Genomic DNA, 72,089 nt, shown 5'->3' on the forward strand with positions numbered 1-72,089 from the left:
CAGAGCCGACAGTCCTTCAACATCTGCAATAAGATGCTGCAGATGTTCTACCAGACGGTTGTGACAAGTGCCCTCTTCTATGCGGTGGTGTGCTGGGGAGGCAGCATAAAGATGAAGGACGCCTCACGCCTGGACAAACTTGTTAAGAAGGAAGGCTCTATTGTAGGAGTAAAGTTGGACAGTTTGACATACGTGGCAGAGCGACGGGCATTAAGCAAACTCCTGCCAATCATGAAGAATCCACTGCATCCACTGAACAATGTCATCACCAGACAGAGGAGCATCTTCAGTGACAGACTGCTGTCACCGTCCTGCTCCACTGACAGACTGAGGAGATTGTTCCTCCAACACACTATGCGACTCTTTAGTTCTACCCGGAGGGGTAAACGTTAACATTATACAAAGTTATTGTCTGTCTGTTACACCTTCATTGTTATCACTCTTTAATTTAATATTGTTTTTTGTATCAGTATGCTGCTGCTGGAGTATGTGAATTTCCCCTTGGGATTAGTAAAGTATCTATCTATCTATCTATCTATCTATCTATCTATCTATCTATCTATCTATCTATCTATCTATCTATCTATCTATCTATCTATCTATCTATTTATCTATCTATCTATAGATAGATAGATAGATACTATTAAAGTGCAGAGTGCAAAGTGACAGTACATAATTGAGGGAATGTTATAGGAATATGGTACCGGGTGACATGTAGGAGTTCAAAAGTCTGAGAGCTTGAAAAAAGCCATTATAGGACCTGGCTGTGCTGCTTCTAATGCGGTGGTGTCTTCTTCCTGACGCCAGGAGGTCACACAGTGCGTGTGATGGGTGAGAGACATCTTTCACAATGGCGCAGGCTCTATGCAGACAGCGTGTCGGAAAGATGTCCTGAATTGAGGAGAGGGAGACCCTTATGATCCTCTCAGTGGTCCTCACTACACCCTGCAGAGTCTTGCACTCATGGGCTTTGCTATTCCCAAACCATACAGTGATACAGTTTGTCAGAACACTCCCCACAGTTCTGCTGCATAACGTCATAAGAATGGGTTTTGGTAAGCCAATTCGCTTCAGTCTCGAGGCTTTGTTGTGCCTTTTTTGACAACAGAGTTGGTGTTGATTTTCCAGGAGAGGTCATCTGAGATATACACCCCAAGAAACTTCTTGTAGAAGATGTGAAGGATGTCACTACTCACATTAAAGGAACACAGTCTCCTAAGGAAAAGGAGCCCACTCTGCCCTTGCTTCATTTCCTCTGTGTTCTGAGTCCAGTCCAATCTGTCATTGACATGGACCCCCAAGTACTTGTAAGAGTGGACCACCTTTACATCCACTCCCTGAATAGTGACCAATTATATGCCATACCAAATGGCATATAACAGAGACATAGCAGCTGGCTGGACACACACAAGTGCACACACACACACATTTGTCCTTTAATTGCGGTGGATGATGTGCATATTTTGGGATGTGGGACACAAGGAACACAACTCAGAGGGAGGATGTTAACCCTCCACGTGGTGAACCGCAGTCTCTAAAGCAGGGAGTTAGCAGCACAGTATGACACAAGCAGCGGCAGCATTACACGGATTTAATTTACAGCTTTATGTGAACATGGAAAGTGAAAAGAGAGAGGATCTCACGGGGGGCACATCCATGATTATGCCCTGCCTTGTCAATCCACTTCCTCTGGGAAAATGAATATTCCCACTTAGGAGTGACTGGCACAGTAGCAGATGAATGGCATTGGTCAAAAAGACAAATAATATTATACTTTACATTTCATTTCAGTGATGTCATTTTACGGGCAGATTACAGAATTGAGGAAGGAAAACGAATGCCGCCTTATTTTAGCATACTTGTCATTGTTATGGGCAATCACTGAATAACAGAAAGGATGTCAGTAAAACACAATGGTGTGCCACACTTTCCCAAGGGACAATCCATCTGAAAATAAATACAAACAGCATCTTGCATTTCCTTTCCAATGGTGTGATAAGCAGGCCAATTTACATCAACGCGAAAAGGAAAATAAAGATGAACTATTACTATTGAAACTTCTACATCTTTTAAAACAGTTGGACAGTTTTATTCCAAAACAAACTGAAAAATAGTTATTTTTTTTTTATTGTCATTACTTATCATTTGGCATATGGCCATCACAGAGTTTAGAAGATGTGAAGGATGTCACTACCCACATTAAAGGAACGCAGTCTCCTAAGATAAAGAGCCTGCTCTGGCCTTTCTTCTGTAGTTCCTCTGTGTTATGAGACCAGTCCAGCCTGCCATTTATGTGGACCCCAAGTTCTTGTAGGAGTGCAGACCCCACTTAGTCATTGCACAGATAAAATCGGCAGCTCCAGTTCAGCCACAGGGTGAGTGGGTAACAGTGAGTCAGGGGTCTCTCCGCAGTGCCGACTGATCCTATCACCGTTAGCTGTGGTGAGAGGAGTCTCCATCTTTAAAGCCAATTAAATCTCACTTGAGATCGACCACACAACAGCCTGAGCTCTGACTTCAGTGTTCGAAGGTCCGCATTCGCTGCAGCCAAAGCCCACCAACAGCGACTTTGAACGTTACAATAATATCTTTACAATGTATTTTTTTATTAAGTGCACTTTTTTTTTAATATTAAAATGTGCAGTTTGTACTTATTTTTAATTACCAAGTACATTTACTGTATTTACATTTTATTAACTTTTTCATTTATTTATCCATCCATCCTGCTATATCCTAACTACAGGGTCACAGGAGCCAATCTCAGCCAACACAGAGTGCAAGGCAAGAAACAAACCCTGGGCAGGGCGCCAGCCCACCGCAGGGCACACACACACCATGCAAACACTAGGGACAATTTAGGGTCGCCAATTTACCTAACCTGCATGTATTTGGACTGTGGGAGGAAACCCACACAGACATGGGAAGAACATGCAAACTCCACGAAGGGAGGACCCAGGAAGTGAACTGCGAGGCAGCAGCGCTACCACTGCGCCACCGTGCTGCCCTTTCATTTATTTAGGTTTTTAAAAATGTACTTGATTCTGTTCTTGTTTTTCTGATTTATATACAACTAGCTATGCTATCAATTGCCACCTCCTGTCCAACATTGGGCGCCTTTCTTCGGTATTTGTATGTGTGGTCGTCTCTTCCCATAAAGCCTGCTTCTCAAACTCTCGCCTTTCTCGTCTCCGAATCGTCTTTGGAGGGGACTCCATCAGTGTGTGTCTTACGTCTTTATTAACCTCTCTTCACCAGCACTCCCTCTCTCAAGCACGTTGCAATAAAGCCTGCTTCTCAGACTCTGTCATTAACTGTGAGGCACCTTTCTTATTTCCGGCCTACCTTTATACTCACTGTCTTTGAAAGTGACTTATCTCATGCCCCCTGTACTGGTTCTCCTCCTCATATGTCTCCCACTTGCACTTCCTCTTCTGTCGCATCACCAAAGCCTAGTGGACCAATCACACCAAAGCCAAACTGACCAATCAGATTGTTTACAGGCACCTGACACACAGACTTCTATGTGTTTTATTACATAGTAGATTGCTGTTTTCATTGTAGTGTTTTATTTAATCTGTTTTTAACAAAATTAAAATAATGGATTTGTGTTTCTTAAATCTCCCCTGTTGATTTTTTTTTAATTTACACTTTGCACTAAAATAATAACTTTTACCATGTTGAGACTCGGAGGAGGATGAGTTGGAGTGCACCATGAAGTTGTCTGCCTTTGGCTCTCAGAGTCCCAAGAATCACCTCTGCTCCTGCTGTTATGCCAATGGAAGACGCCTCATAAAGTAACTGAATTGTGACTGAAACCAGCCATAGCTAGCAAAGGAGAGGATGAAAACAAAACTGAGAGCCATTATGAATAACAATGAAGAGTTTCAAACACTGAATTATTCAGCAGACAAGTGTCAAGAAATACTAAAGGGGCTCCTTTATACCAACAGCAATACGCCTATATAGGGCCTCACTGTGACTGGGACTGCTAAGTCAGATGTTTTCTTTCTTCTTAAATTTTGTTCCTTTTTAGTAATTTCGATGTGTTTTCAAACCATATTGTATGTGTATATTTATTTATTTCTTTATTCCCCTATTCATGTGTTTATTTATTTAAAGAATTTCTGTAAAAAGCCAAAATTTCCCCTGGGCACAAATAAAGCTCTATCTATTGTTACACTTGTGTGAATAAGACGCAGTCAATGGTCTCAAAAGTAATTCCATCTTTTAGTATGGCAGTGTGCACTAACCCTTTCTATCTATCTATCTATCTATCTATCTATCTATCTATCTATCTATCTATCTATCTATCTATCTATCTATCTATCTATCCTTATGCTGTTTCTGCACTCACATTCACTCATCCGGGGTGATTAAGTAAAAGAAGACTGGAAGGAAAAGGGCTTGACATGGAGAAGGTGCAGGACCGAGTGCTCAGTCACATCAACCCCTTACTGAAGCAGGTAAAGATGAATATACAAGGAGATTCATTCAAAAGAAGCCCTAAATATTCTGTTGTAACTCCCATTAGGATGAAACAATCTGAACCAAAAAGGATACGCTCTTTACTTTGACGTGTGTGTCATCGATTGTATTACATGCGATGCTGGAAGTGGTTTCCGTTTTCTGCCAGACACATTTCGATGCTGTGCTCCATGTATCTGAAAGCATTGGCAATTGTCTCGGGGTGAATGGCAGCAATTTCACGTTGGATGTTTTCCTTCAAATCTTCCACAGTGTGAGTCTTGTTCCGATAGACTTTTCCTTTGAGCAGACCCCAAAGGAAGAAGTCTGGTGGTGTCAGATCCGGTGACAGTGGTGGCCAAAGCCCCTTTGAAATCACCCTGTTGCAGAAGAAGGACTCAATTTCTGCCATTCTCCTTGCCGATGCATGACACATTGCTCCATCTTGCTGGAAGCAACCTTCTGTTAACTCACGATCATCCAGTTGATTCTGACATTGCTTAAACTAATTGGTGGACCAATAGGTTTGCACCATGAAGACGTGCTGCTCAATACTGTACACCACCATCCTGATGAGAAGTCGAGTGACTGAGTGAAGGGGTACGGATGGTATACAAACAGAGGTTAAAGGTCGCGACAGCTGTCCAGCGCCTACCTCATCGCTCCGACGCAGGGGCATCCCAGGTTGTTTGAAGCTCCATATACTGAGGAGCACATTGCACGTTGTTTCGTTCAGATTGCTTTGTCCTAGTGAGAGTTATTACAGAATATTTGGGGCCGCTTTCGAGTAAATCTCCCTGTACAATTAACTCTGTTAATTTTGATTCTTCATTGGAAACACATACAAGTGTAGTGACTCGCTCATGGTCACATGGCATCAGTAGCGGGATCTGCACTCACAGCCTCAGAGCCTTAACAACTTAAAACTACAGCAAATTACCATTTAAGGCATCACAAATAAAGAATGATGTGTTATATTTACTAATGGTCTTTTAAAATCTTCACACCATTATGGAGAGTTTTGAACTGGACCTCAAGCTCTTTTGACGTCTCTCCTTAGGTGGTCTGTTTGCTTAGTAAAGTTTTAACATCCATGCTTCTTCAGCCTTACCCATCTGACAAGTCTGGCATGACTCGCTTTTTCTTGTACCCTTACTTATGAAACTGCAATTGTGACAGTGTTGCTTTTGTGTCCAAAACGCTAAGAGCTGTGAAAGGGTTACAACAATAAGCCAATAGACACTGCAGGGTCTGATAATTAGTAGCCTCAGCGTTGGCACCGTCTTCTGTTACAAATTTGTTTGATTAAAAAACGGTAGATTAGGTTCTGGCCAGAGCCTCCAGATTGAGTTTGTATAATTAGAGCGCCTATTTTGTGCAAGTGCAGCGCTGAGGGGAGAAAGGAGGTGCAAACGGCTCACTACAGATGGGTGAATTAGAGCCTGCTGTTAAAGCCTGGCAGCCATCTCTCGAGCCTGGCGCTCTGACAAGGGAGAGTGCAGCCAAAAACACCTAGGCCTGTCTTCAGAGAGCCTTCTGCCAACCAGAGGGGCACCCCAAAAACAGACTTGCCACCATTTGGCTAACTGCTGCTGTATAGTTCCCTTTTGTTCCTGTTCTCTTTTACTTTGGAATAATTTGGCTTGATCTTTTTAAAAAAAAAGAACATAAATTGTAATATTTTGTTTTATTAGAGGCAGCAGCAGTTGACTAGATAATCTGAGATTTACTGCTAGAAATACTCATTTACAAAAATTAGGGAAAATAATGGGAAAACAGGTATCAATTTATGGGACCAGAACAGTAAGCTACCTTGTTTGGAAGTTGGGAGGACTTCCCGCTTTATTATTTTTTAATTGTAGATGAGGAGTAGAAGTGACTTTTATTTAAATCAGAGTGGTCTGAAGGGTTCACTGACAAAAGCGCGATAGACATATGCGCCCGACAAAACTGCAAAAGACAAATGAGTGCCGACAAACCCGCTAACTGGTTTTCGACAAAATCGCCACGAGAAAATCGCGAGAGAAGCCAAGAGAGTGGGACGCGTACGTGCGCATTATGTACACATCATGTGCTAGGTTATAACTGTTATAACTGCTGATGGCATGCCGTGAAGAAATAACTCAGTCGAGGGTTGGCATAACATGTCGTACACAAAGCAGAATTACCAGCAGTCAGGCAGCCAGCAAGTCTAAATACGCTCAACTATCAAGACGTCTTGCTGCAATTCTTCCTACATATGCAGGGCGTGATCTTAAGGACTATCTGCGTGCCGTGCTGATGGCATGCCGCGTCTAATAATATTGACTTATAAAATATACATTATTATATATGCTTTAAACTAGTAATTCATATTTAATGAAACTTTCGCGATTTTGTCGGAGCGATTTTGTTGGCACGATTTTGACGCCGTGTTTTAAACGGCACTATTTTGTCGGCGCTCATATGTTTATCGCGCAAATGTTGGGTCACAGGTCTGAAGGGTGGCAGGGTGGCATGACATTACAATAGTCACTGCTACTGCCACCCAGATCCACTGGCCTGTGTGCAGTTTACACATTCTCCTTGTGCTTGTTTGGGTTCCCAAATCACAAATAAGTGCAGGTTTAGTAAATTGACAGAGTGGCGGCTCTAAAGCTAGGGATCTGCACCGGCAATCAGAAGGTTGCCAGTTAAAACCCCGAAAATACCAGAAGTAGCTATAATTGGTTGGGCCCTTGAGCAAGGCCATTAACCTGAAATGGCTCTATCCTGGGTGTGACGTTAATCTTCATCCAGCCCTGCGAGCAGGTCTTCCAATTTACAGGGAAAACTCAGGGGTTGGTGGCAGGATTGGCACTCCAACCACCGTAAAAAACCCTCACATTCTTCAGTGTGGTGCTGAGGTGTCACCCACTGCCATCAGGTCCCGATTCAGGTGGTTCATTGTGTGGTGGGTGCAGCAATGCGCTATCACGTGCTCCCAACCTCTCAGTAAATGGGACAAGTTTAAACTGGCCCCATACGGGGAAGTATGTCATGTGGTGGTCTTGTACTCAGTGCTGCTGGGACAAACTCCAGCTCAGCAACAGAAATGATTCTGTCTGTTACCAAACCTATTGATGAATAATTCTGAATACTGGTGACCAGAGAACTTCAGAAGGAACAAACATCTATCAGCATGTTTCATTTGTAGACACAACACGATGGACCCTCCCTATCCGAATAGTAATGCCTTTAAATGTAAACCTGTGGTACTACTGGGCAGGTCTGACCACATCTTAATGTCCCCTCAAGCCTGTTATCAGACAGCAACAGCTCTCTTAACATCCAAGCCAGAGGTTCGTATTTGTGTTTGAGAGGGTTGTTGCTTATTATAATACGAGGGACATTCAAAAAGTTTCCGCAATTTTATATTTTCGTTGGAAAAAGTGAAGGCAGGAGGAGTAGTAATTGGGCATTAAAAAGCTGGTAAGACGCAAATGAAGGAGACTATGCAGAAAAGTGATGTCATTTGTTTTTGAAATTCTTAATAAATAGAGTTTAAAAAAAAGTGCGCAAACTTTTTGAACAGCCCTCGTATTTATATTTTTCTTAAGCTTCATTAACTAAGCATTTCACTACAGTTTGCACTGTTTTGACAAATAAAATTTGATCCAATTAGATTTTTTAAGTGTACTGCCTGTTGGAGTCAAAAGAAGATCAGGGAATGAACGTTAACAGAAATAAAGTCGAAGACAGGCATGAGAGATAAATAGAGACATCAACTCAAACCAAAACGCATGCAAAAAATCAAAGTCAGAAATGTTGTACATGGTTTTTAATTTTAAAAATATCATTTTCGACATACAGTCATTTAGGAGTTACCTCAAAAACAAGGACAGTAGTGAACTAACATGCCAGTTTAAATGCCATCACACTTAATGATCTTATTCATCACGACTTCCTCTATCCGCTCCTTAGAATTGAGTAGTCATGTCTCGATTACCAAAACTAGCAGTGACCGTGCTAATCTCAGAACAAAGATGGCGTCTATAAATAATAACCAATTAAATATTAAGGCTGCCCTGCGGTGGGCTGGCACGCTGCCCGGGGTTTGTTTCCCGCCTTGCGCCCAGTGTTGGCTGGGATTGGCTCCAGCTGACCCCAGTGACTGTGTAGTTAGGATATAGTGGGTTGGATAATGGATGGATGGAAATTAAGGCTTGATACATACTTGTAATGTAGGAATAATAAATCCTCACTCAATCGTTGTACTGTGAAGGCTAAGTCGCATGTGGTACGAGAGGTCAGCAGCTTGTTGGCATCTTTTAGTAAATAAAAAACTGACAGACTCGTATTGGGGAGTGGGGCAGGTGCAGGTGATCTGCAGAAAAGACGTCTCGTCTCCGGGTTGGTGCGAGGCACTCAGCTGACCTTGTGTTGCCTTGTTGGCACACACAGCTGGTCTGATTCTCTAGTCATCATCCCGGAGTGGCAATCAGGCGATCACACCTGCAACCCTCCCCAGTGTATAAAAAGGGGAGAACGAGACAAAAACAGGGGAGCGGAAAGGAGGAAGGCAGTGCGGTTATGGGCCCCGCGAAGGAGCTACGGATTGGCGCTGGTTTGCCCCACTGATTTGTCTTTGCCTTGTTAGGAAATGCAAGTTCACCTAAATGGGGGCCTGCATGTGGAGAAAACAGTATAAAGCCTTGGAACATTGCCAAGCACACCTTTGAAGTCGACAGACAGACGGAAGATAATGTCATTCGATTCTGAAAATTCTTCCATTGCACCAGCGAAGATGGCAGACTCTACACATCGGGCTCCCACTCCCGAACTGGGTTCTTGCCATTGGCTTCCCTTGTCTGTTATGCAGCGTAAGCCGACATTAAACAAAGCTAAGTTATTTCTCCTATGTGATTTCCTTACCTCTGTATCACTAAGGGAGGGGTATCGCCTTTTGCTAATATACAGTGGACCCTTGACTTATGAACTCAATTTGTTCGTGAGGGCTGGTTGTAACTCAAGTTGGTTGTAAGTCAAAACTATTTTTCCCATAAGAAATAATGGAAATACCCATAATGCATTCCGAACCTCGCACAGCAACACTTACTTAACCTTTTCATAATAAAAAAGGGTTGTATAATGTGCATAATTTACCAAAAACACCAATAATTTTTCTAATGTACTAACCAAAAAGTTATATAAAGTGCCTAGCCTACCAGAAACAACAATTTCATACTGTACTCACCATTTAAGTTGACATCTATGGCTTGCAGGAAGGGAGGAGGAGGAGAATGAAATGGAAGGTGGTTATTGTTTGGAAGAAGTTTCCTTATACCAATCTTTTCTTTGTAAAATTGTCGAGATGGTGGATTTCGACATGCTGTACATAGTAGCAAGATCGGTCACACGAACGCCACTCTCATATTTCTGCACAATTTTCCTTCTTCGTTTCGATTGTGATCACTTTCTTTACCTTCATTACCTTCTCTTCCTTCCTTAGCAATTATCAAAATGAATTATATAAATCACTGCACTGACCGAAACTACGTCCACAAACACATGTATCTGGGCTCCGATTGATGCTTACGAACGCTCTCGGCTGTTTGTTTACAATCACACAAGCGGATACACGTGACCGCATTCGGGTCGTAACACAAGACGTTGGTCATAATTCAAAACAAAAATTTTGGTCATAAACCAAGTTGTTCTCATGTCAGGCCGGTTGTATATCGAGGGTCAACTGTATCTATATAGATTCAAGTTTTGTACGACTGTGGGAGCGTGAAGGAAGATGGGAGGACAACCGACTCTGAGTGGTCTGGTGGGAGTCACATGAGGTAGCCAAGATAGGAACCGGGTAGTGAGGACCTGGCTGCTGAGTCTCCGCCAGCTAAGTGAGTCATGGGAGACGAAGAAGGAGTTTGGTTGGGCTTGTCTGGGTGTAGAAGGAATCCTAAGGATCTGAGGACTGTGTTTTACTCATATTTTAACACTGATTTTATCTCACCGTGGATAACTCTGTTTTAATAGGTTATTTGTTTATTGATTTTTTTGATGCACTGAACTTTTGGACACTTGGATTTTCACTTTGTTTTAGTAAAAGCACTTGTATCTTTTTTCACCTATCCCTTGCTATGGGTGTGTATGTGTCCTCATCTGCCTGGCTCATCCCGGTTATGTTATTGGCGATTGTAGGTTCAAGAGGCTCCCGCATGTAGTAGAGAGTGTGGAGCCGACCCACAATGTCACATCATGTATTTGAAAAAACTACTGCAACGGGAAACAATTTATAAACAGCCCTCTGTTATACTTTAGACTTATAACACTGAGCTTGGATTAAACAGAGTGTAAAGTGGATGCACGATTGGAAAATTATATTTGACGTCTAACTTATTTGGTTGGTTATTCACTTGTAGTTCCAAATATTCCATCAATCCACTTTCTGGATCCATATCCCATTACAAGAGCCAGAATGTTTCCTGCAGCATCAGAGACATGGTAGGACCCAGACGCCAGGTAATCATGGGACAAACATCCAGGTCATCTTTGGAACGTAGGAAGAAACCAAGGTGTCTGGAAAAAATCTCATGTAAAAACAATAAAAGCTACAGGAAGACAATCCTCAAGTCCAAATGTGAGCCGAGGTGATCTGAGGATGCATGTTTAAACAGTTACTTGTTGTAATTTGCACTGACAGATTGCTGCTCTGTCTAAAGAGAGACAGAGGACAAAAAATGAAAATGACCAGAAGATGAGGTAGTCAGAAAACAGGCCAAGATCAAAACTGGAAATCAGAGAGCTCCTTTGTCAAAGACCGGAACACAAATCAAGTATTCAACGTCAAAGCACAAGAGCAAGGGAACGTAACCAGGAATTCAAAATGAAAGTGGAGATTATCTCAAAGAATAGGTTTGTTATCCATCAAGTCTGGATATCCAAGAATTGAAGAGGATGACCTTTGACATCACTATCGTGTGCATCCTGGGGAATTCTAAGCTGGGTTTCCATTGAAATGGTCAACAAAATGTTCTTAGAGTGACGGTCCCTGCAACGAAAACAAAATGGTGTTGTGGTAGAATCAACAAGTATTCAACATTGTCAGGAGGCAAAAACACAAAACCAGACCTCATATTCAGATTCTTTGTACTTTGAAACCCTATAATAGATATATAATAGTCCATACAAAATATCTAGGACAATCACAAAAAAAGTTCATTTTAATTTAATTTAAATTTAAATATTTGAAGATCGTAGCAGGCAAAGGTCTGGAGTGGTGGCTCTGAGGCTAGGGATCTGCCCTGGCAATCAGAAGGTTGCTGGTTCGAATCCCGTAAATGTCAAAAATGATTCTGCTTCATTGGGCCCTTGAGCAAGGCCCTTAACTTGCAATTGCTCAGTCCTGGGTATGATGTTAAACTGCAAGCAGGCCCTCCAACCTGCAGGGAAAAACCTGTTAGTTAGTGGTAGAATTGGCATTCCAGCCACCATAAAATACCTCACAGTGTTCCACTCCACCTGAACTTGTGTGGTGCTGAGGTGTCACCCGTCACATGGCTGCACTCGGGCCCTAATCTGGGATCCTGAGTTGGTTTGTCATTTGGTGAGTGCGGCAATGCGCTCTATCAGCGTGTGCTCCTAACCTAACAGGCATAAGAACATAGAATCAGCCTCTACGCTGTAATGTCCCACTGGTCCAAGAGGTGCAGCATGGAAGCACAAAGGGAAGACATGAAGTCCGAGCCAATACAGAAACTCAAAAGTCTCTCACTCCATCATTTCATTCAGTGACCGTACTGGATCAGAGACCACTCAGGTACTATGAAGAACAACCTGGCTATTTAGGCATACCGGGTGCCCAGACTCTTAGCAAGACAAGCTGCTATCCATCCATCATTTTGTTTTGCTTCTGTTTTAGGCAAATTGGGAACATTTTAGAACTTAGAGAATGTTAATCTCTGACGCAAGAATAAAAATGTGCAGCTTCTCTCTGCTTGTTTTGGTTGTCATCATGAAGGTGGGGGGGGGCAGTATTTATCCACAGTAGCCGCGAACCGCATTGGTGATCGTAAGTGGACAGCAACAGGACGTGCACATCAGACTATGGACTGACATCTAGGAGGCAGACCAAGCTCCATTGCAGAGTGTGTACCAAGCATAACAAATGAGGGAATTTGCCTTTTTGGCAAATTAACGTGGATTTTCTTTACTTCCTATATATTTGTCTTGCATTATTTAGCACTTTCTGTTGCTGTCCTCTTTTGTGGCATAACACTAGAAGTGACATCATCGTTCTTTGAGTGAATTCCCTTCTACTTTAGGGGTAGAAACAGAAAGAAATCATGTTAAAGACCCTAATCTGTTCCCTGGTGTTCTTTAAAAATTAACCCATGTAAAACCCCTTACTGTGCCCTGCTTACGTTGTACACAGTGTGCTCAATCCATGTGCATGTGTGGTACGGCATATAAAGTAGATGCCACATGGGCCAGAAGAGGGGATGCTTCCTTATCTGGACGGCAGACTCCTAACAGGCAGATATGCATCTCTACCAGGGAGGAGAAGGGGATTAGACCCAAGAGGAAGGACCAAAATGGTTGGACGGACAGCCCACTTGGAAGGAAAGACGTCGCTGGGGGATTTTTACTCCCCCACCACACTAGATGGCAGCAACCCCGGATATCAGTGCCCAGTAGGAAGCCAGCAGGGCATGCAGGGAGATGTGGTCCGGCAGAGCAGCACTGCTGGGGTCACTGGGTGCCACAAGAGGGCGCTGCAAGGAGACAAGCTCCCTGCTGTAATGGACTTTCATATGACCCGGAAGTGCTTCCATCAGGCAGTGACCCTGGCACAGGAAGTACTCCTGGGTCCTTAATAAAAGGAACCTCACTCCCTTACCCAGGTGAGTCGGAGCTGGGAGGATGTAGGGTAACAATCCACTGGAGGAGGGCAGTGAGGTGGTAAGGAGAAGAGAGGTATTGTGAGGAGAGAACACCTTTATATCGCATGCTTGTGATACTTTGAGTGACCCAACATTTGCTAGATAGACATATGAGCGCCGAGAAAATATCGGCGATTAAAATGCGGCGTCAAAATCGCGCCGACAAAATCACGCAGACAAAATCGCGAAAGTTTCATTAAATATGAATTACTAGTTTAAAGCATATATGTTTATTTTAGAAGTCAATATTATGAGACACGGCACGCAGATCAGCAACACGTTCTCGCATGCTCCACATGGTGATAGGAAACAACGGGTTGGCTCGTCGATTGCATCTCAATCGACCAACGTAATTGTCCTCCCAGTAATCATAAACATTCTGGAGATTGTTGGGTCTACTCTCTCTCAGTTCATCGAAAGCGGACGCAACATCTTCCGGAGGAACGAAACTCAGTGCAATTAGCATCTTTGAATACAGTTATAACATAGCACATAAGGTGTACATAATGCGCGTACGCGTCCCACTCTCTTGGCCTCTCTCGCGATTTTGTCGTGGTGATTTTGTCGGTGCTCATTTGTCCGTCGCGGTTTTGTCGGCGCTCATATGTCTATCGTGCTTTTGTCGGTGAACCGATACTTTGTGGAGATGAATTGAATAAACCTTCCATTATTTGAACCCGGGACTCTTTGTGTGTATCGTGTTTGGGGTTTGGGGCTCGCTGATGACCTGATTTCCTTCACAATACTTAACACGGATTTTTTTTATTTTATACAAAGGGAAAAGAATTAAGTAAAAAAAGCACAACTGCACTACAAGATCAACCAAAAAACCAACCAGGGTGTGAAATCTTCCATTTATTCACATTGGCTGGACAGACTACAGGCACTCGGTGGGCCGTCCACCAAACTGAACTCACAGTCACTGCCTAACAGAGGTACTGCATTCATCAAAAGCAACATTCTGTGGTGTCACCGAGTAACAAGACTTTTTACACACAATGGCAGTGTTCACTCGCCAGCATTATTATCGAAACAATTCTGCATGTTGCTGATAATAAAAATAAAACAGATGGCTCTGTGAAATCCGGTGGTGGTTCTATTAGCAGACATTCTGCTGTTTCCCCAGATTGTATGCCATGCTGGTGCTCGGTCCAGCACTGACTTCTGCAAAAGGGTGACTAAAAGTTTTTGAAATGTGGTTTTGTATTTTTTTTTTGAGAAGTAACCATATTTGTGTCCAGAACTAGTTCCTACCTTGCATCAGATGCTGCCTGGATTGACTCAGCTCCTCATAATACAAAGCAGTGCATGGGTGAAGAAAATAACTTCTGTCCAGTAACACATTTAGCAGATGTAGTATGTGACAAAGTGACTCTTCCTTAGCGCCCCTCATACCATCGGTTAGCTTCACTGTTGTTCATATACCACATATATTTTTTCATTAAATTATCTAAATAGATGAAAATCAGCTCTTCACTCCACTCTTGTAACAAATGGAAGCAGGTACCAGTTTTAGGTTGCCTTTGAATCACTTCAATCATCTTTATAGCATGAACATCATAATCTAGGCAGCATGGTGGTGCAGTGGGTAGCGCTGCTGCCTCGCAGTTAGGAGACCTGGGTTCACTTCCTGGGTCCTCCCTGCATGGAGTTTGCATGTTCTCCCCGTGTCTGTATGGGTTTCCACTCACAGTCCAAAGACATGCAGGTTAGGTGCATTGGCGATCCTAAATTATCCCTGGTGTGTGTGGGCTCTTTTCCTGCCTTGTGCCCTGTGTTGACTGGGATTGGCTCCAGCAGACTCCCGTGACCCTGTATTAGGATATAGCGGGTTGGGTAATGACTGACTGACTGACATCACAAGCTTCCGGTGCATTCGCAGTCTTGGTACCCCTCTTCCCATGCTGTACGGACCACTGCTTCAAATCCTGTCGAAGTGCTCTTGGCTCCTTAAAGGGTGGTGAAGAAATCTACCTGGCTTAGAGATGAAAAATTGCTCCTCTGTTTAATGCTGCCTCCTACTGGCTAAGGTGTGTAAAACATAAGATTATCAGTGCAGTCTTCACCACTGGCTTCCTCTCCCAGGTCAGTATTGTCACACATACAGAGTCCGGTGGAATTCTCCGCTCCAGGGGCCTCATGTATAAACAGTGCGTACGCACAGAAATGTTGCGTAAGAACCTTTCCACGTTCAAATCGCGATGTATAAAACCTACACTTGGCGTAAAGCCACACACTTTTCCACGGTACCTCATACCTTGTCGTACGCAAGTTCTCCGCTCGGTTTTGCAGACTGGCGGCACCCTGCGTCAAAGCAGTGCTACTGTTCCTGTGTGGTTACTCCTTATTTTCCTGACGCGGCTTTATAAATACACTGAAACTAACCGCATATTGTTTATTAGTGTAATGCATCTGATTGTAATTAACTCGTAACAATATAATGGTCCAGGGAACAGCCATAGTATTGCAAATATCAGAACTGCTTTAGCTTTGTTACTCTAACAGCACCTTCTTCTTTCAGCTGCTCCCGTTAGGGGTTGCCACAGCGGATCATCTTTTTCTATATTACTCTCACTGCACCACTCGGAGTATTTATATCACTGTATCTGAGTGTGAATCACAGCAGCAGCTGATCGGAAAGAGAATTATCTGTATACAGCTTCAAGTACACGCTGTCTCAGCCACGGCAAAACGTTTCAAAGCCTTTCCTGTACAGACCTCGCGGTTCAGAAACAGTTTCATCCCAAGAACTTTAAACGCACTCAATCAATTGCTCCTTGTAGAACTGTCTGTACTTATAAGTATAATCACCGCACTGTAAACTTGCACTACAGTTATAATATCGCACAACCTGGGCCACTTTATAAAATGAGTATTTACATATGATGACAATATCATTTTTAAGATGAAATGCAGCAAAATATGTTTATTATATTATACACATAAAACTTTAACTTCATTTAAATAATCTATATTCTTCACTGGGAGTGTCGTGAAGGATAGAATAATTAAACATGTACTACGAAGATATTTCAATGTTCCTTAAACGTTTTGAAGAATCGGCGCTAAGCTTACAGATGGCTTAACATCAATTACAGAGCTGATTGTGTGGCGATCGGTTACTTATAGAAAGAAAAGCAAGGACTGCAGTGGCGGCCACGCCAATATATATTGAATATAAAACAGAAAGAGAAAATAACAACACAGCTAAAAAAGCAGCGGCAGATTTCGACAAAAGTTAAACGCTTGTGTCATGAGCACGAGGCGGCTATGCAGTGTCTGCAACGGACGTGGCCATCCACCGTGCATACTGACATTGGTGGGCGAAGGAGCCACCGATTCTTCCTCTGCCCAGTGCCACCACAAGTCTAGAGCCGCCCATGAGTACTGCTGCAATAAATTATTTCATCGAAGGTCGCACACAATCACTGTGCCGTGAAACCCATGTTTAATAACGTGCTTTAACTCCTATCACCATGAAAATGATATCACGTATACATCTCAGTATTTTAGTTATTCAGAGAGCTGTAATATCACGAATGTAATGGATTCTGTGTCCAGTTGGAGGAAGAGAGCCAGTTTAAAAAGCAAGTAGTGATTCACACACATAGAGCACATAGAAGATGAAATACAAAACAAAGCATTTAATGTGCTACTTTAATTACGATGTGATTTTAGAAACTGGTTAATTAAACGATTTTAAGATGAAGTTTATAATGTTCTACTTTAATGACAAAATAAACTACGTGATTAAAGTGGAAATGTCGAGATTGAAGTTGACATTTCGTGCTTTTTCCCCACCGTGTGCCTTTTTTCTCTGTACCCTAATAAACTTTCATATGACACTCATACAGTGGGCTACAACTCACCTTTTCACGGCTACTTTGATATGTGACTTCTTTTTTATTTCCAGCACTGTGTGATTTTGTGACCGTGAGCTTTCAAGTTTCTCCAACACGCTATGCCACTCGATCAACTTCATTTTGTTGATTATACCACGGCTTATTTGAACAAATAGTATGTTTTTCCTTTGCCTCCACTTGGTATTCGCTGAAATTCTTATATTTTCCCCCGTGCTTTTCCCATTGTCTTTTCACAGAAGGCTGAGCTTAAGGGCGCTTTATATTGATTTGCATATTCAAATTGGGGTAATTCTGGGAGGAGTTGGGGCGTGAATTAAAGCATGTGCACGAGCATTACTTTTCTTGGTGATCGGGATTTATGTAGCAGAAGAACGTGGAAGTTGGAGTACGCACAGATTCTTGCATCTGGATTTTTCTGTGCGTAAGCACATTTCGGCTTATGTGCTTACGCCATGTTATAGTGCGAGTTCTATGCATGGCGTTATAAATGAGGCCCCAGGTCTTAATCAACATGCAACACGTCGCTACTCTCCACACCATCATTAGCCTGACCCTAGCTTAGCCAATTTTAGATCATATTTCGTGTGTACTCAGTACCATCAAATCATTACATGTATGCCTCCTCAGAACAGCTGACAATAAAAAAGAATACAAAGACACACACAGGAAAAGTGTACATACATACAGTAGCAAGCAACATACACGTTATATCCAGCGAGTCACACCAGCTTGGGGAGTGTTTGACGACTTTGGGGAAAAATGGGATTACGAGGAAGGTTGAGAGTGTGACGCCATCGCTTGCTTCCCAGACACTTCCCATGGACAGTGTAGCAAGCACGGCCCTTCAGCTTGCAAGGATTATATAGTCAAGGAGCAAATTCTTAGGACCACCATTCTAATACTGGGTGGGGCCTCCTTTTGCTCTCAAAACAGCTTCAGTTCTTCATGGCATGGATTCTGCAAGATGTTGGAAACATTTCTTGGAGATTCTGACACGATTGCTGATTGTGCAGATTTGTCGGCTGCACATCCATGCTGCGAATCTCCAGTTCTACCACATCCCAAAGGTGTTCCGTTGGATTCAGATCTGGTGACTGGGAAGACCATTGAACGTCACTGGACTTATTGTCATGTTCATGAAACCAGTTAGACAGGACTTTTGCTTTGTGACATGTTGCGTTGTCAGGTAGGACGTAGTCATTAGAAGATGAGGAAATTGTGACCATGAAGGGATGCACATGATCAGCAACAAAACTCAAATAGGCTGTGGCATTCAAGTGATGATTGAAGGGTATTAACAGGTCCATAGTATGACAAGAAAACATTCCCCACACCATGACACCTTGGTTTCAAAAATTCGGTCATCTGTGCGCCTCAGCAGGATTTGAGGTTCATCAGACCAGGCTACGTTTTTGCAGTCTCAGGTGTCCAGTTTTGGTGACCGTGTGCCCACTGCAGCCTCACCTTTCTGTTCTTGGCTGACAGGAGTTGAACTCAATGTGGTCTTCTTCTGATGTTGCCATCCTCCTCAAGGATCAGCATGTTGTGTATTCTGAGACGATTTTCTCTCACCACAGTTATATAGAGTGGTCATCTGAGTTACTGGTGCCTTTCTGTCAGCTCACGCCAGTCTGGCCATCCACCTCTGACCTCTCTTATTAACAGATGTTTTCTGTTTTGTTCTGAATAAACTGTAGAAACTGTTGTGCAGGAAAATCCCAAGGGATCAGCAGTAACTGAAATATTCAAAGCACTCACAATCACCAACGTCACGGTTTTTCCCCAATCTGGTGGCTGATGGGAACATGAATGGAAGCTCGCTGACCTGCATTTGTGTGACTTTATGCTGCCACTTGATTAGCTGATTAGACAACTGCATGGATAAGCTCAGGTGTTCCTAATAATTTGTTCAGTGAGTGTATTTCTCAGCTGGCTTCAAAAAACATATGAATTTCCCAGAAGGAGCCACAAAAAATTATGTTGAGGATATCCTGGCTGGACTTTCTAGCTTAGGGTGTAAACCCCAACTAGGAAAAGAAGAGAAAACATTAAGAATTAATATGCTTCAAAGTAACTCTACTGAATGAAATGCTGGATTATCTGTGAGTCAAAATGACCAAGGGGACGCCCCCTCTCCCTCACTTCCTCTCCACCTTGGAAGGTCTCACCAACATTGGAAAAACCTCGTATGTCACATCGTTCAGGCAAATTGAGACAATGATGTCGCCCCTATAATTAACGACCTCTAGATTTCATTTTTCCTGAGCTTCATGTAAACAATATTATTTTTTCATGAATCAGCAACACCTGCCAAAATTTTGCTCAGGATATCCTGGCTGGACTTTCTATCTTAGGGTGTAAAGCCCAACTAGGAAAAGAGGAGTAAAAGTGAAGAATTAATAGGCTCCCAAGTAACAATACCTGCCTCCTTGTGACATTAATGGGGTCTGCCCGTAGAAGAGTAAGAGTGTAACACCAATCCATCGCTCCATCAATTGATTGTCTGTGCCCACTTTCTCCAGTTCAGGGTCCGTAAAGCCACAAGTTATACAACGGGCAGCAATGGGCACAAGGATGGAGAGCCACCACACAGAAGACAGCATTTCTGCTCATTTCTGTTCCCTGCTAGTGAAATTAGTGAACAGTGCAAACGTACATGTCAGAGTTTTCCATACCTCCTTCTGCAGATTTCTTCCTGGAAAGCTCATCCATTCAAGTTTACGATCTGTTTACACCAACCTCGGAACGATGCAGAGCAGATCTAAATATTTCGGACTCCTTCCTGTTGTTTCCTAAATGATGTTTAAGAATCCTGCTGAAACTGCAGAACAGCAGAAAGTGTACCCGTCCTGGTTCACATGATTTTGCTTTCATCTTCACATTTGCTACTGAAGGTTTACATGATGGAAGTTTGGCAGGGAACCTGAGAAAGTGAACTCTAGCACGCTGTGGAGCTGCTGAGGGAGGAACAACAACAAACACAATGACTTTGCATCCAACGGTTCCTTCCGATCATAAGAAACACAGAAGGCTACTTGGTGGTCCAGCACCAGTTCTGGAAGGACCCACCTTGAAGGGCACCGTTCATTTGTATCCTAACATCCCTCTGAGTAGCATGTGATAAAGCAACAGCCAAAGGAGACTTTAAACAGTTGCTTGTTTTCATGTAGATGAAGAAATCCTAGGGCTGTGCTCCAAAAACACGCTCCTTTAACAAATGATGTTTTCCTGACCCTGTGGGGCTGAAGTTTCTTTCTTCTCTTCACTGATTAAGTCTTTGACCTTCTGCTTGTAAACTGGGCCAGGGGCACACAATCTAACAGCTCCAAGCATTAGCGAACAGTCGTCTCTCTCAGCAGGGCCAGATGCCGGGGCCCACGTCCAGGGATATTACGAGGGGACAAGCAGACGGGACCACGCCAGCTGCTATCTCTCCGCCACAGACAGCTGTGCCTGAATATTCATATAAAGGCGAGATTAATGATTGTTTATTTGGTGCCCAAGTGCCAATAAACTTCTTGCATTCAAACACTGCTGGTGACGGGGCGCACTGAAGCCATGATTTGTCTGATCACAAATTGAGTTAGACTTGGGATACAATATGTAGGTAATCCTCCGCACGACTGAGACAGCAAGCATCTGCCAAAAAGTGGATTATTGCATTAGGTGATGCTGAAAATGTGTCATCTGGGAGAGGTAATTATGACGATTTGGTTCATTCTCTTATTATAGCTCAATCTTCACATGCAGCAGTGTGAGGCCACCTCAGAGTGTCTCTCCGTTTGAGATGTTGTGTATTTTTAACATTGAATGTTATCATCATCAGCCAAATCCTAACGACAAACAAAATGGACGTGAGGAAGCTAATAATGTATTTGTTTGGAATGTAATGTAATGTATGTGTTTTTACACATTTTAGTTTAATTAGACACTTGATCCCGTATACAATGCCCTGGTAAGAAAAAGTCTAATAAAATCAGCCACTGTCACATCTAGTTAGTGCAGGAGTGATCTCTGATCAGTAGGAGGCGCCCTTGGTTATGATTCTGCGTACTTTCAAAAAATCCCTGTGTGCTTCTTTTCGATCACCGCTGCCCCGTTTTAGGTTTTCTGAAGCTCTGCACATATTTTTTTTTTATTGTTATTACTATTTTCAGTTATTAATAACAATACAGTGGATTCAGAAAATATTAAGACCCCTTTGCTGGCTACATACTTTATTGTGTTGTGAAGAATTTGCCACTTTTGCCCATCAGTCAAGGCCGGATTAAGACCCTCACAAGCTTCTGAGTGACTGAGAGTTTAACAATGCAGCGCCTGGACACTAGGTTGTTTAATGCAACGTGACATTTCTCACACTTGATTTCATCACTTCGTCACTTCTCATGTGCAATGGAAAGACCTAGTAACTTCCAAACTGATTTTTTTTTTTAGTTTGTGGAGTTACTAGGTCTTTCCTGGTGTTATGACGTAGTGGTGATGGCCAAATATGTCTTCATTCTGGTCACAGCATAGTTTTATGCTAAGCATTTTCACGTAGCATTTATTTTGCGTTACTTAACCCCATTTGCCCTAAGGGGTTTTTTTGCCATTATTGTGCCTAAACTACATTCCAGAAAATGAATGCCTATTGTTCTGTTTCTGAAGTAAGAAGCTTCAAATGACTGACGAGTAGAGAGAATAACATTTCAAACTTTTAAAAGAAAGTCTCAATATGAATTAAAACTTTTGTATCACACCAACATCAACTAAATAAAACACAAATTAGGCATTTTAAGAATTTCTCTATCTGTTAGCACTGGTAAACTAAATTAATTGCAAACATGTACGTCTCTTTAAAACCTTTAGCAGAATTAGAATTAAAGGAGAAGGAAAAATGAAAATAATTACAATTGGGCTCCATTATACACCTGCAACAACAGAATGACAATGACGTACGACACATCAGAGTGCTTTATCAGCAAAAGCTTCACCTCAAAGGCAACTTCTCTTCTTCATCTCAGCTTGAAGGAGCCACAACACCGACAGAGGACGTTGGTCTTTTCATTCTTTACCTTTTTTTTTAAATCTGGACATTAAACAAGATGTCCACCTGGAACTCCACCCTATTTTTCTTGTTCACTGTGTTCTTTGACAATGCTTACTTACCTACCCAGGTCAGCTCTATCTGGATTAATATGGTGGTACTGGCCATACTGACTTACCTACGCAGCAAAACTCTTGAATTGAATGATACAGAGGGACTGGACATATTATTTGTTCATTAATATTGGTGACCAGACTTACATATTTAACTAACTAAGCAGTAAAACTCTTCTGTTGATTGGTATGAAGGGACTGGCAATGCTTACTTACTTACCTACCCAGTGAAACTCTTGACTTGATTGATATAGAAATACCAAACATACGTATTTACCTGCCCAGTAAAACTCTCATGTTGATTGATCTGAAGGGACTGGACATACTTACTTACCTACTCAGAAGAATTCTCATATTGACCGATATGGAGGTACTGGCCATACTGACTTACCTACCCAGTAAAAATCTTGACTTGATTGATATAGAAATACCGGACATACTTATCTACCCAGTAAAACCTTTGTGTTGATTAATATTGGTGACCAAACACACATATTTAACTAACCAGTAAAACTCCTCTGTTGATTGATATGAAGGGACCGGACATGCTTACTTACTTCCCTACCCAGTGAAACTCTTGACTTGATTGATATAGAAATACCAAACATACGTATTTACCTGCCCTGTAAAACTCTCATGTTGATTAATCTGAAGGGACTGGACATACTTACTTACCTACCCAGTAAAATTCTTGAATTGATTAATACAGAGGGACTGGACATACAGTGGTGTGAAAAACTATTTGCCCCCTTCCTGATTTCTTATTCTTTTGCATGTTTGTCACACAAAATGTTTCTGATCATCAAACACATTTAACCATTAGTCAAATATAACACAAGTAAACACAAAATGCAGTTTTTAAATGATGGTTTTTATTATTTAGGGAGAAAAAATCCAAACCTACATGGTCCCCCTGTGTGAAAAAGTAATTGCCCCCTGGACCTAATAACTGGTTGGGCCACCCTTAGCAGCAATAACTGCAATCAAGCGTTTGCGATAACTTGCAATGAGTCTTTTACGTCGCTCTGGAGGAATTTTGGCCCACTCATCTTTGCAGAATTGTTGTAATTCAGCTTTGTTTGAGGGTTTTCTAGCATGAACCGCCTTTTTAAGGTCATGCCACAGCATCTCAATTGGATTCAGGTCAGGACTTTGACTAGGCCACTCCAAAGTCTTCATTTTGTTTTTCTTCAGCCATTCAGAGGTGGATTTGCTGGTGTGTTTTGGGTCATTGTCCTGTTGCAGCACCCAAGATCGCTTCAGCTTGAGTTGACGAACAGATGGCGGACATTCTCCTTCAGGATTTTTTGGTAGACAGTAGAATTCATGGTTCCATCTATCACAGCAAGCCTTCTAGGTCCTGAAGCAGCAAAACAACCCCAGACCATCACACTACCAGCACCATATTTTACTGTTGGTATGATGTTCTTTTTCTGAAATGCTGTGTTCCTTTTACGCCAGATGTAACGGACATTTGCCTTCCAAAAGTTCAACTTTTGTCTCATCAGTCCACAAGGTATTTTCCCAAAAGTCTTGGCAATCATTGAGATGTTTCTTAGCAAAATTGAGACGAGCCCTAATGTTCTTTTTGCTTAACAGTGGTTTGCGTCTTGGAAATCCGCCATGCAGGCCGTTTTTGCCCAGTCTCTTTCTTATGGTGGAGTCGTGAACACTGACCTTAATTGAGGCAAGTGAGGCCTGCAGTTCTTTAGACGTTGTCCTGGGGTCTTTTGTGACCTCTCGGATGAGTCGTCTCTGCGCTCTTGGGGTAATTTTGGTCGGCCGGCCACTCCTGGGAAGGTTCACCACTGTTCCATGTTTTTGCCATTTGTGGATAATGGCTCTCACTGTGGTTCGCTGGAGTCCCAAAGCTTTACAAATGGCTTTATAACCTTTACCAGACTGATAGATCTCAATTACTTCTGTTCTCATTTGTTCCTGAATTTCTTTGGATCTTGGCATGATGTCTAGCTTTTGAGGTGCTTTTGGTCTACTTCTCTGTGTCAGGCAGCTCCTATTTAAGTGACTTGATTGAAACAGGTGTGGCAGTAATCAGGCCTGGGGGTGGCTACGGAAATTGAACTCAGGTGTGATACACCACAGTTAGGTTATTTTTAACAAGGGGGCAATTACTTTTTCACACAGGGCCATGTAGGTTTGGACTTTTCTTCTCCCTAAATAATAAAAACCATCATTTAAAAAATGCATTTTGTGTTTACTTGTGTTATATTTGACTAATGGTTAAATGTGTTTGATGATCAGAAACATTTTGTGTGACAAACATGCAAAAGAATAAGAAATCAGGAGGGGGGCAAATAGTTTTTCACACCACTGTAGTAACTCCCCTACCCAGTAAAGCTCTTGTTGACTGATATAAAGAGAGTGGACATACATGCTTACTTTCTAAATAAAACTCTCATGTTGATTGATGTGGAGGGACTGGGAATACACACTATACCTACAGTACCTATCCAGTAAAACTCTTTGAGCTAATTGATGAAGAATGACTGGACATACTTACTTGCCTACCCAGCATAACCCTTGTGTTGATTAATATTGGTGACCAGACATACATATTTAACTAACCAGTAAAACTCTTGCGTTGACTGGTATTGTTGGACTGGACATGCTTGCTTACTTACCTACCCAGTAAAATTCTTGTGTTGCTTGATATGAAGGAACCAGACATACTTATTTACTTACCTACCCAGTATAATTCTCGAATTGATTGATATTGAACGACCAGACCTACGTATTTACCTACCAGTAAAACTCTCATGTCGATTGATACAGAGGGACTGGACATAGAAACTCTCCTACCCAGTAAAGCTCTAGTTGATTAAAGAGACCGGACATACAGTACATACTTGCTTACCTCTTAAGTAAAACTCTCATGTTGATTGATATGGAGGGACTGGGCATACATACTGTACTTACCTACTCAGTAAAACTCCCTGAGTTAATTCATAAAGAATGACTGGACATATATATTTACCTACTCAGTAAAACTCCCATATTGACTGATACGGAGGCACTCGACATATTAACTTACCTATCCAGTAAAACCCTTGTGTTGACTGATATGGTGGGAACAGACATGCTTACTTACTTACCCACCCAGGAAAATTTTTATGTTGACTGACATGGAGGAACCAGACATTCTGTAACCACTCAGTAGTACTAGGGTGTTGTACCGTGTTAGCCATTATGAATGTAGTGAGAAGTCAAGCGAAATGACACCTTTTAGATAGATAGATAGATAGATAGATAGATAGATAGATAGATAGATAGATAGATAGATAGATAGATAGATAGATAGATAGATAGATAGATAGATAGATAGATAGATAGATAGATACTATATTGACTAACTAGAAAGATAACAATAACTCAGGCCTCTTCTTCAGGCAAGATGTCATCATTCATTGATATGGAGGGACTGGATTCACATGCTGTACTGACCTACAGAGTAAAACTCTCACATACACATATGGATATTGAACACTCTCCTTCCTACCTTCTTGAATACCTTTCTTCATAAATGTCCTGGCTTCCTCTTCCATCTCACCAGGAGAGCCCTCACTTCCGCTCCAACCACAATTCCAAGCTCATCTGACTGCAGAGTTTGTTGTCCTTTTCAGGTTACTGCATTTCCATGAAGACTTCTGGCCCCACTCTTGCTCACTGGAATCACTTCTTGGCCACCCATTTCTCCAAGAGATTCAGGCAAACACTTTCCAGATGTCTCGATGGTATCCTTAAGTGCTGCTGCCCACTAGCATTCAGGAGGAATACTGCACCACTAGAGCCCAACACCTGTCATCACGCTCTGGGATTGATATTCCTGCTGGGATGTGTACTGCTATTGACGTCTATCTGTTTGCCTTTATCAGTCTGCGTAAAGCTACTTTTCATTTCAAGCTGTTCATCCGGCATGTGACACCAAGCTGCTGTAGATGATTCAAAATGCTGCGGCACGTCAGGTGCTCAATCAGCTGAAGTGGGCACATGTCACTCCTCTCTTCAGATCACCACATTGGCTCCTTGCGTATTTTAAGCTGAAATACTTGATGCTTTCTTAAAACCTATCCCGTGGATCAGCACCTATATACTGTATATGGAGACACTTGTGAAGTCCTGTGCTCCTTCTCTACCGCTCAAGTCTGCTGATGGATGGCATCTGGTTAGGGCACCAAATCTAAGTCCAGACTGTTTTCATGTGTTTCTCTGAGCTGATGGAATCAGCTGCCCACCTCCTTTTGGAATTCTGATTCCCTCAAAGTGTTTAAGAAGACTCTCTTGTTCGGTAAATTTCTATCTAACTGATATTAGCTGCCATATTGTTGTAACCTAGGAATTGTAACCCGCCTTGTATTTTGTTTGAGCTCTGCACTTGAGGTGATCGATTCTGTGCCCTTGTCCTGTCTCACTTGTGCCCAAACAGTCCTCCAGGCTGACGTTTACTCGATTGCATTGACCTCTTTTGTATGTCGCTTTCAATAAGTGCACCTGCTAAGCAAATAAATGTAAATGTAAATCCGCACCCTCGATATCGTGTAAGTGGCAGTAACATTAGCTACTATACTTCGATTTGCTTTCATCTTTAACGATACAATCACATGCTGCCCACAACACTTTCACTCCAAGGTGCGCTCCCGCTTGCCAGGTGAGCCAGTTTTATACATTCTACCTCACTGAGGTTTTTACTAACAGAAATAAAAACATTCGGATGGCAGATGTCACTTCACTACCAAATATTTAACTCTTTGTTAATCATTAACTGAAATGACTTTTAACAGGAGATACTCAAGAAATCCAAATAAGGAGAGTCTAATTCGTTACAGGTCTAGAAGTAATCCGACTACTCCACATTAATAATGCTTGCTATCTGTCAATATGCTGGAAATGACAGTTTCATTTTATGAGCTTCCAGAGCCTCTTAATGTAATGAAGCCTATAAGGAACAGACTACTTATGTAGCTGCAGGATATTCATGAATAAAGACGAGTGAGATAAGCAGCGCAGCAAAGCAATATTTATTTGGATAGTAAATCGAGTGCTGTTATTTACGGCACTTCAGCCATCTGTCTAGACTGTGTAACGTACAGAAGAGAACATGTGGCACTCGGCTCGCAGCACTTCACTGACAGAATGAAATTGTTGAGTGGCATTCAAATCAGATAGCAGCTCCAGCTCTTTCTTCTTATTGATAATTTATGATCTGCTTAACTTGATAATTGCAATCTGAAGTTTTCTGTGTATGGCCTTTTTAAATTAGTATAGGATGATTAAGAGAGAGGGTGACGCAGTGGTGCCACTCTTAGTGCCACAGCCTTACAGCTCCGGGGACTTGGGTTTAACTGACTGCCTTGCCACTGCTGTCGTAATCATTTCGATCTTTTAATAATGGACTAAAACAGTTCAAAGGAGTCAAGTGGGAGAGATTTAAGGGAAAGCCAAAGAGAATGGCCAGACCAAGGCAAAGTTCAAGCACAAAAGAGCTGAGATCCACAAGTAAACAATGGCACAAAGCAATCTTGGAATGATCAGAATGTCTTAAGAAAAACTTGAACTGTTTTTGAACAATTAAACAATCTGGACGAGAACAGGCCATTCAGCCCAAAAAAGCCTGCCAGTCCAATTCACTTAATTCTTCTAAAAAAACATCAAGTTGAGTTTTTAAAGTCCCTTAAGTCCTACTGTCTGCCACACTACTTGGTCACTTAGTCCAAGTGTCTGTGGTTCTCAGTGTAAAGAAAAACTTCCTAATGTTTGTGTGAATTTACCCTTAACAAGTTCCCAACTGCATCCCTGTGTTCTTGATGAACTCATTTTAAAATACAAGTCTCGATCCACTGGACTAATTCCCTTTAGAATTTTAAACACTTCAATCAGGTCACCTCTTAATCTTCTTTTGCTTAAACTGTAAAGGCTCAGCTCTTTTAATATTTCCTCATAACTCATCCCCTAGTTGCTCTTCTCTGGACCTTCTCTTGTGCTGCTATGGCCTTTTTGTAGCCTGGAGACCAAAACTGCCCATAGGACTCCAGATGAGGCCTCACCAGTGTGTTATAAAGCCTGAGCAGAACCTCCTGTGACTTGACACATCAAGGCGCTATATAACCTGACATTCTGTTAGCCTTTTTAATGGCTTCTGATCACTGTCTGGTAGTTGATAGTGTTGAGTCCACTATGACTCCTAAATCCTTCTCATAAAGTGGACTTTCGGTGTTCAGACCTCCCATTGTGCATTCAAACCTCACATTTTTACTTCCTATGTGTAATACTTTTCATTTACTAACATTAAATTTCATCTGCCACAAATCTGCCCAAGCCTGTATGCTATCCAAGTCCCTCTGTCAGATTCAACAGATGCTCAATTATCTGCCAATCCACCTAACTTGGTATCATCGGACAACCTAACCAGCTTGTTACTTATATCAATCATGAAGAATCCATTGCATCCACTTAACAGGATCATCTCCAGGCAGAGGAGTAGCTTCAGTGACAGACTTTTGTCACCGTCCTGCTCCACTGACAGACTGAGGAGATCGTTCCTCCCCCACACTATGCGACTCTTCAATTCCACCTCGGGGAGTAAATGCGAACATTAATTTTATTTTAATTCTTTTCATTTTTATTACTATTTAATTTAATATTGTTTCTTTGTATCAGTATACTGCTGCTGGATTATGTGAATTTCCCCTTGGGATTAATAAAGTATCTATCTATCTATCTATCTATCTATCTATCTATCTATCTATCTATCTATCTATCTATCTATCTATCCATCCATTTTTCTAACCCGCTGAATCCGAATAGGGTCACGGGGGTCTGCTGGAGCCAATCCCAGCCAACACAGGGCACAAGGCAGGAACCAATCCTGGGCAGGGTGCCAACCCACCGCAGTCTATCTATCTATTCCTATCCAAATCATTTAAATATATTAAAAATAGCACCGACCCTAGCACTGACCCCTGCTGAACAGCAATTTTAACGTCACCCAGTTCTGACAGGAGTCCTTATGCCATCATACTCTTCTTTCTGTGTCTGAGCCAGTTCTACACCCATCTACACCCCGATCTCCCACTTCTTTTAGTTTGATGACCAACCTCTCATGTGGCACCTTATCAAATGCTTTCTGAAAACCAAGATAAATAATATAGTAGGCTCCACTTTGATCATATCTTATTGTTGCTTCCACATAGAATTCCAGCATGTTAGTAAAACACGACCTCCATCTTCAGAACCCAAGCTGATGGTTCAGTAAAACTCCTGTTCTTGCCAGGTGTTGCTCCACTTTTTCTTTTCAATAATTCTTTCAGTTCATTTTTCTGTGATTCACATTAAGCCAACCAGCCTACAGTTGCTCGGATCTGCCCCGTCACCTTTTATATGTAACGGGAAAACATTTTCCAGTCCTTCAGAATTTCCCTATTGCGCAGTGACTTCTTAAAAATATGCGTCAAGGATTTATATATGTACTCGCTCACCTCAAGAATCAAAGATATTAATATTATCTGATATTGGTGAATTTTTGATTTCAAGCTTTTTAATCTAAGCAGCACTTCTCCCTCAGTTATTGTGAATGAATTGCTAAAGAAGTTGAAAATTAATTTGCAAACTAACAAAGTCTGGGCAACAACTCACACTTGCTTCAATCTTAAGGCCATGTCACATTAGGTGATTCCAGAAGTGATTTTCTGTTGTGGCCTTCATTTCCATAATCTTAAGGAGTCGGAGGCAGTCACGGTGCGCTCCCATGAAGTCGGTCACCTAGTGTGACACACCCAGTGACTCCCAAAGTCTTAAGTCGTACAGTGGGTCTCTATGTGCATGAGAGCTGACAGGCAATGAATGCTCATCTGGAAGTAAATGCAGTGACAAGAAATAAGGAAAGCAGGTTCTGTGGACCTTACAAACAGAATAGAAACCTCTCTGTGTGACATGTTGTGATTTACGTATGACAACAGAATAGAAAAAAAACAAAAAAAAAACAGGGATTGTGGCTGAACTCTTTGTACCTGTTACCCCTTTGTATGGCACCAACTCGCTCAGACAGCACATTATTGGCTGTCACAAATAGGGGCAAGCATGACTGTCCTGGAAAGTTGCCATGAGCTTCCTAAAAATGGCATGACCTGCAATTTTCAGTTATTTAAACTAACATGGTGCAAGTGACGCGATCAGCAACTGTGGTCAGCAAATTTCACATACCCTACAATTAGAAGTTGTGTAATGTGAAGTCGGCTTTAAGTAAAATGGCTGCCCTACCACCTAGAAACACGTGAAGTCAAAGCAGTAAACTCTCAAACAATGGAAATGATTGTGATGTCACCCATGTAAATGGTGAAATAAACAAAATTAAAAATACAGAGGATACAATGGTTATTTATTGAGTTTCTGTGTAGGTGTCATCCCACATGCCATTTCTGCCCTCATCCAATTTCCTGGCAGGTTAACTGATGACTATAAATTAGCCTTTGTGAAGGCATCAGCTGTGGAGCCACAGAAAGTGTGGGGAAACCAGCAGGACCCCATTTAATTGCAGGTTAGTTGGTGGAAAAGTGCTCAGCATGTGGGGATGTGCCAAAATAACAAACCAAAGATGTGCTCCTGAGTGGTCCATCTCAGAGGCTGGGAGTCAACAGATTGAATGTCTCCTTCTGGTCCTGGTTGGTTTTATTGGGCAGAAATTGAGGACGTGGACCCAGAGGTTCCATCACCAGATGATGATCCCCTGAACTGTGGATGGATGGAGACATTGCATTATCAACTGGACGCCCTCTCTGCCCGGGGTGATATTGCTTGCTAGAACCTTGGGGATACTTCCTAGTCACACATGACTGACACCCTGTTTAAATGTAAGCTATGGCCATCAGGGTGCAATGCAGCTCCCCGAACACTGCCACAAAGGCTCGGACACTCAACAAGAGAATTTTTATTGTGGGAAATCCTTATAGTAAGCGTTTCCCACCACAGCCATAATACAATAAGCAGCACACAATAATATTCTGTATTTCTATGTCATCTCTTCCTCTTCTCTCTATCTCTGCCTTCTCCACTCCTCCCAGCAAGCTTCGTCCTTCTCCTCCTGACTTTGGCTCTCAGAGATGTTGCAGGCAGCTCCTTTTAAGTTACACCAGGAAGCATTTCCAGTGTCCCAAAGCAGGTGTGGTTGAGGTAGGAGCCTGACAACACCCCTTAATGGCACCCACAGAACGTTATGGTTGCTACTGGCAGTGCATTAAGTACATATAATCTTTTCAAGAGAAAGAACACCGTTGCCTCCTTTGTGTTATGTTTACCCCAAGAAAAACGAGTCAAAAAAGCTTGGATTCTTTTTCAACAAGAAAAAAATGTTCTTATGTGTAAAAGAAAAATGTAAATTCCAGAACGTCAACATCAAAATGGTAGGAAAGGTATGTCAATCTGTAATGTCCACCGCTGTACTGATGTAGTCCTTTGTGACCCGTTTTGAGACAGTCACCAATACACAGCCTGACGTCACAATTTTCTGATATTTTTTTTGTTGCTTGTGTGCAAAAGGGTAGAATGTCAGTCCCTGAACCACACAATCAACACACCCATCGTATTATTGAAGGCCACCACTGTGCAAGGCTTAGCGACTTCCATATTTCCCATGACACTAACATTGATAGTTGCTGCATTGTGAACAGTGCTTAGGGAGCTAATATCTTATTTGTCCTTTCAGTTAATTGCAATTATTTAGCTTTTTTGTATTGTGGCTACTGTCACACTACGGTGAAGCTTCACGTTACTGAATTTAATGTGAATATCACGGAGGTTCGGTCGTACAGGTCCACACTATCTGTGTCAACATCTGATTATCAATTCACATCATTATCACTCTCGCTCGATTTGAGCAAAGGCTCCATTTCAGTTCATTATAAACCTGCCTTTACAATAGTGGGTGTCAAAAAGAAGGGGGTCAATACAATACAATACAATTCACAGAACAGACCAAATCCTCAATACAGTATAAACATAAAAATTTTAGAAGTACGGAGCAGAATTTAACAGAAGATTATATCACATAATATGCTTTGGATTTGTTTAGAGTCCTGGAGACCTCAACCATCAAGCTGCTTCCCCCATTTGGCCATTCCACAGCTGAAATAGCGCTAATCTGATGAAAGGACCCCTTTTTCCCATGATTCCTGAGATCCTCCTTCAGGGATAACTTTACCTTAGGCAGGCAAAACAACTTGGCAGGTGGGTCGTGGCACCATGTGCCACATTTGATTACCGAGAAGAGAAACAGAATAGGTGAGCGTTAGTAACAAATTCTAACTATCATGTTACTTATGTTTTTAGTGCCAATGACTAACAGCAGAGATGCAGTCTGTACAGTTAATCAGCAGCTCTAGTCAGGGTGTGCTAAACTGAAGTAGTGAGTCTTAGGCCGGGATTTAAAAAGCTGCTTTTCATTTGCCATTGAGGTTCTGCCACACCCATGAACATTAATGAGTTACCTTGGAGTTATTATTAAGTAGCAGAAAGCACAGAAATATACAGTAATCCCTCCTCGATCGGGGGTTGCGTTCCAGACCCCCCCGCGATAGGTGAAAATCCGCGAAGTAGAAACCATATGTTTCTATGGTTATTTTTATATATTTTAAGCCCTTATAAACTCTCCCACGCTGTTTATAAATATTCCCCGCAGAGTTATACAGCATAATCCCTTTGTATTCTCTTAGATATTAGGTAAGATTCATTGAAATTATGTATATAAACACACTGTTTATATACAGTAAAAGCTAAATATTATTTTAAAGGTATTGAGTGTCTCCGATATCACATGTTTCAGCCATTACGATAGACAGGCCACCAGCAATAAATACGTACAATGCAACAAAAATAGTATACAGTAAATGTGTGTGTACAGTGACACTAACGTACATACATTTACTAAGTACTGTAAGTAGAAAATTAATTATGGTTACTCACCAACAATGACACGATGACTTGTCCGATAACAATGAGTTTAATTTTACTGCACAACAAAGGAGAGCGTTACAGCTCTTCCAAAGGAGCCACTTCAGGCGATTGTGTAGCACTGCTATTGTTCTTCTTCTGGCAGTCTTCAATCCAAATCCCTAAAGCAGATTCCATCCAGACTACTGCCTTATTACATCCACTTACAACTTGTTTTGCACCCTGGTTAAAAGAAAACTGCGGCCGTAGATCTTATATTCCTTTCCTACTTTTTAAATAAAAAGAATCGTAGCCTTCAACAAATCCAAAACATTTACCTTTTCGGCAATCGTTAACATCTTCCGTTTGCGCTTGGGCACGGCACCTGAAGCAGGAGCAGATCGTTTTGGAGCCATAATGAAGGGCTTGACTATGCACAAAGATAAACACAAAAGAGCACAACTCTTTACACAGCGAAACACGTTGATGCTGAATGAGCGAGACGAGACTTCCTGGTTAACACTGCATTCAGCAAGCAGGAACTTAACTGCGTGCTCTGATTGGTTAGCTTCTCAGTCATCCGCCAATAGCGTCCCTTGTATGAAATCAACTGGGCAAACCAACTGAGGAAGCATGTACAGGAAGTAAAAAGACACATTGTCCGCAGAACCCGCAAAGCAGCGAAAAATCCGCATTATATATTTAGTTATGCTTTCATATAAAATCCGCGATAGAGCGAAACCGCGAAAGTCAAAGCGCGATATAGCGAGGGATTACTGTATATATATATTTTTGCAGCATGATGTTATTGTATTCACTAGATTGCAGCAGAATACCTTCCTGACAGCTAACATTATAAAGCAGATCATTATACATCACCCCGAGCCTGACTTGGGTTTAACCATAATTGCATGCTGGGGATTAACACCAAGGAGGTTAATAATATGTGGTTTTGTTTAACAAGTGATTATTTTCCAAAGGTTTAAAGCGGAGACTTTATAATGAGTTAAAATGGAAATCTCAAGAGATCCAAGTGAGACAAAATTTAAAAAAAAAATGGTGGTCTTGTACTGCTCCCAATGTGAGGTTGAGTTTTATTCATATTAAAATATGAGAGAAAGTCCAGAGAAGAGCAGCTAGGCTGATTCAGGAACTGAAAGGTATGAGCTATGAAGAGAGACTGAAGGGGTTGAACCTTTTCAGTTTAACCAAATGGAGATTACGAGGTGACATGACTGAAGGGATTAAAATTATGAAAAGAATGAGTGCAGCGGATCCCAGCTGTTACTTTAACATAAATTCTGCAACAAGAACCCATACACAGTTGGAAACGCGTGAAGGGCAGATTTCTCACAAATGTTGGAAGGTTTTTCTCCACACAAAGAACCACAGACACCTGGAATAAGTGACCAAGTAGTGTGGTGGAGAGTAGGACTTCAGGGATATTCAAAACACGACTTATGTACAGTACAGTATTTTGGAGAATCCAGCTGAATAGGATGGGTGAGTTAGTTGGACTCACTGGCCTGTTCTCGTTACAATTGTGACAAATATGTTCTGATATTGGATTACGTTTTTTTCCATGCACTGTAGCAGAAAAGGCTTCAAAAGTACAGTAGACCAGCCATGATGTAAATATTAGGGGCCACCCCAGTGAAGGGCCTGCACGTTACCTCAAGTACGCTATAACCACAGTAAACAAGTCAAAACCTATTTAACTCTTTCAGGGCTAATGTCGACTTTTGTCAAAAGGAGGAATTGACGATGGTAATCAATTAAAGCAAAACCAATCTTTGTTTTATTTGGACTCTCGTTGCAAGAATGAAAAGTTAGCTTCATTGGTTTGACCGAGATTTCCTGCGCTCGTGTGAGTAGTAAGGCGCAAAAACGGCACAGACATAATGGTGAGAGATCAAAGTGAATGCGTAAAGCAAAACACTCTATGGATAAAGTTTTGCTTATTATCTCTGAACTGGACTATGACTTGCCGGACTCCGATTTTGATACAAGTGATCGAAAACGAATGTGAGGTTCCAGCTTCAGCTGACTGGTCCCCAGGGCTAATCGTGTTGCTGAGCAGGTTCATGTAGCTGACACGCCTACGGCACTGATTGCCACTTAAAAATGGTAAGAGGTAGAAACCAGATTACAATGCACTGCGACCGTAACCGCTGCTGCCCCAGCCACGTGAAGACAGCCTGGCAGCAAGCCTGCCGCATGCAGCAACAGACGTTTTATGTTAATTTCTGTGTGACACCATTGCTTTTCAGCAACTATGTTTTTTGGAAAAAATATTCAGCCCTCAGAGTTAAAGAGAAAATTAAAATGACGTATAGAGAAAAATTAAGATAAATTTTGCATAGATTTATTCGTATATAGAGAAATAGCAATAGTTTTTCACATATAATTATTTATAAGCATTGTCACACATGTGCGATTAGGAGGCAGTCAAAGAGCCTAAAGGTGAGTGAAACATCGCGAGATAGAGGATTATCACGTGGTACTTACCTAAATCCCTTTTGGTCAACAGAAAACCTGAAGAAAAATAATCCCTCAACTTCCGGGTTCCAAAATGGCCGCGACGACGTCACTTCCGGTCAACCACGATGACGTCACTTCCAACCCCATCAAATCACCTCACTTCCGTCTCATCATGATGACGTTGGTTCCGGTTCCTGTTGCAACGTCACTTCCTGCCAACCATTTCCTGTCCCATAATCCTTTTTGCTATAAATCCGCCATTTTGGCTTCAGTAAAATGTTCATTGTTTGACTTAAGACTTTGAATCACTTTATTTCTTTATTGTCTGGACAACAATATACGGGGACGGTCCCCAAAACTTTGTTTTGTCTTGTGACGTATTATTTTGGCAAGAATAATCACCACAGCATCAACTAGAAAAGAATATAGCATAGACGCACTGATAAGCCATTTTCTCATTATTAATTTAATATAATTACGCTGCGAAAACCAGAACCAGTGTCGTGTACAAGTGATGGATGGGAATGTTTTCTGCGCAGAGCAGGAACGCATTGATAACGAAACGAAATTATAAATTGTAAATTAGTTGTTTATCTTCGTAGAAATTATTATTGGTGTAATGTTTATGTCTGGGCAGCACAGTGGCGTAGTGCTAGCGCTGCTGCCTCGCAGTTAGGAGACGCGGGTTCGCTTCCCAGGTCCTCCCTGCGTGGAGTTTGCATGTTCTCCCCATGTCTGCGTGGGTTTCCTCCCACAGTCCAAAGACATGCAGGTTAGGTGCAATGGCAATCCCAAAATATCCCTAATGTGTATATGTGTGTGTGTGTGTGTGTGTGTGTGCCCTGCGGTGGGCTGGCGCCCTGCCCGGGGTTTGTTTCCTGCCTTGTGCCCAGTGTTGGCAGGGATTGGCTCCAGCACACCCCCAAGACCCTGTAGTTAGGATATAGCGGGCTGGATAATGGATGGATGTTTATGTTTATTTTTGTTATTGCCTCATAAATTTCAACTGCTGTGTCTGATGCCGTCACAGGACAGTCTGATAATTATTTTTGGAAGCATTTGTGGATTTAAAGCAGAGAATTTTACTTTTTTCCTTCATGAGTGATATTTTTCCGAACCCTGCTGCTTACACACGAATTGTACTGAGCCTTTTGACCAATAATGCCACCCCCAAAAATGTGCCGCCCAGGGCGGACCGGTTCTTCCACCCACCCCTAGCTACGCCACTGACCATACACTAACATATGTGTCACACAGCGCTTTGACATCTGTATGGAGCAAAAATGGGAGTGTACCACTGACATATGGCCTGGGGTCCTTATGGTGCCTCAGCAGGATAGTAATCACAGCTGAATTTATAAATGTAAAGCGATGAAGGAGACTGTGCAAGTAAGAATGTCACAGAGAAAAGTTTGATCCAAACGTGCAGAGAGAAGCTGTGGGAGGATAACATCACAGCCCGCTGATTTGTGCCAAACCACACACAGTCAAGTCTTACAGTAAAAGTGGGAGCTGTTAGTAGGGCCATAAGCCTATGATAATCTAAGGACACTTTGATACTTCTTGTAATAATAATTCTTTACATTTCTTCTTTTTAAGTCATTCTGGTTTGTGTTAGAACCATAGTGTGTGTGTGTGTGTGTATCTACGGATATCTCAGATGTGGACTTTGGCTCAGCTCAGAGAGCTGGGGGATAAGTGTGGCATATACCCCGGGTTAGCAGAGTGGAGTGGAGCTGGGTGGCATATGTGGGCAGACAAAAGTACAAAGCATATCAAACAGCGTGGCGGAAAAATGCCAACAGTGCTTTTTAGGGCCACTAACCAGCAATCGACATTAGGAGAACATTAGTATCGTTAAAATACATTTTCTCTGCGTGGACTCTTCTGATTTATTTATTTTGCAATATTTTAGAAATTCTTTCTGAACATACAACTGGATAACTGTGAAAATAGTAACGTGAGAATTTTTTGTTTGCAAGTGTCCAGCTTTGGCCTCCATAGATGCCCATTCTAACAGAAACTTTATTGTCTCCATTTGCCATGAAAACATTACATTACATTACATTACAGTTTATTTTTGTATAGCCCAAAATTACACAGGAAGTGCCGCAATGGGCTTTAACAGGCCCTGCCTTTTGACAGCCCCCCAGCCTTGACTCTCTGAGAAGACAAGGAAAAACTCCCAATAAAACCTTGTAGGGAAAAATGGAAGAAACCTCGGGAAAGGCAGTTCAAAGAGAGACCCCTTTCCAGGTAGGTTGGGCATGCAGTGGGTGTCAAAAGTAGGGGGGCAATAAAAAAAACATGAGATCAGGGCCAGTTCATAGTAGGGTGCCATGCCCTGGGGGTGCCAACACATCATTTGAAATGTATTCCAGAAGGCACAGAGATTTCATATGCGATCGTGAGTGCGCCAACCTCCACCCTCTTTCTTCGCTGATTTCAGTTACAGACCTGACCATGCGGATCTAAAAGGGGGGCTCTCTTATGGATGTCTCTTTCTGGATGCTTGCAACTAACACGAGATTCAAAATCTTCATGGAAGACGTAACACATAGAAAATATCACTTTTTGGGTGAAGTACACGTTTAAGTTAATTCTCAGATGTCTCGATGTGAGAGAGTAGGTGCCCTGCATCCCGTGCTGCAGCATCAATGGACCCTGATTTGGAACAAGCAGGGTCAGTGATGAACAGATGCATGGAATATTTACAGGGCAGCCAGCGTTGTCCTTAAGATGACAGATATGATGCCTCTGATTATTATATTATTTTACAGTTCTACTGGCAGAAGTCGTTCCCCGAGGGGATGACTGAATTTAACCTGTCAGCCAGCAGTTAAAATCTCAATTAAACATGAAAGCAAATCACAAACGTACAACATATGCCCAAGGCCAGCGTTTTGGTGACATCAGAGAGGAGGAGGGACATTAAAAAGTGAAAGTGCTTAGACAATCAGCTGAGACATGCAGCAAGATAAACACAGAAGGGGCAGAAGGGTAAAGCCAACAAAGCAGTGCATTGTGCTGGCAGGGCGCAGAAGGTGAGCATAGCTATGGCGCCCACCTGGCTCTCGTCCTGCCACTCAGGCTACTCAGACTCGGGTTTCTTCACCCCCTTTACATTAATTCAGTGATTGGTTTCACTTTGCTAATGTAAATGTATTGCTTTTAAATGTTGCTTGTGTAAACTTAAACACTCATGCTGATGGCCTGTGATGTCTTGTATATGGCACTCAATAAGTTACTGAATTAGTTAAGAGTAAAACTAAATAGCTACAGTGCCCTCCATCATGCTTGGGACAAAAACACATTTTTACTTTATTTAACCGTCTGCTCCAACAGATCACACCGTTCAAACGTCGTGATTAAAGTGCACATTGCAGACTTTCATTGAAGGGGATTTGCATGCATTTCGGTCACACGGAGTAGTAATGACAGCACTTTTTCTACACGGTCCCCCCATTTCAGGGCATCATAATGTTTGGGACAATTGGCGTCTCAGGTGTTTGTGATTCCTCAGGTGGCTTCATAAGAAACCTCGGCCTGCTTCTGCCCTTTGGAGTCTGGAGTTGCCACCGTTAAACATGAGGACAAGAGCTGTGCCAATGAAAGTCAAAGAAGCCATTATGATGCTGACAAACAAGAATACAGTATAACTGTGCGGAGAATATTTATAGACAGTGCGGGAGAGTTTATAAGGGCTTAAAATATATAAAAATAACCATACAAACGCAACCCCCGCGATCGAGGAGGGATTACTGTAAATCCCTTAGAGACAATCAGTAAAACCTTAGGATCACCCAAATCAACTGCCTGGGATATCATGAAGAAGAAAGAACACACTGGTGAGCTCAGTAATCACCAAGGGACTGGTAGGCCAAGGAAGACCACCACTGCTGATGACAGAAGAATCTTCACTATGGTCAAGAAAAAGACCCCAAACACCTGTGTGACAGATTATATACAATCTTCAGGGGGGCCGATGTGGACGTGTCAGAGACGACTATCAGCAGAAGACTTCATGAATAGAAATACAGAAGAACACACTGCAAGATGCCAAGCACAAAAACAGGAGGACCAGATTACAGTTTGAGAAAAAGGACTTCAAAGAGCCTGCAGAATTCTGGGAATGTCTCTTGTGGACAGACAAGACAAAGATGGATCTCATTAGAGTGATGGCGTGAGCAAAGTTTGGAGATGAAAAGGAACTGCCCAAGATCCAAAGCAGACCACCTCATCTGTTCAACATGGTGTTGGGGGGTGTTATGTCTTGGGCATGTATGGCTGCCACTGGTCCTAGCACACTTCTCTTCACTGATGGTGGAACTGTTGATGGCAGTGGCATGGTGAAGTCTGAGGTGTAGAGAAACATCTAATCAGCTCAAGTTCCAGTAAATGTTTCCGAACTCACTGGACTGTGTTTCATCCTACAACAAGATAATAATGCAAACAGAATGCGGAGGCAACACAGGAGATTTACAAAAGTAAAAAATGGAAAATTCCTGAATGGGCAAGCCAGTCACCTGATTTAAGTTCAGCTGAGCAGGCCTTCCATATGCTAAAGTGGACAAGCCAGTGTAATTGCAGACCGCAGTACCTATGTGGTCAGTCATGTGAGGCCCCAAAATCACAAAACGCCCTCAGCATCAGTGACATAACACCCATCACAGTAGACTATGGTTAACATTAGGGCCCCGCTGCACTATGGTTTAGATTAGGGTTGTAGGAGGGTCATCAGACTCAAAGGGCAATTTTGTGACTGACGTTGTAGGCATTACCTGCCCTGTGTCACTAGCTGGCTGCAGTTAGACCCCTCTCGCAGAGACTGGCACCAGCTGGTCTTTGAAACAGTGAAACAGTAAAACAGCATAGGTGTGACCATGTAAGGTGCACATAAGGGACAGAGGTGGGACAGAGGTCATACAGAGGTCAGAGGGAGTCTTGACACACACACAGATATGAGATCTGAACCTGCAAGTGCAAACACCTGCAGTGTAACAACATAATCTAAAAATAAACAACAAAGAATCCATTTATTCTGAGATAACTGATATTAAACAGAGATGAAAAGAGCGGTATGGGGGGCGGATGGCTGGGGGGGGGGCGGTTTGGGTCCTAAGATTATACAGGCACCCACCTGAGCTGCCATTTCAGTGACTGAGGTTATGGCAGCAGGACTTACTGTGCAACAGGCCCTTGGTCTGACCTTCCACGATGAGGAAGCAGTTAGTGATTTGAAGGCGGATGTTTAAGAGCAGGAAGACAACATGGAAGAAAACTCTGAATATAGCCCCTCTGATGAAGACGAGGATGAAGAGGATTCTGAGGGAGAGGATGAAGGTAACTCTGAAGCAGCAAGGGAGACATTTATATTGAAAAACAATGCGGCCAGTTGGTCCTCACTTCCACATCAAGTTGCAGGCAGGATGGCAGCAGAAAATGTCAGGACTCCACGAGACTGGCTGCTTCTCATGCATCCAACATTTTGTCCAACCTTCCAACTCTTCCTGCCTCTAGCAATTGAAAAACTCATCATTGAAGTGACAAACATAGAGGGGATTAAGCGGTATGGTCAAGAATGGAAGACCATGGATGGGACTGACCTACATGTCTATGCCTGCATGGGGTGTGAAACACATGTGTAAGTCCCACACACCCAAGGGTTCCTACCACTGCTTTGAATGCACGGACTAGTTTGATATAAGCAGAATTTACACAACTTGACTTCTCTGTTTGTCTGCAATCAATTTTTGACCCACTTTTACCGAACTGACTTCCTTCAGACTTTTCATGCATGTTGCTCTCCAGTGACAATGCAACGTTTCATCAGTTTTGACCCGGGATCTGTACATAAATCACGTCAAATTTAAATTTCTCATTTCCTTATATTATACTTTTAGTGATTACACATATTTATAGTGCTTTTAGCCAGCACACATATATATGAAAAATAAGGAGTGTTGCTCAAGTGGTTAGTGTGTTGGACTTTCGATCAAACGTACACCAAATCATTTTGATTAATTGCTATTGAAGTTTTGTCAAAATTTTGCGAAATACTCTTTTCAGTGATTTGGAGATATTGGACAGTAGATAAAGTGTTGGGCTTTTCTAAGGACGACTGAAGGTTCGATTCACCAACAAACAAACGCACATTTCCAGTACTTCATATGTGTAAGGATTTACAGCGGTTAGGATTTTCTGAAATGAGAAATCAACAGGAATGAATGTTACGTTTCCTTGTAAGGTCGTAGGTTTGACGTTTGTAATGTGCCAAGGACTGCGTGGCATTAGGGTGGCTTAAAAAAAAAAACCTAAAAGACTTTGATTTGTTTTTTCGAACCTAGTTTTGTTAAACTTGATTTGCTTGTATGGAATGTTATTTGATTTTAATAATATCAATAAAATGCTTAAAAAATAGACTTTTAAGTGACACAATTTTATTTAAAAATGCACTTAAATGTAAAAAAAATTCAAATACATAGATTTTGTTGGTCATATGTGATTAAAATAAAATCATGGGGCACCCATTAAAGAATTAATTTAATTCAATTGAAATGCATAGGTTCCTTAAATGATTAAGAAAAAAAGATCCTTTACAATTTGAAACTTTCTCCAGTTATAAGCATTACCCTACATATTTTAATCAACTTTTATATGATGTGTCATTTTCTTACCTTAGGTAAGCTGGTTAGAAAATTCACTTTTCTAAATAACAGAGGGGCATTATCCTTTATATTTAATTTCTGTTCACCCTTGGACTTTAATTTAATTTAATTCAATTTAATATATCATGTAGTTCTGCCTTTGGTTAGCCCAATACCAGCTACTGGCAACACCATTTGAAAATGATGTGACAAGAATCAATAAGTTCCCATCATGCTCTCTTGTCCCATGTGGCTCCTTATTTCCCGGGAGCAACTAAGTCCATCTTGCCTTCCCCTTCTAGCAGTGGCCAGTGCTGACTCACAATGGGATGGAGGAGCTTGGATGGGGCTGAAGGTGCCAGGAAAATTGAGCATTGATAAATCTGTCCGACGTTAATTCTTTCAGGTTCAGTTTGTTGTGTTCAATAAACAATTCATCACAAAAAGGAAGAATCGGCAATCATTTGTTTGGTGGAGTTATGGCTCTGAGGCTAGAGATCTGCACTGGCAATCAGAAGGTTGCTGGTTCGAATCCTGTAAATGCCTAAAGGGATTCTGCTCTGTTGGGCCCTCGAGCAAGGCCTCTAACCTGCAATTGCTGAGCACTTTGAGTAGTGAGAGAAGCGCTATATACATGCAAAGAATTATTATTATTATGTTTATTGCCAATATCCCAGTGACATCACAGGAAAGTCGAGATTGTTTAGCTTCAGCATACATTTCAATTTACATTTATAATGAAGACATAATTTATAACTATAAATTTACTCTTTATAAATTTATAAATGATAAATTACTAGGGGGCTGTGCCCCCTGCTCGCTTCGCTTGCCAACCCCTGGCCAGTGTTACGCTCCAGTATCTTTGCGGTTCTGCCACTCGTGTATGGGGATGCGGATGTACAATTTAAACAGATTGTGTTAAACTGTAACAAGTGTTACAGTTGCATCACTCTCGACGTATAACTGCCCGTGATTGAATTTCGTTTCTTCCTCTCTATTAAATAAAACAACTTTTTTGATTGTTTGGCTCTCAGATTTGTTAATTGTCTTTGCAAAAGCTATTCTAACGGGAAACTGTTAACATTTTAATACGAATATTATATCAAAATCTGCTTTGTTGTCTAATGTTATCCCCTGAAGATGTACTACATTACCTTTCTTGGATACATCCTTCTTTCTACAGTAATTCGTGTGAATTGGAACACTGGATGGTGTTAACGGTTGTAGATATTCTTCGTGATATTGTAAGTTTTTGTTTTCATCTTCCTCATAATCACCACCAACTGTTTTAGCGTAGTCTATTGATACACATTTAACCAATTTGAGGTGTTACCGATCATTATTTTTGGTGTTAATTCATTTGACTTCATCGTTTCTCGGTGCAAGGATTGCCCATGTATTCATTTCTTCTGTTGATAACCTTTCATGATGCAATTCTTCAGTAAGCTTTGGACATAGCACATTTTCTTTAATTGGGGACTTAAAGTGAGGAAAACGTTAAAATTTATAAGAACTGAGAGCGTAGGAAGTGTGTCTGACAAAAGCATTCACAAGACTGAGAGGTGAGAGGACCATGGTCTTGTTTGAAAATACTTGATTGGAGGGCATGACTTGAAAGAATCTCATGGCAATATTCTCGTCTCGCGGGACTTGAAAAAATCTTTCCAAAAAGTCTAGTCTCGTCTCCTAAAAAGACTTGTCACGTTGAAAGATTTTTTTTTATATAATAGAGAGATAAATTCTAAATGTATACATCATCACACACGTGACCATGGGAGGCAGCTGAAGGGCCCGAATAGTGACAATTCCATGTCTGACCAGGGGGTGGCAAGGTGCACTGACTTTCTCACTCAATCCTCTGCGGACCATTCACGGGAAATTCTACAGGGTTCCGACGCCCATGATGACATCACTTCCTGCCCTGATGACGTCACTTCCTATCCAGACCTTTAAAGCTGCCATCTTTGCCACATGTCATCAGTTCTGTTTTGGACCTTGAACCACACACAACTCCTCCAAAAATGAACCTTTTTGCCCCAAACCTTTTTTTTTATGTCTCCTGTCCATTTTTGTGACAACATTTAGAATTTATGCTGCTGCCTCACAGTAAGGAGACCAGGCTTCGCAAGGAGTTCACATGTTCTCCCCATGTCTGCATGGGTTAACTCCCACTGTTCAAAGACATGCAGGTTAGGAGATCTTGTGACGCTAATTGTGTGAGTGTGTGTGCATGTGAGAGAGAGGACGGGAATTCACATGTATTTTTTAAACACTTAAATCAAATAGTAAATTTTGAGATAAGTTTTGTCTTAGCACTTAATATGTTCAAAATAATCTATTTGAAATGTTTTTTAATAGACGAGAAGTGTAGATGGTATGGAGCACAAGGATAAAACTGACCCAGCTCAGCCTGAAGCGTGTGAGTTACTACTGCCTGCAGTTGGTCCCCAAGGCACTGACCCGCTAGTCAATAGGGCACATAATAAAGACTGTTTGACTGCGGCTTAATATGCAGATGGTGAGATGTTATCTCATTAAACCGAGTGCTTTGTGCCATCTGTTGGTTTAAAAGTCAAATATTCAACCAGACTGATTATGAATTCATCGGCCACTCACGGAAGCCATGTGTGTGAGAACATGATCCTTATTCAAGTAATTGATGCACTTGTTTGTGAGCTGCTCTTGCCATCATTCCCTTACAGAACCTTATGGGGTCTTGGAAGGTAGCATTGCTAGAGTATTGAAACTGGTTGGGGGTGCTGCTCCACGTCATGGCTTGTACAAGTTCTCTCTCTGTTCCTGTGATGCTGCCCATTAACTGCTGCAGTTAAAGTACTGTTGAGGGAGCCGGGGTTTGTTTCCTGTGTCATGACGAGAACTGCTGATTCCATGCTACCATGAATAAGTGACGCATCCTGCCCAACTTACAGGGAAGACTTGGGGGTTGGTGGCAGGATTGGCATTCCAGACACCTTAAAAAAGCCTCACACTGTTCCAGTGTGGTGCTGAGGTGTCACCCGCTGCACTCGGATCCCAGTCTGGGTGGTTTGTCATATGAGGGGTGCGGCAACGTGATTATCAGCGCAGGCTCCCAACCTCTCTCTTTTTCTCTATCCAGTAGGTACGTCAAAATCTGTCCATGCTTATAGAACTGGGAGTGAAGTTAGAACACCGTAAAGATACAGGAAAACCCGGGAACAGGATTTGTAGCTGGGATGGCTGATCCACTATGGAGAAGCACTACCCACAGCTCCACCATATTAGTCACAGCATGCCTCCCTTTTTTTCCCTATTTAATTCCAATTAAAGAAAGAAAGTTTTCACCCACTTGGACCCTGCCCAGGTTTGAGTCCTGCTGGCACAAGTGCCAGGATATACAAGAAAGTGTTCTGTTATTGACAAATACAGGTACAGTATGTCTGTGTGTGTGTGAATGTACCCATGTCGGACTGACCACTGGTCCAAGTGCTGCTGTCTGACCTCAACCACTAGTTTTCAGGTTAGTTTCTCATTCCCTGCAATCCCGAACAGGAAGAATTAAATAAAGATGAGCGTACAGATAAAAGCTGAAGAAATCCCCTGCAAAAAATAGAACTTCTCGTCATTTACTAGTACAACAAAGTAAGTTTAGGAAAAATGAAAAGGAAAAGTGCCAAAATGTGGCATAAACTCAAACATCTGGCAGGTCAAAGAGGAAGGGCAGGTGTGCCATTTGGTTTCAAGCCGACTGACTCATGGGAGGAAAGGCGAGGGGCAGGGTGACATGGCCGCGGGAAGTGGATGGACGCTCAGCAAGCACAGCCCTGTGAAGCCTGGCATAGCCGAGAGGCACAAACAAAGCCGCATACGCACCTGTCGCCATCAGCTCAGACCAACTGTTCCTTTCGATTCCGTGCCATCGACATAAGAAATATGCTGCTGAAAGGGAAAAGCAGGCGGGCGTTAGCAGATGAGGCCTTGCGGCTCCAACCCTTTTTATTTTTTTTAGGATGGAAATAACGTGCTGGCTTTGCACTTCTTAAACAACTTCAGAAACATTTCGTCAGGCAGCCTTCACAATGGATACAGCCTTCCAGTTAAGCCTGAACCCTGAATTGGTGTTTTTAGGATTGGGCTTTTGGGGTGGCATAGTGGGCATAGTGGTAGCACTGCTGCCTCACAGTAAGGAGGCCTGGTTTCATGTCTGGGGTCCTTCCTATGTATGCAGGTTATGTGAGTTGGGGACACTAAGTTAACCCCTTCTGTGTGTGTGTGTGTTTGGCCAGCAATGGACTGGTGTGCCCTGTCCAAGGTTTGTTCCTGCCTTGTGCCATATGCTTGCTGGGATAGGCTCTTCCTTGACCCTACTCAAGATAAAGCAGATTTGGAAGATGGATGGATGATGATGCTTATCCTTCCAGTGTTCACATCCTCAGGTGTGCCAGTTCAAAGGTTTAATACAAAAATAAAAGACCTGAAAAAGTTGGCAAAATGGGTAAGGCTGCCACCTTGCAGATCTGGTGTCCTGGATTCAAATACCATGCTGGGTTCTTGTCCGTGTGGAATTTGCCCTTTCTCCTGGTGCCCATGTAGACACATTAAGTGGTGATTCCAAATGAGCTTCCTTGCGATAGACTGATGCCCCACCTAGAGCTGCTTGGTTTCTGCTTTGTGTCCAGACAGGGTCCACAACATCCACCTTGCTGAACTGGATAAAGTGGGTTAGATAAAGTTCTGTTATCACCAGACGTATTACCCATCTAAGACGGGTTGAAATCTAAGTAATCAGCGTAGACGTCAGTGTATTCCACGTTAACATCTGCAAAGCACCATCTGCTGGAATATATTTTGTAATGCATGCAGAAATAAAATAAAATGCATTTTCTCATTCCAACAGATGGCACATCACAAATATTAGCACTCTTTTACAAATCCCATACTAAGTGGCATATTACAGAGGCACAGCAATCAAATGGATACACAGACATTTGTCCTTTTTTTTAAGGCATATAATAAGTGTAGGTAATGGGTCTAGGTCGGTGGCACGGTGGCACGGTGGCACAGTGGTAGCACTGCTGCCTCACAGTTAGGAAACCTGGGTTTGCTTCCCGGATCCTCCCTGCATGGAGTTTGCATGTTCTCCTCGTGTCTGCGTGGGTTTCCTCCCACAGTCCAAAGACATGCAGGTTGGGTGCACTGGCGATCCTAAATTGTCCCGTGTGTGTGCTTGGTGTGTGTGTGCCCTGCGGTGGGCTGGGATTGGATCCAGCAGACCCCTGTGTTAGGATATAGCAGGTTGGACAATGACTGACTAACGGGTCTGGACCACTCTGTTATGTCAAACTTTAGCCCGATTTCCAAACTACCTTTTTTGTCCAAACACTTGGAAAAAGTCATCTACACCCAACTGAAGTCCTTCCTTGATGAACATGTAATTCTGGAAGTGTTCCAGTCCAGGTTTAAAACTCACCACAGCACTGAGTCTTCTCTGTTAAGGGTTTTTAATGATATTCTTTTAACAGTGGACTCAGGTGGTTGTGTACTACTTACGTATGCTTCTGGATTTAACCGCTGCCTTTGACACGATAGACCATGAGATCCTCATCTCCAGGCTGAAGCAGTGGGAGGACATCACACGTTCAGCTCTCCACTGGTTTAGGTCCTATCTCTCAGATAGAAGTTTTTGTGTCACCATTGATGGATTTCACACTCCACCTCTGGGGGTAGCATAGGGCTCCATCCTGGCACCTCTTCTGTTCTCCTTATACCTGCTGCCACTCGGTGCTATTTTTTGAAAAGACCGTATTTCCTTTCATCTTTATGCAGATGACTGCCAGGTTTATTTCCCTCTGAAGCGCCCTAGTCCATGTTCTGTCCAGCCCCTGCTTGATTGCCTTATTGACATAAGGCAGTGGTCCTCAATCTGTGGGGCGGGCCCCCCTAGGGGTGTGTAAAGTAACAAAAAGGGGGGCGCGAAGATGTGAAAAAAAGAAAACAAGAATCAAAAATATGAAAAAAAAATCTGTTGAAACGAAAACAAATTAATTTAAACTACACTCTGATACTAGAACAATAAATATAGAGTTAGATAAAAGTTGCTAAAAGTTAAGTAGGTATAATAAAATATGCATCAACATTTCAAAAAAATGTTAGGGGGGGGGCACAATGAAAACTGTTATGAAAACTCGGGTCACAAATACTTAAAGGTTGAGAAACGCTGACTTAAGGAGTTGGATGGCATTACATTTTCTAAATTTTAATGAGAACAAGACAGAAGTCATGCCATTTAGACCCAATGGCAACATCGGGACCCCCAGCATCGACCTTTCCACTGTGGCTCAACTTGAGAAATCCATAATCACAAATTTAGGTGTGAAAATGGATTCCACTTTCAAACTTGATAGCCATGTGAACGCAGTGGTAAAATCCTGCTTTTTCAAATTGAGGCGGCTGTCAAAAATCAAGCCTGTTTTGTGTGAACGCAGCCTTGAAACAGTGATACCTGCTTTTATAACCTCTCGTGTAGATTACTGCAATGTGCTGCTTTTTGGAATTAGCCAGGCCTCCATTGCTCACCTACAGCTGGTGCAAAATGCCGCTGCTCGGTTTTTAACTGGCACAAGAAACCATGAGCATGTTACCCCGGTTTTGGCTTCTCTTCACTGGCTTCCAGTTCATTTTCGAATCCATTTTAAGATCCTTGTATTTGTTTTTAAATCCTTTAATGGTTGTGCCCCATTTTATCTGTCAGAACTGCTGCATCCTTATGTACCGTCTCACTCTCTCAGGACAGCAGACCAGATGCTTTTACTTGTTCCTAAGGCACGATGCAAATTTGGAGGTGATCGCAGCTCCAAAACTCTGGAACGATTTGCAGTTGCACGTTAGGCAGGCTCCTTCACTAGCTGTCTTTAATTCTTATTTAAAAAGACACTTTTACTCCCTGGCCTTTAACCCAATATGATATGTTGACGGTCTGTGACTTTAAATTCCTCTTTTTCGTCATCTGCTCCTCTTAAATGTGGTGTTCCTCAGGGATCCATTTTGAGTCCTGTTTTATTCTCTATATACCTTCACCCTATTGGAGTTATTTTTAGGAAATTTAACATTTCTTTTCACTGCTATGCTGATGATACTCAGATTTATATTCCCGTCTGCAACTCGGCAATAAATGAACTGCACAACTGTCTTTCTGAACTAAGATCCTGAATGGCTAATAATTTTCTTGATCTGAATCAAAATAAAATGGAGGTGCTTATCATGGGTCCATCAGCTAAAGCCCAAATTGGTCTTGGACTTCTCGGCTCTTTCTTTGTCTATTGCAAACCTCAAGTCCGCAATCTTGGTGTTATCTTTGACAGTAACCTCTCTTTTGAGAAACAAGTTAATTCTGTAGTCAAGAGTTGCTTTTTCCAGCTTTGTCTATTAGGTAAGATCAAGCCTTTTTTATCTTCTAGGAATCTTGAGAAAGCTATTCATGCTTTTATGTTCTCTCGCCTTGATTACTGCAACTCGCCGTATTCTGGGATTAGCAAATCTCTGACACACCAGTTACAGTTGGTCCAGAATGCTGCCACTCGCTTTCTGGTTGGGGCAAGAGAGTCTGATTCTGTTTCTCCAATATTAGCTTCTTTACACTGGCTGCCTGTCAGTTTTCGAATTGATTTTAAAATCTTATTGCTAGTTTTTAAATCTTTACATGGACTTGCTCCTGCCTATTTATCTGAATTGTGTGTTTTACACCAGCCATCTAGAGTGCTTAGATCTTCTGGTCAGTTGTCTCTTGTTGTCCCTCGTACTAAGTGTAAAACTAAGGGGGACAGAGCGTTTGCAGCTGCTGCGCCGCGCCTGTGGAACTCTTTACCTCGTCACATAAAGGAGTCGTCTACAATTGAACTGTTCAGAACGAGATTAAAGACTCATTTATATTCACTTGCATTCAGTGACCTTCAGTAATACTGATGGTTTCCTCACTGTGATTATATAACAGTAGCAAAATACCCGCGCTTCGCAGCGGCGAAGTACTGCCTTAAAATTTTTATTAAGAAGAAAATTAAACCTTTTTAAACTGAGGGAAAATATACCAATAATTATTTGTTAAGGATCTCTTTGTATACCATGTTGTCAGTTCGGCCCTCCGGTTGTAATATGACCGAGCTGTGCGCTGAGCTTACTCTTGAGCATGCAACGTACAGTTGGCCATGTGAACAGTAATCTTGTTTCAAATCTCACAGCTTGGATTGCTGCTGTCATAATCGGTTTGAGTTTCATGGTTTGTTTCAATTACGACAGTATTTGTAGGACTTGTGTTGAAGTGACATTCGGCATCTGTCAAGCGTTGTAAGCACACAACCGGTTTCATTGATAACTTCACATCCAGCTTTTGAGAGTTTAAACATTTATAAACATCAAAGTGTCCATTACTGAAATCGTCACCTGTGAATCTAAGATGTTTAAGAGGCATTGGCGGTTGTCCAAAGGTGTAAAATATTTGGCCATTTCAGTACACTTGAAAGCGACAACCGAACAATTCAGCGGCAGCCATCAACTCACATGCAGATGCATAGGTGAAGGGCTTAAGCATTTCGCTCTTCTAGTGCTCCTGTGTAGTATAATCATCTCCTGTACCGTCATCAGTCCACACCTTGAACCTGTCCCAGTCATTCAATACATAAAACACAATGTTCCTCCGGATATCAAGAGTGAGCCTGATATGGCCGTGCAATATGTTACAAAGAGAATGGAAAAGGTAGGTGCCATCTCCGGGCATGGAAACCACTCGGTAAGTGACAGTTGTTTGATCGATGGTGATCACCTCGATAGACATGTTAATGCGGGTACGGTTGGAACGATAAAGGAAATGGGTACCTGAACAATGTAAAGTAAGTCTAAAATACCTACACAATAACTATAATCGTAATAAACAAAAAATAAAACAGCGGAGAAGCCGTAGATTAAATAAGAAGGCTGTAGTTATCAGCAGGGAGACGTGAATCCCGTGGCGAAGCAAGGAAGGGAATGTAGAGACCGGAGCGACAGACAGCCTTATATAGGCAGGCAGCCAACAACGTGGGAGGCGTTGGGATGGGGGACCCAATGCCGCCTCACACGGTGACTGAGCTGCAGGCTATGGACGTATATATGTACGTAAGTAGGATTCAGTTAGCGTTGGGAACCCGTGTACCAAATTTCTTGAAGATGGGCCCATAAGTAACAAACACCGTTGAAAAGCTCAATATGGTGGCCGACGGTGGCATCATACCACCGAAATAAGTACCAAATTTCAGCCTTCTACCTACACGGGAAGTTGTAGAATTAACGTTGTCAACTGTTATGACCATTACACATAGAATTTTGAAATGAAACCTGCTTACCCTTTGTAAGCAAGCTGTAAGGAATGAGCCTGCCAAATTTCAGCCTTCTACCTACACGGGAAGTTGGAGAATTAGTGACGTTGGAAAGTTCAATATGGCGGCTGACAGTGACGTAATACCACCGAAATAAGTACATACATTGGTTTCGGTTACCGCAGGGAAGCCGCCTACCAAATTTCGTGAAGATGGGGCCATGAATAAGAAAGTTCAACATGGCGGACGTTGTTGACCGTTATGACCGTTACGCGTAGAATTTCGAAATGAAACCTGCTCAACTTTTGTAAGTAAGCTGTAAGGAATGAGCCTGCCAAATTTCAGCCTTCTACCTACACGGGAAGTTGGAGAATTAGTGACGTTGGGAAAGTTCAATATGGCGGCCGACAGTGGCGTCACACCATCGAAATAAGTAAGTACATCGGTTTCAGTTAGCGCAGGGAAGCCGCCAACCATATTTTGTGTTGATGGGGCCATACCGTTATGACCGTTACGTGTAGAATTTCGAAATGAAACCTGCTTAACTTTAAGTTAACTTAACTTAAGTTCGTATATTTTATTTCTGTTTATGTTATTTGTATGTTTTCTTTTATTCTATTATTGTAAAGCACTTTGGCCACAGGATTCCTATGTTGTTTAAAATGTGCTATATAAATAAATTGACATTTTTATTATGACTTTTGGGGCGGCACGGTGGCGCAGTGGTAGCGCTGCTGCCTCGCAGTTAGGAGACCCTGGTTCGCTTCCCGGGTCCTCCCTGCGTGGAGTTTGCATGTTCTCCCCGAGTCTGCGTGGGTTTCCTCCGGGCACTCCGGTTTCCTCCCACGCTCCAAAGGCATGCAGGTTAGGTGGATTGGCGATTCTAAATTGGCCCTAGTGTGTGCTTGGTGTGTGGGTGTGTTTGTGTGTGTCCTGCGGTGGGTTGGCACCCTGCCCAGGATTGGTTCCTGCCTTGTGCCCTGTGTTGGCTGGGATTGGCTCCAGCAGACCCCCGTGACCCTATTCGGATTCAGCGGGTTAGACAATGGATGGATGGATGGATTATGACTTTTTTCAGCTCCTATGTGTTTATGTGTTTCTGTTTCTTTTACCCTTTGGTTATCGTGTATCTGATATGCTGGGTTTTTAGTGTTCATCACTTTGGTCAGCCTTGATGTTGTTTTTAAAGTGCTTTATAAATAAATAAATTCAAGATACTTGGTGAGGCCTGTAGAGGGCAGTGTGAAACAACTTTGCTTTGCTTCTGTACAAACTGATTTAATGTGATCGAGCCATTGTGGCGGACGCCTCTCCTTTCTACAACCAGGGACTGAACAGTACCTCCCCCGGGACACTAGGTGGCAGCCTCCATGGGTGGCAGTGGTGCCTCAGATTCCCGCAGGGCTCCATGGGAGATGGAGTTCTCTACATCTCTACACCAGGACGTGGTGCAGTGGTTCCTGAGCCCATGTGGGCGGCTCTTCTGCCACACCCAGAAATAGGTCGTCAAAAACCTGGAGCACTTCCGGGTGGACTATAAAAGGAGCTGGCAGCCACCACTCCGGAAGCCAGAGTCGGGAAGATGAAGCTTGCCAGAGGGAAAGTGAAAAGAAAAAGACTTGCTGGAGTTGTGGTTTGGTGCTTACGGGACAGTGTTGAGCCTGCGGGGAACGGGGAAGGCGTTTACCCCACGTGAAAAAAAGAAAAATAAAACATTTATTTGTTTTATCACTTGTGATGGACAGCCGGGTCCCATGCCCAGCCGGGACGCCCCTACTGCATCTGTTTAAGGGGAGCAACCATGGGCAGCTCAATACCTACCCCGGGACGCTTGGTGGCAGCCTCCCTGGCCGACGGTAATTCCCCAACCGGTTGCATGGCTCCAGGGGAGTTGGGAGCTCGGATGGCCGCTAGGGGGAGCTCCATGGAGTCAACAGCCCAGCTGGACGAGTCTTCAGCCCCACCCGGAAGTGCAATTAGGACCAGGTGGTCAAGCACCTGGAATGCTTCCGGGTGGGCTATAAAAAGGGCCAGCCACCACCACTTAGGGGCCAGAGTCAGGAGGAGGAGGACTAAGGTAGAGGAGGAGTGGTGGTAAAGACAAAGAGGGTTTTTGGTGTTGTTGTGTTGTACCTGTGTTGGGACTGTGTATTACCTGTGGGTCATGGAGAAGACGTGTGCCCACAGGGGGAAGAAAAATAAACAGCCTGTGTTCATTTTGTACGTGCCTCTGCGTCAGTCTGTGCTGGGTCGGGCGCTATACAGCATCCTTATTACACAGTGTGTCTGTCTGTGTCGGGATGAGCGCTGGTATAGTGGCTTTTGTCACACACATTTATTCACTTTCCACCTCTGCCAGTCAAAAGTTTAGAAACATCCAGAAATGTTAATGTTTTTGATTAAAAAAAATGATACTTTTTTAATCAAGTTATCATTAAATTGATTTAAAAATACAGCCAATGCATTGCTAGTGTTGCGAACGGCTACTGCTTGAAATTACTGATTGAATTAATTGCTCACAAATGACTCCATTTCAAATCAGCCAGTGTTCTAATGGCCAGCTCATCTTTTATAAGTCATGTTTACACACTCGGTGGTTATTAGAGAAACCTTTGTAACTGCATTAGCAGCGCTGACACCTGTCGTCCCGTTTACTTGGATTGCAGTCCTAAATTTCAGTTCTGGGTTCACAAACGGCCAAAATGAAACTGCACTTCCAGGGAACAGGTCAGTCTATCGAATTTATTTTTCTTTCACAGATGAAGGTCACACCATGTGACGGATTGCCAAGAAACTGGAAATTTCATTCAGAGGTGTCCATTACTGTCTTGAGAGAGGAAGCCAAACTGAATGGAGCTAAGACAGAAAAAGAAAGGAAAGGTCCAGACGCTCAACTACATGCGAGGATAAGGACATCAGAGTGTGTAGTGCGAGAAATAAACACCCTGCAGGTCCTCAGTTGGCTTCTCCCTCATGTATACTCCAAAGACCAGAGTCATCTGCAGCAGTGAAAAGACGACTCAGGGATGCTGGCCTTAGAGGCAGAATATCAAAGAAAAAATTAAAATGGGCAAAAGAACACAGGCATTAGGTGGAAGGGGACTGGAAAAGAGTGTCATGGTCAGCATCCCAGAGTCACGTTTTCTCTGTGGCGGACAATTTGGCGAATATTGAAAGAAGAAGCCAACTGAGGACCTGTAAGCCATTTCTTTATCACACTGCACACGCTGATGTCCTTCTGCGTCCGAGTCTTCCCCCTTCTTTTCTATCTTAGTTAGAGCCAGTTCACCATCTCCTCTCGACAGTAATGGACACCATCCATCCATCTTCCAACCCGTTGAATCCGAACACAGGGTCACAGGGGTCTGCCGGGAGCCAATCCCAGCCAACACAGGGCGCAAGGCAGGAACCAATCCTGGGCAGGGCGCCAACCCACCGCAGAGTAATAGACACCTTTGTATGAAATCTTCAATTTATTGGCAATAAACTTCACCTGCAAAAAAAAAAAAAAAAAAAACAAAACAAAAGACTGACATGTCTCTTGAGAAAGCAGTTTCATGCCGGACATTTTTGAACCCAGGAGTAAACTTTAGGAATGCCGGTGCCTTGCAATTCTAGTGAACAGAACAGCAGGTTTGAGTTCTGGTGATGACATTACGAAGGTTTCTCTAATAACCATTTAAAGTGACTTATTATGGATGAGCAAAGGGACACTGCAGCTGCTGGAAATGGGGCTTTGTGGTCCTATGTGAATAATAAATTAAAAAGCAGGCTTTCCAAGCAGTTTTAGCCATTAGCAAGACTAGCAATGTCTTGGCGGTCTTTGTAAATCAATTTAACAGTATCTTAAGTAGGCCCTTCAACCTGCAGGGAAAACTTGGGTGTTGGTGGCAGAATTGGCACTCCAGCCACCATAAAAACCTCACAGTGTTCCAACTCCATCTGAACTAGTGTGGTGCTGAGGTGTCACCCATTGCATGGCCGTACCCGGGTCCTAATCTGGGATCCTGAGAGGGTTTGTCACGGGTGGGTGCAGCAATGTGCTGTATCAGTGCAGGCTCCTGACCTCCCCTCTCCTCTCCTCTCCTCTCCTCTCACTCTTACAAAATTATAACACTCTAGATAAGAACAGGCCATTCAACCTAACAAAGCTTGCCAGTCCTATCCGTTTAATTCTTCTAAAATAACATCAAGTCAAGTTTTGAGGGTCCTTAAAGTCCTCCTGTCTGCCGCACTACTTGGTCACTTACGTGTCTGTGGTTCTCTGTGCAAAGAAAAACTTCCTAATGTTTGTGGGAACTTTACCCTCAACAAGTTTCCAACTGTGTCCCAGAGTTCTTGATGAACTCATTTTAAAGTCACAGTCTCGATCCCTTCATACTTTTAAACACCTCAGTCATATCTCCGCTTAATCCCCTTTACAATCATGACTAAAAAAAGATATCGACTTCTGTCAAAAACATGCACATTTCTGGACGTGTCTCAACTTTGGACTGCTAGCGTGTGCCGCAGTGTTGTGGTGTGCTGGGGTACAAAGCAGGAACCAGTGCTAAAGAGGATGCCAGTACACATACTCACACTTCCTCAGATCTTCCCACCACAATACCCATGTGGGTAAGTGCACCCTGTGGAACAACAACAACATTTATTTCTATAGCACACTTTCATACACACAGTAGCTCAAAGTGCTTTACATAATAAAAAATAGAAAAATAAAAGACACAATAAGAAAACAAAATAAATCAACATTAATTAACATCGAATGAGAGTAAGGTTCAATGGCCAGGGGGGACAGAAAAAACAAAAAAACTCCAGACAGCTGGAGAAAAATAAAATCTGTAGGGATTCCAGACCATGAGACCCCCCAGTCCCCTCTGGACATTCTACCTAACGTAAGTGAAACAGTCCTCTTTGGATTTAGGGTTTTCATGGAAGGACTTGATGATGATGATGGTCACGTAGACTTCTGGCTTTCAGTCCATCAATGTTGGTGCATCATGATGCTTTGAGTAGGCGGTGGTGGTGCAGGCCGCCACCACAAAGAAACCGGAAAAAGAAACAGAAGAGAGTAGGGGTCAGTACGGATTTTAGAGCCACCATGAATAGTTATTATGATGAATTGAACATACAGAGTATCAGGATTAAGTTAAAGTGAAGTTAAGAGAAGGCCATGTTAAAGTAATGTGTTTTCAGCAGTGTTTTAAACTGCTCTACTGTATCAGCCTGGTGAATTCCTATTGGCAGGCTATTCCAGATTTTAGGTGCATAGCAGCAGAAGGCTGCCTCACCACTTCTTTTAAGTTTAGCTTTTGGAATTCTAAGGAGACACTCATTTGAGGATCTAAGGTTACGATTTGGAATATAAAGTGTCAGACATTCTGATATATAAGATGGGGCGAGATTATTTAAGGCTTTATAAACCATAAGCAGTATTTTAAAGTCAATCCTGAATGACACAGGTAACCAGTGTAGTGACATCAAAACTGGAGAAATGTGTTCGGATTTTCTTTTCCTAGTTAGGATTCTAGCAGCTGCATTCTGCACTCGTTGCAGTCGATTTATGTCTTTTTTGGGTAGTCCTGAGAGGAGTGCGTTACAGTAATCTAGTCGACTGAAAACAAATGCGTGAACTAATTTCTCAGCATCTTTCAATGATATAAGAGGTCTAACTTTTGCTATGTTTCTTAAAATGCTGTCCTAGTGGTCTGATGAATATGCGATTTAAAATTCAGATTACAGTCAACAGTTACCCCTAAGTTTTTTACTTCTGTCTTAACTTTTAATCCTAATGCATCAAGTTTATTTCTGATAACCTCTTTGCATCCATTATTGCCAATCACTAAAATTTCAGTTTTCTCTTTATTTAACTTGAGAAAATTACTATTCATCCATTCAGAAATACCAGTAAGACATTGTGTTAGTGAATCGAGAGAGTCGGAGTCATCAGGTGCTATTGATAAGTACAGCTGTGTGTCATCAGCATAAGTGTGGTAGCTGACGTTGTGCCCTGAGATAATCTGACCTAACGGAAGCATGTAGATTGAGAAGACCAGGACCCAGGATAGAGCCTTGTGGAACGCCATATAGAATATCATGTGTGGAAAGACACAGGAATGTAATGGCAGCCCCTTAAACCACATACATATTATCAGCTCCTCATTATTAATGACTTTCTCGTATACGAAGTATTGGAATCATCCAAAAGTTCCATTTCGAGATTTTGATGAATCTCGACGTTTTAAACCTGCCTAAGTCTGAAAATGCCATTTTTGGAATGATGTCTGTATGAGTATACTTGAGTATGCTTTCACTTCAGTCAACTAAATTTTCCATCCATCCATTATCCAACCCGCTACAGTATATCCTAACTACAGGGTCACAGGGGTCTGCTGGAGCCAATCCCAGCCAACACAGGGCACAAGGTAGGAAACAAACCCTGGGCAGGGCACCAGCCCACCGCAGGGCGCACACACACACCAAGCACTGGGACAATTTAGAATCGCCAATGCTCCTAAATTGCATGTCTTTGGACTGTGGGAGGAAACCCACGCAGACACGAGGAGAACATGCAGACTCCACGCAGGGAGGACCCCGCAGCAAACCCGGGTCTCATTAACTGCGAGGCAGCAGCGCTACCACTGTGCCACCCCCAACTAAATTTTGCATACAAGTTGTCAACGGCACCCGGGCACAGACAGGCAGACATCTTGTTTTGCACAAACCACCACACGTTTATTTACACTATATACAATTGTTTTGTCACAAAGACCCCAGTCCTTTGGTCACACAGACCCACACACGTGCACAAACCCCTTCCCAAAGTCCTGGCCTCACGATGTCTTGTTTCGGGCCGCCTTCATCCTCTATGCTCCTGCCTTGTCCTACTTCCACCTGACTCCAGCCTCGAATGTATGAAGGACGGCCCCTTTTATAGAGTGCCCGGATGAGCAGCAGGTGTTCCCGGCATTCCTCCGTTGGCCACGCCCCAGCGTGGCGGAAGTGCCGGCTGTCCTCCTGACAGCCCTCCGGGTAACACCCAAGGTCTTCCCCCCAGCACTTCCTGGTGTGGCGGAAGTGCTGGGGCAACAAGTCTCCAAGACATCGGGGCGCCTCCTGGCGGTGACCACGGGCCCCTACAGGGAAGGGCTTCCATGCCCTTGACCCGTGGCCCCCAACCCGGAAGGCAAACCCCACGTGATCCAGGCAGGGCTCTGACCCTCTTCCGGTCCCTCCTGGCGTCCCAGCCGGGTCATGGCCCCTGGCATCCCTGACAAAATATTAGGTTCAAAATGTAGATTTCTATCAACTTTTGAGTTATTTCCACGTGATACTTTACCTGAATGCATACTCAATTTTTTTATTCATGCAGAGGCAGAGTCCGATTTATTCAAATTTACTTTTATAATAATATATTCAATATACGATTAATTTGATTTGTTGCTGATGGTTCTTTAATGTACATAATATAAAAATATAATCATTGTCTTGCGGTTTACTCCTCAAATATCCATCCCCATATCTGAGTATACGAGAAAGTCTAGGGGAGTCCACTCCCGATTTATTTTTATTTTCAGTTTAAAAGAAACACCTTTCAATATAACAGCTAAAGAAGTGTTACACTATAACTAGACCTTGCTGATCCACCACTGCTTTTTATTTTCTTCCCTCCTGCTCTGTGAAACTGAACCCATCGCCAGCTGAATTCAGAACAAACATACCTTTACTCAAGTCCGATTAAAAATGCATGAGCGTTTTTGGTGCTCCTTTGCTATATAATTTATTTATTTTTGGTACCTGAATGGAACCATCTGGTACCGTTACCCTTGTGTGCTAATTAAATATTAACACTTTGCTGGATATGACAAGCAGCGTATCAAACGCTAATCTTATTACACCGAGGAGACAGACGAGGATGATGAGAGCGGGGCGATTGCTGTGCAGTAATTTATAGCTCGCTCAGACAGATGGGAGATGTGGGAAGGAGGCTTCATTAGGATTCTTCCCATTTAGTTCTCCCTAAATGCTGCTGAGAGGCTCCTTTGCTGATCCCTGTGGCTTTGAATACCATCATATGTAGCTAGCATTAAATATTAAAGAGCCCTCCTAAACTATAGACATTGGGCTGGGTCACCAAGGGATAAACTGATTTTTCTTTAACTTATCTCTATGTAATAAATACACACTAAATAATAACCTTAAGAAAAACTGAGGGGAAAAATGAAGAAGAGCAGTTTTCTTAGTCATGGAAAGCCTAACGGAAATGATAAGGACGAACTGAGAGAGTGAGATGCTCAAGGCCTTACTGTGAGCGAGCAGCAGGGATTAACCCACCATCTTTATGACTTATGTTATGGTCAAGGAAAGGTTTCATCCTGTGCTCATGTTTAAAGCACTTCCATTCATCTTGCTGGCTCATTTTTTATTATGGTGTATTGTTTTAATTACTTTTTATGATGTTGTTTTGTTCATTTAACTTTAAGTATACACTCACCTAAAGGATTATTAGGAACACCTGTTCAATTTCTCATTAATGCAATTATCTAATCAACCAATCACATGGCAGTTGCTTCAGTGTATTTAGGGGTGTGGTCCTGGTCAAGACAATCTCCTGAACTCCAAACTGAATGTCAGAATTGGAAAGAAAGGTGATTTAAGCAATTTTGAGCGTGCCATGGTTGTTGGTGCCAGACAGGCCGGTCTGAGTATTTCACAATCTGCTCAGTTACTGGGATTTTCACACACAACCATTTCTAGGGTTTACAAAGAATGGTGTGAAAAGGGAAAAACATCCAGTATGCGGCAGTCCTGTGGGCGAAAATGCCTTGTTGATGCTAGAGGTCAGAGGAGAATGGGCCGACTGATTTAAGCTGATAGAAGAGCAACTTTGACTGAAATAACCACTCGTTACAACTGAGGTATGCAGCAAAGCATTTGTGAAGCCACAACACGCACAACCTTGAGGCGGATGGGCTACAACAGCAGAAGACCCCACCGAGTACCACTAATCTCCACTACAAATAGGAAAAAGAGGCTACAATTTGCATGAGCTCACCAAAATTGGACAGTTGGAGACTGGAAAAATGTTGCCTGGTCTGATGAGTCTCGATTTCTGTTGAGACATTCAAATGGTAGAGTCAGAATTTGGAATGAGAACATGGATCCATCATGCCTTGTTACCACTGTGCAGGCTGGTGGTGGTGGTGTAATGGTGTGGGGAATGTTTTCTTGGCACACTTTAGGCCCCTTAGTGCCAATTGGGCATCGTTTAAATGCCACGGGCTACCTGAGCATTGTTTCTGACCATGTCCATCCCTTCATGACCACCATGTACCCATCCTCTGATGGCTACTTTCAGCAGGATAATGCACCATGTCACAAAGCTCGAATCATTTCAAATTGGTTTCGTGAACATGACAATGAGTTCACTGTACTAAAATGACCCCCACAGTCGCCAGATCTCAACCCAATAGAGCATCTTTGGGATGTGGTGGAACGGGAGCTTCGTGCCCTGGATGTGCATCCCACAAATCTCCATCAACTGCAAGATGCTATCCTATCAATATGGGCCAACATTTCTAAAGAATGCTTTCAGCACCTTGTTGAATCAATGCCACGTAGAATTAAGGCAGTTGTGAAGGTGAAAGGGGGTCAAACACCGTATTAGTATGGTGTTCCTAATAATCCTTTAGGTGAGTGTAGATATATTTATCTATTAGCAGTTCATTGTATTGCATTTTTTATTATGTAGTGTCTATGTGAGCCTTGTAATTTTCTCAGTTTCTTTGTATTTTGTGGGTGGATCCCCAAGAGGCCCTGCCCATCAGAGTAAAGGCACCGCCCCCAGCCTTATAAAGGCAAGCAGCAAACAGGCCATATGCACCCTCTCTTCTGCCTTCTGCGTCACACAGCTGCTGCTGATATCAAAACAGATTAGCTATGGCGTCTTTCCACCCGATCGCTTCAAGACCTGCCCAGAATTGTGGTAAACAGCGTAAGTCACATTATTCAAACATTGTGCTAAACGTCAGGAGCTAAAAAGGAGAAGGGCTTCAAACTACATGTTTCAAGCTACAAATGTAAGATCTGGATTTATTAAAAACTTGTGTCTACTATGAACATACACGATTACATTAGGCTTCTTTAAAAAAAACAGAATTTCAATAATTAGTCATTAAACTTTATTCACAAACAGGTGAATATGTATGTAAGCTTGATACTGCAATTTCAGCTGGACAAGTTATATCTGCCAGGGATGAGTCCCTAAAAGAGCGAGCTGGCATTACATCATGTAACATAAACCATCATTTAAGAAAGCCAAATTATTTCTTCTATGTGATTTCTTACCGCCGTATCACTAACGGAAGGGTGTTGTCTTTTTATATTATATCTATATAGTTTCGGGTTATGTAACATGTCGCTATTACAAAAGAACTAATTTCAACAAGGGAGCTAGCGCCCCCTGCTGGATACACATCATCAATAGTTGGAGCACCTATAAAATCTGCACAGTCTCACACGCTTTTTCCAACTACCACGGCAAAAGCCTTTTAAGGATAGCGAGCCACCTCAAAGAGCCATGTGAAGAGCAGAGAATGAATCCATCCATTGTGGCGCTCAGCCCTGATGCTGCAATACATAATAACATGATTCTGCTGGACATCTTACCTTGTAAAAAAGTGAATGTCTCTGTCTGAGCCAGCAAAATGGTGAATGCCAAACCGCTGCTTCATAGTAAGTATCTTAATTTGTTTCCTCAACTGGAGGATCTCCTCTGTGAGAGTCTCGTTTTCATCAACTGCTGGATTCTCCTCCTTCCCCGGTGTGTCATTCTCCGTTGGTCACTTTCTCCTCTCCCAAACCCCTGGTCTTGAAAGTGGAATTGTGAAACTGTTCCACGCTAAACAACACAGAAACCACTCCCTTCTTCAACAGTCGCTGCACTGTCTCAGACTGCGGCTTGCGGAAATCCTCTGGCTACAAACTCGGGCCTGGGGACTAACTGTAAAAGCTCTCTCTGTGGATAGTGGCAATCCATTTTGATCAGGTTTCTGCATTGGAGGGTAATGTATGACATATTTTATTGGATAACTAGAAAGATTACAAAATGCAAGCTTTCGAGGCCACTCATCTTGCCTGAAGAAGGGGCCGGAGTTGCCTTGAGAGCCTGTAATCTTTTTAGTTAGCCAATAAAAGGTGTCATTCTGATCGACTTCTGCCTACATCCATAATGGCAAACACGGTACAACACCCTAGTACTAGAGAAATGTATGAAAACTAAGGACTTTATTGTACTTACAATGTTCAGCTGGAGAACTATCTGTACGCTGAAACTTAAAGTTCTTTTTCTCGGTCAGCTGAAGTGGCGGAGCGAAATGAAGTAAATGAAATGACGTGAATGGGAGGGGAGATGATCACGTGACTCCCCCACCCGCCTTAACTCTCAATCCCTCCACAAACACACAAACACAGTCTCTCGGATCCCAGCTCTCCTTTATATATATATAGATGTTGCAAAGTGGCAGCAATTATATGCAGCTTAGCACAATATCTTACCCTATTTGGTTTTCTTTCTTCTTCTACATAGGTTATTATTATCTTTTTTTAATGAAGCCTTAGCTTTAGTATCAGAAAACTCCAAAGCATAATCATGAGTGGCACTTCCGGTTATTAGTGGCATAAAATTGTGACTCCATCCATTCTCAGACATTCGCTGGGAGTAGATGGGAGACGCTTTGTAACTTCTTCTTCTGTCCTACTCTGTCGTAGGACAAATTCTTACTGTAGTCAGCTTTTAAGTGTAATTCCTAGGAGTAATTTCCAAGACGCTTGACAAATACGGGCCCTGGATTGCCCTTTTGAATCTTTTCTTGCATTTTTTTCCTTCTCATTTAAAGGAATACTCCGTCCAAAAAAAAAAAGAATTTTCTTTCTGCATTACTCACTACATATACTTTGTAGTGACGGCTGAGAAAAATGTTTAATCTTGTTTTCTTGAAGAAAGGAGAGTAAAAATGTTTCTGACATAACAGAAGCCAAAAGTGACCAATGCTGTTCAACAGCAAATGATGTGAAGAACTGTTTTATCTTGGTAGAGTAATATATTGCTCTTCTTTCCCCTTTGCATTATTAGGATGTAGCCTCTGTCAGAATGCCTAATCCCACAGACTTACAACTGTTTATAAGGTATTATTGTATATAACTTATCTCCACCTTCCCTTCTATATCTATAACCTCAGGCAATTAGGTATAGTAAAAACAAACAGGAGTTAAGTTACAATTTAAACACTGTATTATTGATAATATTCATAAATAATAACAAAATGCAAAGTACATTTGAATACTGGCAACCATACAACCTGATTAAATGATGATGTGTAGTTCAGGCGGCACACAGACTTGTATTTACTTATTGTCTCTAGTTAAGGCGTCATTGGTGCTCAGCTTTCTTCAGAACAGGCCGCAAGCCTGTCTCAATATGGCTGCCAAGCTGTGCTCTTCATTGTGTTGTCTTCATCATCAGAGGTTAGTAACAGAGATGCTTTTTTCAGATGTTAGTAAGAGAGAGAATGTGGTTGCTCAAGCAGATTTATAGATTCTCTGTCCAACCCCTAGAGCCAATAGGACATCATGGTACTTAAAAGCTTCTGAAACAAGCCAATTCCAAACAACCATACTTCAGACCAATGGGGGAACAGAACGTCTTAACACCTGCCACCCCCCCAAACCATATGTTAACATAACCTGGCTTTCTTGAAAGACTTTAGCAGAGAAACACTCGCCGAACTGGTTTATGGCACATCCCCCAAATTCTGTCGTATAATTCAAAGAGACCCTTCCCAAAAGGGGGCTGGGGGTAAACACTAAATTGTATTGTTTTGCCTAAATTACAAATAAAGACATACAAAATATTTATCAAGTTATATGCAAAATCTTACATCACAACAACAAAGTCAAAGGAAATTAGAAAAAACAAAATCTCACTTTAGTCGTATCGCATAACGCTCATATCATTTATCCAGTTGTGTGCTTAAAACATGCAAAACACATGCTTTTTATCCTGAAATATTACTAAATAGTTAACTTTCAGAATTCTTGGAACAACAGCAACATTTATTTCTATAGCACGTTTTCATACAAATGATGCGGCTCAAACTACTTTACAAGATGAAGAAAGAAAAATATAAAAATAAGATTAGGCAATACTAAGTAACAGAGAATAAAGTAAGATCTGATGGCCTGGGTGGACAGAAAAAAACAGAAAAAAAAAAAGACTATAGAGGGCTGGAGAAAAAAAAAAAAAAAACAAAATCTGCAGGGGTTCCGAGGTCACAAGCCCACCCAGCCCCCACTGGGCATTCTACCTAATAATAATGATCTCAATCAGTCCTCATAGTTTTCAGGCTTCACATGGAAGAATTAGATGATGATGCGGGTCATGTGGAAATCTGGCCTCAAGTTGAAAAAAAACTTTTTCAATTGAAGACAGGAACTCTTGACCAAACATCATCCAGCTTAATAAAAATAAGTGTCTGTCTGTGTGTCTGTCATTCCAGCAGATGGTGCATCGCGAACATTTGTAGCAATGCATTTTGTTACCACTAATGCTTGTAATGTGCCATCTATTGGAATGAAAAATACAATGCATTTTATTACCATGTGCATTACAAGAAACATTCTACGATAGGTGGTCCCCTGCAAGCACTAACACCTAGGGCTCTGCTGATTACATAAATTTAAATCTGTTTTAGACGAGTAGCACAGCTAGTCCATCTAAATAAAAGGACAAGTGTTTGTGTGTTCATCTGGTTGGTATGTCTCTGTCATTCTAACAGATGGTGCATCACAAACATTTCCAATTATGCATTTTATTACTACTAATGCTTGTAACGTGCCATCTGTTGGAATGACAAATGCAATGCATTTTCTTACTATATGAATTACAAAATACATTCCAATAGATGGTGCCCTGCAAATATTAACACTGAAGCTTGCTGATGACTGATTACTTAAATTTCAATTCAGGGAGCAAAGCTAGTGGGGGAAAAATTTCAATCATTTAGACTTACTTTGTATAGAACCTTTAAGAGTTACCTGTAGCTCAACTTGTGTTCATTTTCTGATGGTCTGAAGTCTCAGCTGCCAGCAATGGACAGAAGAAAGAAAAGAGCCAGGAGGGACAGTCTGGGGCCAACAGAGACTTCCTAAATGAGTGTTTGGGGAAAGATCTGAGAGCTTGGACTGAAGGTGAAGTCTCCACATTTCAGCCAGGAAAAGAAATGAGGAGGCAAGTGCACCTGCGGTACCGCCATGAAAAGACTTTTTTTACAAATTAAAGTGAACCATTGAAATAACAAAATCAACCACAACAGACTGAACAGGCTGAAATGAGTCTGCAAAGTCAGCTAGAAGTGCATTGAGAGTGCAAAGAGGGCGGCACAAACTAAAGAACAGAGAAGGAGAAATACTCTCTTAGAAAGAACAAGAAAACACACCTGGGGCCCACCATTTAATTGAAGGTTAAACTGGGCATGCAGAGGGTAAAGACATTCACACCCTGAATTCGCAAAATAATCCCATCTCCAGCTGAATGCTCATGCAGGCCGACCTGAACGCAAACAGCCTGAATTGCTCCAAGGAGAAAGCCAGCCTTACTTGGGTATTCAGCACCCCCTGCTGGACCACAAAACAATAGCAAGCACTCCAAGAAACAAACTGGTGGAAATTCTTTGTACTGTCAAATTGTTTTTAAACATTTTAATTTGTAACATTTCTCTTTTTCATTCAAATGTAATTGCATTAAATTGAATTTTAAAACAAAGTGGCATCTGTTAGTTGGACCAGTGATGGAGAGGGTGTACCGAGATGGACTAGAGTTGCTTTCTCCCCAGACCTGAGGTTGCTGGGTTAGGCCCACCGCTTTCTGTAACCGTTGTGGTCCCCGGCCGGGCTCGCCCAAGAGGACCAGAGGAGGGCTTGTGCCTCCTCCAGACCGAGAGGGGGCGTCCGCCCTGGTTATGTTGGGGGCCTCGGGTAAAGGGCTTGGAAGCCCAGCCCTGTAGGGACCCGTGGCCACCGCCAGGCGGCGCCCCAGTGCCTTAATATCCTGGGAACCCAGCACTTCCGCCACACCAGCAAGTGCTGGGGGGAAGACGACTGGGGACACCCGGACGGCTTCTGGGTGCACAGCCGGCACTTCCGCCACACTGGGGCGTGTCTAAGGGAGGAATGCCGGGAAGCAGCTGGAGCCCATCCGGGTTCCTATTTAAGGGGGCCGCCTCCCTCCAGTCATTGACAAGAGTCGGGTGGAAGAGTGGCAATGTCTGGAGGAGGCAGGAGGCGGTCGGAAGAAGAGAGGAAGAGTGAAAGAAAGAGAGGAAAAAGAAAGAGAAGGCATTGGATTGGCCTGGACTCAGGGGTATTGGGGGTTGGTGAGCAGAATTGTACAGAAGAATGGAAAATAAACCTGTGTTTGTGGGTGACATTAACGTGTCTGCCTGTCTATGTCCGGGGCGAGGTTCACACCGTGTACTGACTAAAAAAGCAGAATCAAAAAATAAAAAGATGAGTGGGAATTCAAGTAAACTATTCTACAGAATTCATCATCTGCTTTAAACAAATGACCCTCTCTCCTTTTCTTACATGGCTAGTGATGCTACCTCACAGCTCCAGAAAGTATCGTTCAGATCTCAACACAATCACCTTCAGTGAGGGGTTCAAGTGTTCTCCTCGTGTCTGACTGGGTATTTCCCCCCCCACTTACTTCAGTTTCATTCCCACATCCCAAAGACAGGCTAGCGAATGTAATGTTGTTTCTAGGCTGGCCCTGTTTGAAACCTTTCCTGGATGTATCTTGTAATGATGTGGCACTCCATCCAGTGCCACCTCCTACTTTTCTGCCAGAATAGCATATCTCTGTATTATTAAAAAAAAAAAAAAAATCCTGTGGGAGGGAATGACTAGGAGATGATATGTGATCTTCACGTTAAGATCACGGAAGACAAATAAAAGACCCGCGAGACGAAAGAGAATGTCCACAGAGCGTCTCGCGTGGAGATGGAACATGAGATTCTTGCAAGACACGCCCTACTTACAAGCAATACCAGAGCACGGCCAGCAAAAAACATCAGTAGTGTAAAGGCACGCAGCACACACAGATACAGGGGTCTCAGTGCATATAAAGCGTATAAAGGACAATACGTTATAAATGAAACATCGATGACTAAAAGATCGCATTAGCGCAAACAAAAGGAAATGAATCATCAGGACCAGGACAAAGCAAGGTCAGAAATAAAAGGCAAACAGCAGAAAACAAAGTCTTTTCGCATTAGCATCATTCAATGCACAAAACGTCGATTTACACAATAATGGACCATACGCTATGAGAATCTGAGGTCCCGCAACAGGTAAAGCAATGACAAGTTTAATTTCAAAGAAAACACAATTCGGTCAGGTGTATACTTATGATCACGGTGAAGCGAGCACAACACGAGCAGCGGAGACACGAAGTGGCAAAAAGGAGAACGGCTGTCCAGGCTTTAAAATGATCGAAGGGCAGCACAACAGCAGCCACATCCCCCCATTCACAATGCAAGCAGCGATGCAAGAAAGAGATTTTACCACACCTGGGGCCATGAAATGAAATGAAATGAAGGACAATTATTGTTTTAACAATGTCACATGAGACAAGGCAGTGAGCCATTATTTAAAACAAATCAACAGACGTTTAAACCAGCAGTTGTTGGATTGCATTTGGCAGACATGCATCATGTGCTCCCAACTCTTAAAACAACGACATGTGACAAGCAGAACAGGCAGCAAAAAGGCAGCATATGATCCAACGGCATATCCTTAGCATGCGTTCGGCCGCCCCCCATACCCTGCCCACCGCGACCAACATTATATGTCTGGCGAGAAAGAAATGTAACCATGCACGGGGGAGGAAATAAAGAACAAGTATTGTTTTTACAAATGTTTTTAAGGTAAAAGTGAAAATAATGCATATGTAACAATTCCCATGAAAATAACAATCTCTTTAAATTGTATATCCGGTAAACCAAACACGGGAGTGGGCGAGCGAAGCGAACAGGGGGCAAAGCGCACTAGTTTAAAATAAATTAATCAATCAATAAATATTCATCCATTCAGTTTTCAAATCTGTGACCTCCAGTTCATGATTGTGCGGGTGGCCAGTCTATCATAGGACACACATCCACACTCGCTCATACTGGGCCACTGTAGGGTTACCAGTTAACACAATGCATTTGTTCAGGTCCCTTCACTTTCTGCACATTGTATCGTGTTGTACATTTCATTTTAAATGGATGGATTTGCCATTTCTCTCAGTCAATCTAGACTCAATAACCCATAATGATAGTGGAAAAACGTGTTTTAAGAATGGTTTGCTAATTTATTGAAAATCAAAACTTGAAATCTCTTTTATTTAACTATTCATACTCTACATACTTTGGCAGCAATTCAAACATCAGATCTTTTTGGTAAGTCTCTGCAAGCTTTCTACACCTGAAATTGAGCAGTTGACCCCCTTCTTACTGGCAGATGCCCTCAAGCTCCATTAGATTGGGTGGAAATTGTCTGTAAACCACCATATTTAGGTCTCTCCACAGATGGTCTATGGTTTTAAGTCTGGGTTTTGGCTGGACCACTCAAGGACATTCAGAGAATTGTCCCAAAGCCACTCTAGTGTGGTATTGGCTGTATGCTTCAGGTCATTGTCATACTGAATGAGGAGCTGTCACCCCAGTCTGCGGTTGTGTACACTTTGGAGCAGGTTTTCTTTGAAGGCCTATCTCTACTTGGCAGCATTTGCCTTTCTCTCATTTTCTGACCTGCCTCCTTGACCCTTCCACTGAGAAGCACCCCCATTGCACAATGTTACCACCATCATGCTTCAGAATAGCGATGGTGCTAGGCAGAAGATGAGAAGTGCATGGTCTTCACCAGACATACTGCTTGGAGTTCTGCATAAAGAGTTCCATTTTGGTCTCATCTGACCAGAGACTCTTTGTCCTCATGCTCTTAGAGTCCTTAAACTAACACATTAAATGCCTGATTGAAGGAGAGCTGCAGAGATGGACACCTTTCCAACAAGTTCTTCCATCTCAGCAGAGGACTCCAGAATCTCTGTTAGAGTGACCACTGCTTTCTCAGACACCTCTGTGACCAAGGCCCTTCTTGCATGGTTGCTTAGTTTAGCCTGGAAGCCAACTCTAAGAATTGTCCTGGTATTTCAAAACATCTACACTTTCACAATTATTGAGACCATTGTGCTCCTGTGAAGACTCCAAACTTTAGAAATGGCTTGATCCCCTTGCCCTGAATTTATGTTTCACCACAATTTGATTGCAGGGTCTACAGAGAGTTTCTTTGACTATATGGCTTGGTTTTTTTGGCCAGACATACAATATGAAGTGTGGGAGCTTCAATACATAGGTGTGTGCCTTTCTAAATGATGTCCATTTAATTCAGTTTGCCACAGGTGGACTTCAATCAAGTTCTAGAAACATCTAAAGGAGAATTCAAGCAAACAGGAGATGCACCTGAGCACACTCTGGAGTGCCACATTCCAAAGAGTCTGAAATACTTCTTGGAATGAGAGATTTCAGTTTTAGATTTTAAATAAATTGGCAAACCTCTCTGAAAAAATGTTTTTCACTTTGTCATTATGGGTTATTGAGTGTAGATTAATGGGCAAAAATGTCGGACGTATCCATTTAATAATAAATCTAATTCACAATAAAGGTGTGCAGGAAAGTATGCCTGTGGGGTGGTTAAATGAGCAGACGATCCCTCAAGGACATGTGCAAGCTCCGCACTGGGAGCAAATATTCATTTATATTTATGGTTATATACAGAAATATTAAGACTTTAAAAAATAGTTTAAACACTATATGATATTAATGGCAGAGATAATGGGCTTATTTGTATGACAAAAAACACAACTACTTTAAAACAATCATATTGTAAATGGGCTCTACAATTTTTTTCTGATAAAGATGATAATTGTTTCTTCTTTTTTTACCTCAAACAAAATTAAAATCTTCTCATTTGAATACAAATTGCTGCTAAGAAAATAAGCCAGGTTATAAAAAGCTAGAAATTCTATTGCCATTTGTCACAAAGTCAAAGAACTGGCAAAATAAAACATTGATCTTCAGAAGTGATGTACTGGCAGTGGCTTGAAGTGGGAACAAACAATTGCTGGTACCTGACGTCTTTGTTGGTTTCTCCTCATGATGCATGTTAAATTTTACACAATTTTATAATTGAGAGTGGGGCACTCCTCATTGGAGATTTGAGTTCATTGTTATATGAAAAGTGCTACATAAATAAAATGTATTATTATCTTTATTGGGGGGGCATGATAATAGAGATGTGTTGGTCCGTTATGCAGCAGTACACAACCATTTGTTCAGCCACTGAAATGGAATACCGTGTACCAGCCCAGTTCAATTACTGTGTAACGGACATAACATAAGATGTCTGACAAATAGAGGAGTTTATTCCATTAAACTGAAGTGGAAACGTACAGTGAAAATTTTCAGGCTTTTCTCTTCAGTTTGATCCAGATTTCCATAATCATTTGTGTGAAGAGATGCTTCCCAGGGTTTGTTTTTTCTTTAATGCACTTCTCTTAGTCTCCACTAGGTGTCCTCAAATCCCTGATTCACTGTTTCATTGAAAATATTCTGATGGACCAGCTACTGTATATCAACATGAAACTAATGTTCAGCTTTGAAAGAAGCAATATTGGCCCGTCCTAATAGTGAGTAATTTTAAGGTTGCTCTTTTTCAGAACTAATTTTTTGACACTTCTAACAGTTTGGAAGTTTATTATTCCATTCTTTGTTTATCTGACACAGTCATATGAGTGCAATCCTCGTGTTTACAGACTGTGGTGGTGGGTCCTTTGAAAATGACCCCTTGGTTGGATAAACATCAAATCTTTATCTTTAGTGGTTTTTAGCTTTGACTCAAGTAGGCCAAGTGCTAGGTTTTGTTTTGACTTTGACATCAGTCTTTTCATTTTCCCCTGCATGTCGTTCGCTCAGGTATGTTCTTCGTTCTTCTTGGTTTGACCTTTGCCTGGTGTGCACTATGAACTCTGTCTTGCATTTTTATCTCCTGGTCTTTTTAATTACTCATATTAAGCCTTGAGACACTGTCTCTTAATAGTCTTCTTCTTCTTTCAGCTGCTCCACTTAGGAGTTGTCACAGCGGATCATCTTCTTCCATCTCTTCCTGTTCTCTTCATCTTGTTCTGTTACACCCATCACCTGCATGTCCTCTCTCACCACATCCATAAAC

The sequence above is a fragment of the Polypterus senegalus genome, chromosome 18, assembly GCF_016835505.1.
Source record: "Polypterus senegalus isolate Bchr_013 chromosome 18, ASM1683550v1, whole genome shotgun sequence".
NCBI classification, from domain to species: Eukaryota; Metazoa; Chordata; class Cladistia; order Polypteriformes; family Polypteridae; genus Polypterus; species Polypterus senegalus.